Source organism: Maniola hyperantus, chromosome 12, assembly GCF_902806685.2.
Source record: "Maniola hyperantus chromosome 12, iAphHyp1.2, whole genome shotgun sequence".
NCBI classification, from domain to species: Eukaryota; Metazoa; Arthropoda; class Insecta; order Lepidoptera; family Nymphalidae; genus Maniola; species Maniola hyperantus.
The window spans coordinates 3,656,237-3,728,325 of record NC_048547.1 but is presented as its reverse complement, the minus strand read 5'-3'; the positions used below and the strand labels follow the sequence as shown (position 1 = coordinate 3,728,325).

The following is a 72,089-nucleotide window of genomic DNA, read 5'->3' as shown; positions in this document are numbered from 1 at the left end:
TGATAAGGTGCTCAGTAGTGGGCAAGCGATGGGTTGATCATGATAATGATGTAACTACACGAATGAATAATGCGGTGACATCCTATATATATTGAATATAAAACTAGAGATCAGTATTCCAGTCTGGTTCTATTAGCAAGGATGTTCGAATCTCTAACCTGGTTACTTAACTGTATTTATATCGTCTAGGGACGATGGCATTAACATAACCAGTTTATTCGAATGCTCCATAGATAAATGAATTTTCCATGTTAGTGAATCTTGTTAAGCCTTAGATAATTGCAATCGTCGGTCTCTTGGACTACCAATCAATCTTCAAACGCCCTCCCTTAGGTCGAAATACATCACTCCACATCTTCACACATTTCTGAAAAGAACTGTAGCGTAAAAGCATCCTTAATCCATATTTTAATATTATAATAAATGCGAAAGTGTGTCTGTCTGTCCGTCTGCTAGCCTTTCACGGCCCACCCGTTCAACCGATTTTGACGAAATTTGGTACACAGATAGCTTGCATTCCGGGAAAGGACATAAGCTACTTTTTATACCGGAAAATCTAAGAGTCCCCACAAGATTTTTAAAACCTAAATCCACGCGGACAAAAGCGCGGGTATCATCTACTTAGTCATCTAAATATACTCGTATAAAAGGAAAAGGTGACTGACCGACTTGACTAACTGACTGATTGATCTATCAACGCACAGCTCAAACTACTGGACGGATCGGGCTGAAATTTGGCATGCAGATAGCTGCGTAAGCATCCGCTAAGAAATTACTTTTTGAAAATTCAACCCCTATGGGGGTGAAATAGAGGTTAGAAATTTGTGTAGTCCACGCGGACGAATTCGCGAGCATAAGCTAGTTTAATATAATCTAAGTATGCTAGCTACACTAGCATAGTCATTCAAAAGCTTATTTGGCTTTACCGAGGAACTAAAAGTTTAACTATACGGAGTTATAATGTACCGAGCGATAATATACAGACTTAGTTTTAACTTCACACATAAAGGACATTGTAATGTTATGTAGCCGAATGTATTAGCATTTGAATCGTAAAGTAAACTTTTCGTTGTTTATAGCTTATTTGCATCGCAGGCCACACAAACCGAAGTTAGAAAGCATAAAACCCAAGCGACTCGTACACAATTCAGAAATTTCGCGGTAAGCGCACCATAAATTCAGCGCTTAGGGCGAAGTTAGTGAATAATAATTTTCCGTGTCTCTGGTTATTATAAACCAGTGGAGTTAGAAACAACTTCGCTAGGAACGTTATGAAATCAACGTGGTTATGCTGATATTTAACTTCAATAGGAACAATAAGTTTATTTTGCTTTGTACTTTTATTATAGTTGACATAATATTTTAATCATTACTTATTAAGGATTCCGTACCCGAATACTACTTTTAAATTCTGTAGTCTAATAATTACTGTAGTTCTTGTGTTTATAAGCTTAACGCCAAGCAATAGGGTCTGTATTTCATTGATGTACATTCGGTTTAGTCAGCGTAAGGCAGTGATGTGGTTACCTATATCATAACTCTATGGCGTAAGGCCTCATTTACGGAGACGCGGGGCGTCTCGCGGCGCGTCGTCCGTCTTTTTGTTTACGGTGCGGCGGCGCGTGAAGCGGCACTTATCATCGCACGCGTAATCACAAACATATGGTAGGTAATATACGATGTTGTTCATAGAGATGCGAGGCGGGAAGAGTGGCGGTGCCCACTGCTGTGCCCGCGGCGAATCCTTAAAGCGTGTAGCGTTGCACGCGGCGGGTGCGTCTGTAAACGCACACATACAACGCCATAATACGTTTAAATTCAGTACTCGTAGTACAAGATTTTACGTCTCACCAAACGAAACCAAATTCGAGAGTCGAAATACTTCCGCGTTATAGTAAAATGGACCTAAACAGCCTTGAATTGAAGTCAAATATTCAATGCCATTGATTTTAATTTCGCAATGTTTCCACTTGGAGCGCTGGCTGTAGAAGTGTAGACAAACTTGAGCTTTAAAACAAGGTATTTAAGATCCAGTTTACTGTAACGCGGAAGTATTTCGACTCTCGAATTTGGTTTGGTTTGGTGAGACGTAAAATCTTGTACTACGGGTACATTACGGGCCGCGCCGCCTTTCGCAACGCGCGACGCCCCGCGTTCTGTAAACGAGGCCTTAGGTTGCGCTTTTCTGCACAAACGTATTTTGCTGATGCAACTTATAAAACTGGTATTAGGGTACTAGGTACTGTTACGACCTACTTGTATGAAGTTTTACTCATACTTATCCTATATATGAGATCCCATATTTTATACAGATAAAGTGGGAAATAGTATATAAAATACAGTGCCGTTATATTACAACATAGGCTAACCTTATCGGCAAGTTTCCGGTCATTGGAGCGCAGGCCGATGAACAGGGGCATAACGATAACTCAGCGTTACCTTTCTTTGTGTAAAATTTGTTTATTAAAGGTGAAGCTGTGATAGGTTAGGACATCTGCCTTAAAATCGGAGGTCGGAGGTTAGATCCCGTGCACGTACGTCTAACTTTTCGGAGTTATGTGCGTCTTAACTAGTTCACTTGCTTTAACGGTGAAGGAAAACATCTTGAAAAAACCTGCATGCCTGAGAGTTCTCCATAATGTTCTCAAAGGTGTGTGAAGTCTACCAATCCGCACATGGCCAGCGTGGTAGACTATGGCCAGAACCCCTCTCACTCTGAGAAGAGACCCGTGCTCTGTAGTGGGCCGGCGATGGGTTGATCATAATGATGGTGATGAAAGGTGATAGCTCATCGCATATCACAAGACGATGCAAGTCGCACGCAACACTTTTTATTCTACTACAGGAGTCTTAGCCCTTGAATGCAATCTCACCTGGTGGTAAGTGATGATGCAGTCGAAAATGGAAGTGGGCTAACCTGGAATGGGTATGGCAGTAGCCTTTTGTTTTCTACGCGACATCGTACCGGAACGCAAAATCGCTTGGTGGCACGGCTTTGCCTGTAGGGTGGTAACTAGCCACGGCCGAAGCCTCCCTACAGACTAGACCAGAGATTAAGAGATTATAAAACTCCAAACCGAACCCGATTACAATTAGAACAACTACAGTTCTTAGAGATAAAAGAATAGTAACGATTTTCCTCGACTTTACTCGAACGTTCCCTTTATTAAACTACTAAAGTCTGCTATTAAGTGTTATTCTAACCCCGTACTTCACTGAATCATTAGGACGCAAACATACAAATTGGAAACACTAATAACACATTATTGTCACTGGTTTGCAGGGTTGGGTTGGAAAGGACATTAATTTGACAGGACTACTCGAAACGAGGGGTGTAAATCCCGTGCAAATGGCAGGTCACGTGGAGGGATCATGTGTCTATAGATGTTTCCTTTCGGTGTTTAAGGTCTACCCCGCATATTATCAAAAAATGTGTTTCAAAAAACTTTCTGACGTATGCTTGGCGTCTGCACATTCCGCACGTTATCAAAATCTGATTTATCTGATCCGCCAATTGGCCGCCTACTTTCTGGTTCTGAAGCAAAATATATTGTGATTATGATGGTGTGTGGGATCTACCGTATAGTACAAAATATATCCAGAAGAGCGTATATTGCGCATTCTGATCCAGTTAATTTCGCAAGTCTGGTTGGCGTGCTATGGCAAGCATCAGAAGCGGATACTTTATCCAGTGTGGATCGACCTTTAGGGGATGAATTTTCAAAAGTTCTTTCTAAGTGCTCGCCTACCTACGTTGTTTAAGGAACTCCTGTGCACATGCTTTTAGTCTTTAGCAAGTTTAAGAATTATTATTTGTCAGCCAGTTTAAGAATTTTAGTCACTAGATGTCCTGTCCGGTCCGGGTAAATAACAGCTTTAGTTAACGAGCGTTGTGCCGTTAGTTCTGAGATTTAAAGGCAATCTTGAAAGAAGGTAACGAATCACGAGGGAAATACGAACCCTTAGCACGACTTTGCACATCTCGACAATGCTGATAGAACGTCAAACATTGATATACTATAAAGCAAAATATAATATGGTCCTAGTCACGACCTGATGATTGTTTAAGTCGTTCTTTCAGTGTTATCGTTTTTTTTACAATGTTGATTATATATGAATAAACTCCAGATTATTCATACACAGTGGCTTATTTAACTGGGACAGTATGTCGAAATCCAAAACCATACGAGATACAGGGGAAACTTTCTGAGAAACCTTTAGGTCTTTTTTTGTGAAAACAATTTTGGCATGCTCAAATTTTGAGTAATTTTATTGAGCAATTTAAAAAAATGTTTTAACAAAAGAAAGGTTTCTAAGACAGTTTCCATGTATTTGCTATGGTTTTGGATTTCTCCATACTGTCCCAGTTAATAAAAACACACTGTATATATATTATATTCTTAGCCCCCCAAGGAAGATTCCGACGAATTGAGAACCTCCTCCTTTTTTTGAAGTCGGTTAAAAAGAACGACTTAAACAATCATCTTTGAAAGAGTTTAGACCTATTTTGTTTTGCTGCCACTGCTGAACATTGTTCGTCGACGATATCACCTGTTCACCCAATTCCAACGCTGCTTTTTCCGGTGCGAGTTCGCTATGCTAGCACCTTGGGACGCCAACATCTATCGTAACTCTGAGCTTTCTAATGAGGCCCATGTAATTGGAAACACTATTTTGTCGTATCGACATCAACATTATCTAGATGTGCAAACTTATACTAAGCCTACCGATGATTAGTTTTCGAGCCGCAAGAGGGATCGCCTCACATAAAGTAAATTGAATTGTTCTCTGGGATGTTGTTCGATTCAGGCTTTAGGAGCCTTGATACGTGATCCTGACTTTTAAATTTAACGTTACTGACTTACTTAAATGATCTAGTTGCGACAGCGCTTATTACTTGATTGTACTGGTTAAGAACGGTTAAACCAAGGAAATGGGATTAGTGACTCTGTAGATGTGAAATTTTCTCTTGTTTCAGACAACTATAACAAGTATACCTACTATCCATGGTTGCTCCAAGTCGAGCGTGGGCACATGCTATTCAAATCAACATTTACGGGCAGGACATTCTCACAAGTGAGATGAACGATGTTTTAACAACGCAAATTATTAACGTTTGGTATATTGCATTATTAAGTAATATTATTTTGAAAACTGATCATTAGTTTTAAACAAACCGAAATGATTGAAATTATTATTAAATAAAGTGTACCTTATAGCCGTTAATTTGCAATTTTGTTGTTTTAGACTAAAAGAGAGACATTTCAAGGGTCATACAGATCTCGTTAGTTTAAACTTTCCTAATCCCTGTTTTCATATTGATTTTTTTAATAGAGATTGCGAGCAAACGAGCAGGCGGGTCACCTGATGATAAGTGATTACAGCACCAGAGGAACTGCCGATGCGTTGCCGGCCTTTCAGGAATTCTCCATCTCTATCCAAACTATTTTTGCATACCTACTTATTATATAGTCTGCCTACAAGTCGCATCCTTTTTATTACGAACGCAAGTTTTTCGAGGAAAGAAGCAAATGACGTGGAAATATATTTTTGTCGCGTCAGGCCGTCACCTAAATCTTTTTATTATGTTATCTTGACGTAATGGGTATTGATTTATATGGTTCCGTACCTTACAAGGAAAAAAAGGAACCCTTACAATATGATCACTTCGATTTCTGTATGTCAAGTCTGTCAAGACCGGTCAAGAAGACGATTAAAACCTATAGGGTACCTATTTCCGATGGCCTAGAATTAAAAATTTTGACAGGTAGCCATGTCTTAAAGCACAAGAAAGAGCAAACATCGAAAACCGTGAACCGTGAACGTGAACCGTGATTACAAAAAAATTATACTTAAGTGTTATTTCTTACGTACGTGTACGGAACCCTTCGTGTGCGAGTCCGACTCGCACTTGACCGGTTTTTTATTTAACGGGTTACAAGAAGAACGTACACAACATTTTTTGTCGTTCTATTGCATTGAATATTTGGTTGGCCGAACCTCTGTGTGGTGAGACATTGACGGATTGATCTATGGGATCTATAATCCGTGGACTTTTTTAAAAATCGTTGTTCCGCTTCAGTAAAAGGGACTGCATTTTCACCAAACCCCTATGCTTGCTTTGCTGGGGGGTTTTGTACGAGCATGTCAAGTTGATTGAAGTGTGGTCTGCTGTGGCCTAGCCGCGACAGATTAAGCAACGTTAACCCCAGTCCGTAACTAGATAGGTGACCGACTTTGGAGGTCCAAATTTGGCCTTTTCACTTCCTCCATTTTTTTTTTTTTTTTAAGAATATTAGCCATGTTAAATGACTAATATTCCCCTTTCCTCTCCAATTAAGCGCTGACGCTTGTGCTAGGAGTAGGTACGACAATAGTGCAACGGGCGGGGTTTGAACCGTCGACTTTTCGGTTTTCAGTCCACTCCTATACACGTTGAGCTATTGAGGCTCAGGTTATCACTTAGGTAGCTATATTAGACTAGATAATGCCCGCGATTTCGCCCGCATGGATACAGGTTTTAAAAATCACATTGAAATAAAACGTAGCCTATGTGTAGCCTTTTCCGGGATGAAACGTAGCCTATGTGTTAAGTCAATGTATAATCTATCTCCATTTTAAATTTCAGCCAAATCGGTTGACTCATTGTGGCGTGAAGGAGTAACAAACATACAAACATACAAACTTTCGCCTGTATAATATTAGCAAATATTAGTGTAGCAAATAGTAGTGATAATAACCGAAAAACAATTGAAATCTCATTCTCTTAGTCCTTACGATAGTAGAGCGGCGAATAAAGAACTCCAAGTAAATCACGCACACATACACACACACATACACACATACACACACACACACACACACAACATACACATACCCACAGCACATTGTTATGAATGGAAAGCGGTCCCGACCTTCAGTAATGATGTAGGTATACGAAGCAGATAGATTGCAAATATAGTGAGAAATGATGTTCTGAGTCTGTAATGGCGTAAAATGCCCCCGGGCGCTCTTGGAGCCCGGGCTTAGGCAGCCGGCGATGTGTCCTTTTGATGACGTTATCTGATTAATGTGGCTTAACAAGGTAGATTACTTGAGATGATATTTCCTCTGTTCCAATGAACCAAAACAACATTCTTAGATACAACATTTCTTCTGTTCCTTTAGGAAATCACAGCACATAATTGTGATCAGTGAAAAGCGGCTAAGGCCCTCAGTAATAAAAGATAAAAAGCAGAAATACTGTAAATATAGTTATAAGTAATGTATTAAGATTCCGTAATCCCGTGAAATGCCCCTGGGCGCTCTCGGAGGACGGACTTATGAAGGCCGCGGTCCTTTTGATGACGTCGTCAGATCAACGCGGCTTCACAAGGTGCCAATATTTCTTGTGGTCCTTTACAAAATCACACACACACATTACACTGTGATCAGTGAAAAGTGGTCAAAGCCCTCAGTAATGAGATGCCAATACGAAGTTTACTTGAAAAAAAATCTATTATCATAACTTTATAATGGTAATGGTACCACAAGTTTTACCAGTATTATTTCGTTTCTGAGTAAGCATACTTCAAGTTACTATTGTTCAAGAATTATAGAGTAACTAGCTGATACCCGCGAATTTGTCCGCGTGGATTGCGTCCTTCAAAAATACCGTGGGAACTCTTAGATTTCCCGGGATAAAAGGAACCTATGTCACTCTCCACGTCTTTAACTATATTCATGCAAAAATCACGTCAATCCGTTGCTCCATTGCTGCGTGATTGAAGGACAAACCAAAAAAACACACACTTTCGCATTTCGCTGTATGGATAGTGACGGGTAGTGATATGAGTAGTGATAATAGAAATATGTATATAAAAACAAAATGTACAAAATATAAATTTACAAAAACAAAATAAAATAAATATTACAGCTAGTTGTCGAAATCGGAGCACTAGATCGTTGTAGCTGATTTGGGATGAAGTACAAAGGAGGCTGATAAATAATTCAAACGCTGCATTGCGCTCCCTGAGGATCAGCGGAAAATGCTTTTATGTATAGTGGATTTGCTTTGATCGATATACTGACACGTTATTACATACATTTATGTACCTACTTTATTTTAAAAGATATAAAATCATATACATATAACGCATAAAAGGTACTTTTTAAAAATCCGTGATGTGTCGTAGCGGCCGTAGCACTCGTAGCACTCGTAGCCCCGTACCACACCCGACAGAAACGAAACGTATGCATAGGTACTCTATCACAATGAGAGAGCGAGAAAATATTCTCCCGCTCACTCAGATGAGCCCAGCCAATGAGATGCGTTTCATCGCCGCGTTCATTTGTTTCAACCTCTGTGTGTGTAAGTACCTTCTTTGCCCTACTTTGACATAATTATTGTGATCAACTAAACGTGCGCAGGGGCCATGATAGCGTAATGGTTAAGATGTCCGCCTCCTATTCGCGAGGTGCGGTATCAATCCCGGGTCTAACTTTTCAAAGCTTTTTCAAAGTTTTAAGCAGTTAAAATATCACTTGTTTTAACGGTGAAGGAAAACATCGCGAGGAAACCTGCATGCATGTAAGGTATGTGAATTGTACCAATCTGCATTTTGCCAGCGTGGTCTAAGTCCTTTTCCCAGCCCTGTGCCCAGCAGTGATCAGGCTGGCGGCGATGGGTTGATCATGATGATGACGATGAAGTACAAGTGCTAAAGTTAGCTGTATAACTTTACTTCGTATGTATGCCGAAGATAGATAATATTATTACAACTTTACAAGCAATGTATAGATAGTAATATAAAGAGCATGTATAACAAACGCGAAGTTAAGTCATTAGCGGGTGTTGGCTAAAGTTTCTGCTCTAATTAGCACAATAATATCTTGCAAGCGGCTGCACTTTAATAATATAAACCGACCGCCAATTAAAATATTCGCCCAATAACTTTTAAAATCCACTTTAACCGGATATCCAGCGTTGTTTTGCAATTGGAAGACATTGGTGTTGAAAAACGTTTTAACAGTAAACACAGACAAAAACAGTATCCGGTCCAGTTAAATAGATAAAAGAAGATTTTTTCATTAAAAAAAACACGTGTTTTTCAATCGTCAAGTGAATCTACAACTAATTCAGAATGACTTTCCTAGTGACAAGAACCTGCAAGAAACTCGGCTATTGCTCTTTTCAAAACTTAAATTATCCGTATTATGCCATGCACATAAATAGATAATTGCATTCCCGCAAATTGCTGAAGCGAGTCAAATCCGTGCTCGTTTATCATATTTTACATAATATTCAATTGTATACTTATAGCGTACTTTTTAAACATTGTGTTGGCTAAGTCTGAAAAAAGCCTGAAATTGTGCAAAGGTAAGTCTGAAAAGTCTTTTTTTTGAAGATATTTTTTAATTGGCCACTACTCCGTTCCACACATTTTGTTTCTTAGAGAGTAAGTAACGTCTGGTGGCACTGGGATCTTGAACTAGTTTTTAAAATAGCTTATTTTAATTAAAATATAAAACACAATTTTGCTCAAAAATTAGTACTTAAGTAGAGCAAGTTCCTGGTTCTCGTAATTGAAACGACTCTTCTGTGCTTCACGAAGACTCGGAGAGCACTCCATGACAGAGTTTAAACCCAGCTGAAAAGTTATTTTTCCTCCGCTTCTCTTTACTTTAGACAGTGATATTTCAACTTCTGAAATTATTTTCTGAGACTTCCGAGCAAAAATACTTTTGTTTTATGTCGGTAACTTGATTGGTAATAAATGGTTATTGGATAGTCTTTTCTCTAAATAGTTTTGAAAAAAAACGTGCCACTCCGCATTCGTGTGTATGACTTCGATTTTTTTTATAGATTTTAATGCAAGCCTTTAGATACAAGCAGCGCAAGATCAGTGTAGCGGTGTGAAAGTCCCCATAAAAACTTATACGTAGACTAGTTTATGCTCGAGACTTCGTCCGCGTGGACTACTCAAAATTCAAACCCTTATTTCACCCCCTTAGGGGTTGAATTTTCAAAAATCTTTCTTTGCGGATGCTTACGTCATAACTGAGAATAGCTATCTGCATGCCTAATTTCAGTAGTTTGAGCTGTGTGTTGATAGATCAGTCAGTCAGTCAGTCACCTTTTCCTTTTATATGTATATTTAGACAGTAGGTAATATTACATACTCATATTCTGTGCCTATATCCAGCAGTAGGCGTCTATCAGTTGACGACAACGACGGTGTTGAGGCAGTGTTTGGACGAATTTATTGCTAGGTACATCTGTGGCTTCCCTGTCTACTAATTCACACGGCTTATTATACGGAGTCTTGTATTAATTGATATCGTTAAGTAGAAACGCCTATTAGTGGAACCCCATCCCTCGGGACGCGTGACCTGTCATTTGCAGGAATTAACACCCCATACTGTTTCACCCGTCGGATTACAACCCCCTGAATTCTTATGATTAAGAATGCCAGTTATGTTAATCTTTCCGATTTGGATGTTCGAGCGTAGGAAGATTTAGGTAAGTGTAGATAATGTTTGTCTGATGGTGGGGTCTAGGTTAGCTAGGCCTATGCCTACCGTCTATACGCTAGATTAATTTTATTATAGAAGCTTGAATACATCGAAACCAGTGACGATGGCAGAAAGGCGCTATCGTGTCGTGGCTGACGCGGCACCAAAATCATAAAGGTAGATAACTACCTAAGTACTTAGTATAATGACTGTACCGTACGTACTACTAATTTACTTTTAAATGGTATGATAGAGAAGATACTAATTCTAAATGAAAATTTTAATAAAGTTAATAATTTTATTTTTTTATTCATCTGCTTATTACGATAACAAAACGGAGATTACAGCAAAGTTGATTTTGACGTAGATGCCTACATAGTTAAAACCACACTCAGCTGTGTTCGCTTACATTGCGTAAATTTAAGTGAAATAAGTACCTATTAAATTAAATTTAACGAACCATTAACTCATTTAAGTACCTACGCGCTGATATTGTGTTGGTAGTTGTGAATTGCATGTCGCAACTCAATTTGTTGAAAATCAATTTTTACTGTTCGTATGAAAATGGCCATTTTAATTACAATAAATTTTCTTTTCTTCTTTTCGATAATACTATTATTATCACGTGCACGTGGCACAGGCACATATCTATTATTATTATCATACATATTATTATCGAAAATAAACAAGTAATTTAAAAACTGCCCCTCGAATGCGGTTTGCACTGCATCTTTTTCAGCCAGCACATTGAGACTGAGGCCACGTTAGACGACTGTAGAGTTGAGTACTGGTTGTCACACGGGCACTGCGTTGAGGTGGAGGTTGAGTTTCCAAAAATTCTGAAACACGTATTTCTTTATTTGTGACCGAAAACCCAAAAACCAATTTTCATGCAAATAACTTGAAAAATGACGGACTTTCGTACAAAATTCCATCCCCCGTTTAACCCACTTAACGGTGGAATTTCGAAAAATGTGGAAACCTACTCTTTACAAAAAACACACCATCAAAATTTCATGTCTCTAGGACCAGCGGTCTAGGCTGTGCGTTGATATATACTTACATATAAGTCAGTCAGTCAGTCAGGACTTTGAATTTTATATATATAGATAAAGAAGATAGATGACTTATTTCTCCAAATAGATGTCAAAGTTCATGCGGGTAGCACTGGAACTTTCATATGAAGCTAATTGAATTTTTCCGTTTGCCACCGAGCGCGCCGCGCCGCACGTGATCTGCATGAATAACTCGACTTTAATAGTGTCGTCACCATGCTGTCACGTAGAGTCGCTACGTGATATTATCTAAGCTTGTTATAGTTGTAAAGATAATAATAACGATATAATAAAGCAGGTAAAAACAACAATATTGCTTAACAGCTTTAAGACAAACTTTACTTAATAATTTCAAATGTGTTAGTTAAAAATATCGAGTAGTTTTCAACGTAATACCAAACGTTGATTTGCGCTGTTAAAACATCGTCCATTCTCGCTCTTGAGTATGTCCCGCCCGTAAATGTTGATTGAAACAGCATTTGTCACGATCGACTTGGAGTGATCACGAAGACCACACTAATTAAGCCTTTTGGTCCGTTATAACCACTTGGGAAATGGCCATGTGACCACTTTCCGACACGAACATTTCGCGATACAGTCACTTCCCGATACGACCACTTCCCGACTTAATGGCAATGTTATAGATGAAGCTATAGTCCGCGACAGGTCGAGGTAGCAATCGGGGTATGAGGCGGCGGAACGCCTCGCACACCCGCACGTAACCCAGGCTCGCCCGCGTCGGGTTAGCGCGGGTGCTGTGCGGGGCGTACCCACCCCGGTTGCAATCTCAATCTGTCGCGTACTATATATAAATCAATATGTATAACGCGCCTTACAAAGGCGCGGTAGAGCAGATCAACAGACATAGACAAACAGACAAATAGACTCCAATCAGTCTTGTGTTAACATTGCGGCGAGAGTCGATATTAATTAGCAGCCGTAATTTATCGGGAGCTTTCAATTTAATGCTCAGATGTTTATCAAGTCATATTTAAACGAAGGAGTTATTAATAGTTTCGGAAGCTGTATTAATTACTATTTATCGTACGCTTCTGGGTACACAACTATATTACGCCACGGGTCGAGATAGAAATCGAGGTGGGGGACGCCCGGCACACCCGCACAGCCCCCGCGCTAACCTGATGCGGTATAGCGCGGGTGACGTGCGGGTACGCGGAGCGTCCCCCTGCCTCATCCCCCGATTACCATCTCGACCTACATTTGTTGAGCTACATTATGTCGGTTACTCTGGTTCTCCTACGAATCTCCTCATTTCTCTTGTTTAATTTCTCTAAGTTGTATCTGTACCAAATTTCAGATGGACTGTAAACAAATAGACACACTATTAAGTAGTATTTCGCATTTATAATATCAGTGTGGATATGGATTAATCGGTACGTAACAATAGATAGGTTAGGTACCATCATAATAAATTTTATCGACATTAAATAAAGCGTTCAACGAATTATTTTCGACCGTTTACATAACTTTCGGTCCATGGAATCCAATAATTGTTGCCTACAGCACATTTTGTTGATAGTTGAGCTCGAATTCTGAACCTTAAACCTTATGAAATAGAGTTCAATGTAAGCGATCGGTGTATGATAAAACAAATTTAGTTTCCATACTGGATATCACCTGAGTACTACGCATCGGTGCCTGCAGGCGGTGGGTCTGTTATTGCTGTGATTTCAATTAAAAGCGGACTATTCTTTCATGTTACTCTGTGTCATATATCTGGCTGAAATTAACTGCAAAATTCAAAATGAATAAAGAGTGAAGCTTTAATTATTATAAGTAAAAATAGATATGAAATAATATTATCAATTTAAATTCTATAGAAAAATAGTTTGCACGGAAAGGAGACGGTCCATTTTGGAAGTAGGTACGTACCCTATACAGTGAAAAGCGAAAAATACACAAAGTTCATTAAAAATAAAATAAATTAGAAAATCATAATAAATAATTTGCTAAAATAAAAATGTAGTTTCAAGTTTTTCGGTACTGCTTACAACACTTACAAGATGGCGTCCTTAAAGCCATAGAGAAGGCAGTAGACGCGGTTCTATGTCAAATGCCATTTCTAACAAGTGACGTTACTTTCACAGACATTTTGACAGATTACGTCAAAAAGCATGAATCCGTCCACCTAAGACGTGGCAATGACTCCGAGTAACCTACTTACGCAACGTTCGTTTACCTCTAGCGTCAGTTGGATGTTTAATTTGCAATATATCGCGAACGTTTACAAAATATAGTAGATTTTTTTATGGTATCATATCAGTAATCATCACCTGTCTTCGTTTTTGCTAGCATTCTGGTTACACCCATACTTCCATACTAATATTATAAATGCGAAAGTGTGTCTGTCTGTCTGTCTGCTAGCTTTTCACGGCTCAACCGTTCAACCGATTTTGACGCAATTTGATACAGAGATAGCTTGCATCCCAAGGTTGGACATATGCTACTTTTTATCCCGGAAAATTGAAGAGTTCCCGCAGGATTTTTAAAAACCTAAATCCACACGGACGAAGTCACGGGCATCATCTAGTCCTGTATGATATTATTTGCAAGTATATTAGCGGGTTTATTTGCGCAGGCCTTGTGTTGCGTGTCGCGATAGAAGATCAACACGTTACACGGAATACTAATGAGCTGGCTGATAAAGCTCGATTTACGACCACCGCATTAACACGTCTGCGTTTTACTACTTGCCCTCTCGTTTGATATCTGCCTCGTTGGTCTAGCGGCTAGATTTTTCGATTGTGGGTCCCGGGTTCGAGTACTGGGTCGGTCCAAAATATAGTTATTGATTGCGTTTTTCGTCAGGAAATTATCATCATCACTCGAACTGCTGCGTTTCGGTGCGAGGTCGCCATTTCAACATCTTGCTGCTCCAGCGTCTTTCGAGTAAGTATAGGTATTAGGTATGTTATGTTTACTGTATCTAACTATTCCCTAGATAGCCGTGTGATAGCATAGTAGTTAAGACATCCGCCTCGTATTTGGTAGGTCGGGGATTCGATCCCGGGCACGCACCTCTAACTTTTCAGTGTTATGTGCAATAAAAATATATCACTTGCTTTAACGGTGAAGGAGAACATCGTGAGGAAACCTGCAAGCCTGGGAAACCTGCATGTTCTCCATAATGTTCTCAAAGATGTGTGAAGTCTGCCGATCCGGACTTTGCCAGCGTGGTAGACTGGCGAAACCCTTCTCATTCTGAGAGAACACTCGTGATGAGTAGTGAGCCGGTGATGAGTTGATAATGATGATGATGATTCTCTAGATTGGACATTTATATTCAGTATAGGGCTAAAGGGAAAACACGTCATTTTAACGTGTGAATAAGCTCCTGTCGTTTATCAATGTCAGCAACTCAGCTCTGCAAACAATATGTACCTAGTACCTAACTACCTTCATTTACGAAAAGGGGTCATGGCAATTTGAATAATTCGACTATTGGGGTGATCGACTCGTTGTCTTGACTGATGAACGTCCACTACTGGACGTCTCTTTGTATCTGAACATAATTTTGACTGGTACCATCTGAACTGCTGAGTTAAGAACGATGAGTATTTTTGTATGGACCCTGATCTGATAACCACTAGAGTTCTAATGTATGTTAGTTTATTGCTTACTAGCGGATACCAGCGACTTCGTTCGCGAGGATTTAGGTTTTTGAAATCCCGGGGAAATTCTTTGATTTTCCGTGATAAAAAGTAGCCTATATCACTCTCCAGGTCTTTATCTATATCCATGCAAAAAAATCACGTCAATCCGTTGCACCGATGCGACGTGATTGAAGGACAAACCAACAAACAAACACACTTTCGCATTTATAATAAGGGTACTGATTACAACTTATACTAGTAAAAACTGCACATTTTACAACAAAGTGAACAAACAATAACGTAGCTACACTGTATTTTTGTTGCTGTAGCGTTCCAAATATTCATTAATAACACAAGATCAGGGTAACATAATAAAGGGATTCAAACGACAGCCTCGCGAGAAGAAAAATGTATTTCCATGTCATTTTATCCCTTCATCACAAATTTTCTAAATGTAATAAAAGGGTGGTAAGCTAACTCATGCTTCGCTTCGCTTTGTAATGCATTTCGTACTTTTGCTCTATTAATTTCTAGCAAACATCAGCTTTTTCCTTTTTTGCGCAAAGAATCAGCCTGGCTGTCCAGCGCTGTAATGCAGCCATTATTCTTGGCACCATTCCAAGCGGGCAAGATTTTCCGTAATAAAAAAAACCCCAACTTTATTTTCAAACTCATATTACGCTCCTATATCCATATCAATATTATAAATATGCGAAAGTAAAGTTTTAAAGTCATAACAATTTTCACGAGAAAATTCTAAAAGACTGAGGATTAATCCGACTACCCATAATCCTTGAGAAAGAAAAATGCTAAACTGTCGTTAATACCCATGGACTAAGAGCCCGCGCGTGCCAGACCTTCGTTATTTTATAAAAGCTGAAAGTTTCTCTGCGTATTGTCCCCAACTTGGGAGATAGCAGGTAATACCTGCCTAAAGCCAGCATGATCCATACAAAAATTCTTACGAAAATATTTTCTTCAGAATAGTATTAGAAATCACGTCATGCAATATCAGACACTTATTTCAAAGTTTAAAAGTTTAAGGGTGTGTGGCAGGGGGTTGCCAGGACACTAAGTGTTTGGCAATGCATGGTGTGATTTCTAAAACTATTCCGAAAATTGATTGAAACAAACTTCCAAACAAATGTTCCTCCTAGTGTTGGGGACAATACACACAGAAAAAATCTTTCAGCTTTTATAAAATAACGAAGGTCTGGCACGGGCTGACTCTCTCTCTACCAAGCGTCGTGCGCAATCGAGCGTATAAGAGTATGTTGAGTTGAGACGAGCCAAACGGCTCGGGACAATTGCCTTTAATCCAAAAATAAGACCACCCTGTTAATACTAAAAGTACTCGAGGAGTCCTATTGAGTCTTATCTTGCGTCTTCCAATGCCGCTGACTTACTTTTGATTGCCGAAGTTTTGGGTCAGGAATAAATCCAGCGGGAATCCGCGATTCCGTATCAACCATCTACCACTACGCGACAAATCTGAGCGGAAATCTTGCATTCGATTCTTCGACGTTCTAAAGAAAGACAGTTGCATTATATCTACCTAGGTACCTCTTACCTAGGTGCCCACCTACTATAAAATTTGACTATATTTCTGTTTTCATATTTACATACCTATAGGTAGTAGGTACATTACATTCAAGCACATACGCCGCCTACGTATAGTACGCGACAGGTTGAAATGGCATTTGGACAGGGAATGCCTCGCACACCCGCCCCACGCTAATCCACGGGTGACGTGTGGATGTACGGGGCATCCCCCCCCCCCCCCCTCACACCCCGATTGCCATCTCAATCTATCGCGGACTATACCTACTTCGAATAAAAAATCGAGCAAAAGCGAGTCGGAGTCGCACACGAAGGGTTCCATACCATAGTACAAGAAATAACACTTTTTTCAATTTTTCATGACGGCATTTTGAAATTTTTATTATTCGTTGTTATAGCGGCATTCTGTGAAAATTTCAACTCTCTGCCCACGAAATACAGCCCGCTGACAGACAGACGGACTGATGGACGAACGGACAGCGAAGGCTTAGTTATAGGATCCCGTTGGCATCCTTCGAGTACGGAGCCCAGATAAGAAGCTGCCTAGCTAGCCTATACGTACTTTCAGGGTGAGATCTATAGAGCGCACTCTGACTTTGCTTAGACTTAAGACAGTTAAAACGAGATAGGCGTATATCTCTCATATAAATCTGTCTCATTTTAACGCAATCTTCTTTTTGAGCAAAGTCAAAGTGCGCTCTATAGATCTCAGCCTCAGAGTGCGGGAGTATCTATCGGTTCGTGCGTGCATTCTGAAACAACAACTGAGAGAACAATTCAATTTACTTTTATGGAAGGTGATCTCCCTTGCGAGGCGGCTCCTACGGAAACTAATCATTGAATCCCCCGCGTGATTCCTTATCTCTTTGAAGATTCTCTTTTAAATCCCCGCTTTCAATCCGCGGTGGGTGAAATGATGAAAGTGAAAATGCAATTCGGTCGCGTAATCGCATACATCATCTTTATTCTCTGTATTTTTTAAATGTCAGTGGCACAGATCAAAGAAATGGAACCCCATCTTTAATATTTTGTAAAGTCGTCTTCTCTTCTCTTTTCTACTGTATCTGTAAATATAAAATGAAGTCCCTATCTGCGTTTGTGTGATCGTTTATAATTTGGTGCGGTTAGATGACCTCAATGCAATTTTCAATTAAGAAAATTTCATGAAGATTTAATATAATCTATCCATATCCATTATCCATACTTCCATGCTAATATTATTATAAATGCGAAAGTGTGTCTGTCTGTCTGCTAGCCTTTCACGGCCCATCTGTTCAACCGATTTTGACAAAATTTGGTACAGAGATAGCTTGCACCCTGGAGAAGCACATAGGCTACCTTTTAAGAGTTCCCACGGGATTTTTATAAGCCTAAATCCACGCGGATGAAGTCGCGGGCATCATCTAGTAAAATAATAATACTTTATATAGTAAAATATAAATATAGTTGTCTGCATATAGAACCAGTCGTTTGAGTGTTTGAGTTAATTTATTTGGTTCCTATTACAAAAAAAAGGTATAAAGAAGGATACATGAAAAAAAAATTGGTAAATGACAGCAATTTTTCATACAACAATGTTGTTGGGCACCTAAAATGCTTGTGTACTGTTGTACACGTTTAATGCCGTTAGCCATTTTTTAATATTAATCAACGAAGCTATTCTAAGGCTGATCCACTACGCACTTTACAAATTAAAAACCGGCAGGGATCAGCCTTGCTAACAGTGGCTATTAAAGCAAGATAGTCCTGTCAGTTGGTCTGTTGCCAGCACGTCTGGCATGGTCGCCCGCCATAGGCTCAGCGATTGCAGTGCGACAGTGATCAATAGGATCAGCTTTTACTTCGTTTTTGTTTTTGGATGGTTTTGCTACAAGCCGATGAACGTGTTCGTTCGATTAAAAACCGAAACATAGATCTGCATGTTCAAGCATACCTACCCTAAATAGTTGAGGAGCGGCCTAAAATCTAAGACATCTTAGAAGTCTTATATTTCAAATTCTGAAATATAAGACATCTGAATAAAGTATATAAAATTCTGAAAACTGATATTTTAACAAAATTGTGAGTTTTAATTTACTGTAGGGTACCTACTGAGAAAACAAGTTGGCCATGACGAGAGCAAAAATCAAATTATTTTTAGATCAAATGTAGTAGGTACCTATCTATCTATTGTAGTTAAAAGACTCATGTTCAGCTCACGTCAATAAATTTGGCTATTATCACTAGTAGGTTAGATTTTTTGTACTTAAGTATTAGCAACTTACATTTGTTGCAATGTAAATTAACTAACAACAGTAAAATTAATATTTCACAATTTACTTAACAATTTAATATACCGAACATACCGATCGCATTATTTTAAGTTTCTGTAAAGTGTACGAAAATTTAAGGCAGGTTTCTCTCTCAAGTATAAAAAACTCTTATTTTAGTTAAGTTCTTTATTTACAAGGACAAAAAATCAAATCAAACATTTCCTTTTATCCGAATGTATTGCTCAGAATAGACCTTGTTAGTTACCTTGATTCCTGCCCTTGGCACAATCAGGGTATAGGCTTGAAAACGAAGCTTGTATAACTAATGGTCTTTTCAGAAGAGCACCCGTATCCTTTGTTCCCGTAATCTTCTTACGTTCTATCGAGTCCACATTTTGCTGTGGTTGGGTTTGAAATAAAAGCGTAAAAATACGAAAGCCTACTTATATGTAAAAATTCCTACCTATTGAATTAATTCCAAGTAAATAAGAACATATTTTATAGAATCTGGTCATAGTCTACCAAGCTGGCCAAGTGCGAATTTGGCCGAATTAATACACCTTTGAGAACATTATAGAGAACTAACAAGCATGCAGGTTTCCTCTCGATGCGATGTTTTCCTTTACCGCTAAATTCCTATAGGTATCTAAGTTTTTTTGTATAGCTACTTTAGTCCTGTCTGCCATATTGAATTTGAAGGCATAATAAAAAACAAGTTATGATCCTTGTTTATTTGTTCGGTTGTTCAAACAATCCCATTTTTTCTGTCTACTAGCTTATGCTCGCGATTTCGTCCGCGTGGACTACACAAATTTCAAGCCCCTATTTCAGCCCCTTAGTGGTTGAATTTTTAAAAATCCTTTCTTAGCGGATGCCTACGTCATAATAGCTATCTGCATGCCAAATTTCAGCCCGATCCGTCCAGTAGTTTGAGCTGTGCGTTGATAGATCAGTCAGTCAGTCAGTCCTTTTATACCTTTTCCTTTTATATATTTAGATATTTGTCAATACTACCTACAATACTTCAAATGTTGCTGAATAAGAAAATCGCTAGCTGAAGATGGGACGGCTTTGTTCAGCGGAACGATCAAAATTTACATAGGTCGCCGAGAGCCGTTGGTAGAGTCATAAAAACACCGCGATCTTTTTTGCTAGCAAAAGTATGATCACATTATATTTGTATTTAGGTCTTTTTGAGGTGAAATTATTGAAAGTCCACTATCTTTGAAGATCTTAGGTAATTAAACCTTGCTTCACTAGAGTGGTGATAGCCTAGTGGTTAAGACGTCCGCCTTCTTTTCCAGGAGGTCAAGGGTTCGATCCCGAGAACTTTTCGGAGCTATGTGCGTTTAAAAAAAACAATTAAAACATCACTTGCTTTAACGGTGAAGAAAACATCGCGAGGAAACCTGCTTGCCGGAGAGTGCCTCATGTGCTCAAAGATGTGTGAAGTCTGCCAATCCGCATTAGGCCAGCCTGGCAGACAATGACCTAAACCGTTCTCACTCTGAGAGGAGACCCGGCTCAGTAGTGGGCTGGTAATCGGTTGATCATGATGAATCTTCAGTAAATTATTAGAAATTATAATGATAATTTATAATCCTGTTTTTTTTTATAAATGTAAATAGCGAGCAAAAGAGCGGGTCACCTGATGTTATTGTTATTACCGACACTCATGAACATTTGCAGCACCAGAGAAACCGCCAATGCGTTATAAGTCCCGCAAATTGCTATTGCGCTGGAACAATGTCTCATTAAGATCAAAATAACGTCATTTTGACGTCATTTGACGTATATTTAAGTAAAAAAATACCATCAGCTCGAAACTTCAGTCTAGTGCTGACGTCACTAAAATGGCGACCACGCGCATTAGCAATTAGCGGGACTTATACCGATTCTTCATTTGTTGATCCGCCTTCTTGAGACTACACTATTTCAAAATTTACCCAAAAAATTACATTCAGGATTGCGATAAAGTTGAAATCAAACCTCTTTTCGAAAAAGAGTCTCAATGCAAGAATTTCCTCTGGGAGAGATCGACATGTATGTTTTATTAGCTTCCTCGTGTTGACCTTTGTCTCGTTGTCCCATGGAAATTTCAACGTTCTTCTAAACAAAGCTTTGCATTGTTTCTACATATTTGCCTTTGTTTCTGCTTATTCAGGGATCTTTTATGCTTGTTTCAGATTGATGTGAGATTCTTTGTTAACATAATATTGGTGGGTCCAATTAAGATCCTTCTGCTTTTTTTAGAATCCGATAGCGTATTAACTTGATTAAATAGGTAAAATCCTTCTTGTCGTGGTACAAATAAAGTGTATAATAATAATACCTAATAAAATATTTCTATTATTCTATCGTTCGTTGTTTCTGTTTCTTTATATTTCTGTAGTTTATTTTATTTTATTTTTTGTTATTCCTGTTATTCTATTTTCTGTTGTTTCTGTTACTTTTACTTTTTTTGTTGTTTCTGTTTTTTTATGTTTTTTAAAAATATGATAAAAATGAGAGAGATAAATAAATGAGACAAAATAATAATAAAATCAATAATCAGGATTCAATTAGAGATTTTGTGAAAAATAAACCTGTGAGGTTTTACCTATGCCGTTATTGTCGTGGTAACAACATCTGTCAATTGCAGTCAAGCGATACGTATGTTGCAAAATTGGCTCAGGCAGTGTGCGCAGTAAGTTAGTTAGCAAGTGAGATCCTATCGCGAGGTTATTTGTCCTGCATCCAGGAACCTAATCCTGTTACGGGGCGTTGTTGGCGGCAATTGGGGCCGCAACGCCTTGCAATGCGATTAGTCGCCACGCCGCGCGCCGGCTCAACTCCGAACTAAGCGGCGAGACAATAATAATATGCTTCTCAATGCTTCTATAACTCTATTTTGCTCGATATCCGAATAATAACTTGTTACAAACTCCGATTCGATTGTCAAATACCTAAACTACTCCCGTCACTTACCCAGTGCTGAACAAAGGCAGGGAGTCTAACTATTAAGAGATTAGAAACAAGTCTAAATCATTAAAAAAAAATATATATATAGCCAGTGCCACTCGGGATGATGTAAGTATTATAACGATACCCCATACATCCTCAAGGCCTTAAGAAGTTATGGTGTAATTATCAAGCCAAGGTTTTTAACAGCCTCAATAAACGAGAAGTTAGTGTTATCCTATCCAAAATAGAAGGTAGATTTACTTAGATGTAGAGGCAAAACTCAGCTGATTTAACACACAGGGTTACCCAGCTTGCAGTCATCTCACGTCCATTTGAGTTACCACAGTGCCACAAGTTATTTACTCAGCCCCGCTGCTCGACGCTAACAAATTGCGGTGTGCATTAGACGCGCTGCTGAATGTACTGTATCCGTCATCTTGGAACAGCCGATAGGGGGAGTCTATGCGGACAAAGTTGCGGTCTGCGGATAGGCATCAACTACAGAACAAAAGCGCGAGCGAAACGAGCGCGAACTTTTTGATACTTATACCTCAACAAAAAATGGTAAATTCAAAAATTACTTAGTAGGTATATTATCTACTTAATTTCAAAAATAATTTGGACCCTCAAAACCTTCCCCTGTCTACGGCCATGAATACCCAATCCATACTGTCTGTCTGTCTGTCTGCTAGCTTTTCACGGCTCAACCGTTCAACCGATTTCGACGAAATTTGGTACAGAGGTAGCTTGCAACCCGGGGAATGACATAGGCTACTTTTTTCCCCGGAAAATTTAAGAGTTCCCACAGGATTTTTAAAAACCTAAATCCACGCGTACGAAGTCGCGGGCATCAGCTAGTAATACATATGTTAACCAGGATCTGATGCTGTAATACGCTTGTATCAAACCAATAGCCTACCTGTACCAGACATAGCAGATATTATATAACTTCAGTTATAGTATAAAGCGTATAAAGCAATACTATAGATAGATATACTCGTATCTAGACTACATTGCGCTGCAATTAAAGGGCTTTGTGTCGCACAATATGTGACTACGTAGCGTTCAGCGCACGCATGCTTTCACGCTGTTGCCAATTTGTACCGGCCTGTTAGGTACACAATTTGGTACATGCTTGGAATATATGCATACCATTATTATTTTGCCTAAAAATTTTAGGGTTCCGTATCCGAAGGGAACCAACGGGACCGTATTACTAAGCTTCAGCTGTCCACCCGTCTGTCTGTCTCTGTGTCAGCGCAGATCGTACCGATAAAACTTACTGTTTTCAAGAAAAATGTAAAAAACCTCGAATTTTGACCTTTGACCCCGAATAACTTTTGTAGCACACATAGGATCGATCGGGATTTTTAAAACTTTATTTGTATTGGTAAACCCCAGCTCTCCACCAATATTTGGCTCTGTGGGAATTATTGTTATTTGGCCACTATTTTTATCTCTAAATTGACCGGACTATAGCTTTTCATGGCCCATCCGCTTAACTTATTTTGAGGAGGTACTTAAATTGTTTTAATTTAAGTGTGTTTTCTCTTAAATTATGATTTCTGTACCTAATACTTAACTTGCAACGTAGCTACAGCTCCGCGCAAGTCGAGAGGTCATTTTGCTCCCCTTATTTGTCTGTCAACACAAATATTGGAAATCCATTAACGACCACTGTGAGAGACGAACTGTTTAAAAAACCGGCCAAGTGCGAGTCAGACTTGCGTATCAAGGGTTCCGTACTACAGTCGTATTTTTTTGCAATTTTGCACGATAAATCAGAAACAAATTCTTATGCATAAAATAGACTATGTTACTCTCCAGGTATTTTCTATATACCCATGCAAAAAATCACAATCAAAATCACACATTAACACAACGATCCGTTGCTTCATTGCGACGTGATTGAAGAACGAACACACTTTCGCATTTATAATATGGGCAGTACCTACTTAATAGATTTCAAAATCCTAATAAGGTTATATTGTATTTATATTGGCTATGTTAGTCGCGTGAGAATTTAAAACCGTCCGATTTGCCGTCGCTAGCCGTCTTCTTTAAATTATTTATTGGAGAGACCAAAATTCAACAATTTATTTTTAGATTTAGATTTTAACTTCCCACTGCATCCTAGAATTTGTAGACTAGAGTTAATTGAATCACGCCGGTTTAAATTCGGACCAGTGCTAGTGGTTATTTAAAAATAGAATTTAAAAAGCTATATATGGCGCAATGCGCATACTTATTGGATTGGCCCCGAAGCGCACTGTCTTCGATGAGGCTTTGGTTGCGCTGCCTGGCATCTGCTTCTCTCTCTCAATCTCAATTGTTGTGATTGGCTAAATTTGTGCAATTCTTTGCTTTAGGTTCCCCACTACCTTATTTGTACTAAGTTCTTTATAAAATAGCGAAGAAACGAGCAGACACCAAGTGAATCGAACGGTCACTCCGCCTTCCTTGAGTGTTCGTCAATACAAATATTGAGAATCCATTAGCAGGCACTGTGGGGGAGGACGCCATATTATAAACAACAATGAGCTCGCCCTCGGGGTCTTCTGCAAAGAGAAATCTGAATACGAGTAGGTACACTCTTGGAGTCTTGGCCAATGATTGTTATCACGTTTTATTACTATTTTCAACAACAAATTAGGCGTAACCCATTAGCAGATTTTTGTTTATCATTTAGCTGCAATCCGGCTTGCAAGTGAATAACAGCATGCACAAAAGTGGAAATAGGTTAGCACGCTTCACCCTCGGCTGCTTCAATAGTAGCATCATGTTAGCTACAATACTTAGTTATAACTTAGAAATCGGGAGCCAACAAAAGGCAGAAGGGCATCCCATATCCTAGCGATGATGGGAATCAGAAATGAGAAAGCAAATAATTTTGTATCCGATTTATACTTTCCGATTACTCTTAAGCACTTTATTAATAACTAGCTAATGCCCGCGACTTCGATCGCGTGGGATTAGGTTTTTTAAAAATCCCGTGGAAACGCTTTGATTTTCCGGGATAAAAAGTAGCTTATGTCACTCTCCAGGTCTTTATCCATACCCATACAAAAATCATGTCAATCCGTTACACCGTTGCGACGTGATTGAAGGACAAACCAACAAACAAACACACTTTCGCATTTATAATAAGGGTACTGATTATCAAGCACTTTAGTAGGTAAAGTATGTACCTACCAATACAAATTAAGTACGATCATTTTTCAAAGTCTAAAAATAGTAATAATTATTAGGTAGGTACCTACCTACTGTTAGCTTGGAGGTCCCGTAGTATAATTGGTTTGAATTATTTCTACTTATGTGAGCAAAAATATTCCAAATCAATCAACATTTATTCAAACGGGATTCAGCTTTCATGAATTTCTGTTTGATTAAAGCACGATCGACCAATATTAATTAACCCCAAATTGAACTTGTATAGCTTAATCGCTTTTGATCTATAAAAGACGGCTCCACACCAAGCGCGCACCCTTGCGAGGTAAATGTTGCGCATGACACATACATTATAGGTGTGGCAAGGAGGAAGACGTCCCACAGCCCACGCGCACAAATCGTGGCCGTGAACCACGACGTAAGTAGCCGTGATCCGTTGTTGTGATTCGCTCGAGCGCGACTGAAATAATAATATGTCCCTTTAGGCAGTGGTCATACCGCCGCCGTGCCGGCGAGAAAACGACTAACTATCGGCGATTTTCTCTGTCAAGAAACGCACAATAAATGTACATTCTGTGTAAACGATAGAGATGCATATATCAAACGTTGCTCTCTGACTGTTCACACTGCCGGCGACGACTCGCTTTACTAGTTTTGTCGTTGAGCGACGAACTTTCAAAAATAAACTCGCTCAGCGATATTCGTTCAGCGATGCTCGCTCGCTTGAACACGTGGAACGCGCGCGCAAGTTTGCACAGTGAGCGACCGCGGGCGAATGCCGAATGGCGCGAGTCATCGCTCTTCGCACTTGCACACCCGCTTATAGCCCGGCGACAAAACTACTGAATCTACACACTCGCTTCCCGCTGATTGCCAACTCGTTTAAGTTTCTAGTTCTACTCGTTTCTCGTTCATCGTCGGCGCGGCGGTCGGACCACTGCCTTACACTTGCAACTTTTTGCAGTCGGTCATTCAGTCTCCTTATCGCAGTCAGAAAATCGAAATCAGACAAGGAGTGCTACGAAATATGTAAGGGAAGCCGCAATGAATACTAATTATCCACATTATTCCACCCATTTCAAGTCAAACGATACTTTACGCCAGAACAGTTTTCCCACCCTTTTTTCCGTGGGGAAATCCTCATGGATGCCACCGCACCCGGGGAGGTACGGAGGCTATGCCGGATTCCTACCGACTAAAGCCCCACGACGTCCCACGCATCGCCTGGTAGCTGGGACCGACCTCAGGGGACCAATAAAGTCCCTACACACCGTCTGAGGCGCACCAGGAACACGAAGGTGCGCCTCTCGACCCGAGGACTGGTTTCTTTCCGGACGATAGACTCCCCGTTTCTATTGCCCAAAAGTCCTTCTCAAGGGGGTAAGCGGCGATCGTGGGCGACTCGCCTACGCCCGACCCTCCAATACAGTTTCTCACCCTGTACCAAGGTCAAGTTCAATCGTGCATGGAGTACTCCAGCCATTTATGGGATAGCTCTGCCAAGTACCAGCTTGAAGCATACGATTCGGTGGATCGCCGAGCTAGAAGAGTCATTGGTGATGAAGCACTGATTATTCTAAACTTCAAAGTTTGGATTTGGAGCATCGCCAAAGTTGCTTATCTATCGGTATTCTACAGGATATATTTCGGAGAGTTTGCCCAAGAACTTTTCGACCTGGTTCCTCCTTCACCGTTCTACCATCGTACCGCAAGATATCGTCAAGGTCTGCATCCGTACGTAGTTGAAATTCCACGGACACGTACGAAGCGATTTGCTTCCTCGTTTCAAGTTAGCCCTTGACTGCAATCTAACAATCCAACACCTGGTGGTAAGTGATGATGCAGTCTAATATGAAAGCGGGCTCACCTGGAAGGTGTATGGCAGTTTTCTATTAAACCCACACTTCTTTGGTTTTTACACGGCGTCGTATCGGAACGCTAAATTGCTTGGCGGCATGGCTTTGCCGGTAGGGTGATAACTAGCCACAACAGAAGCCTCCCACCAGACCAGACCAGAAATTTAGAAATTATAAAATTCTAAACCCCTGCTGGGAATCGAACCCGGGACCTCCCACTAATAAGACAACAGCGCTTACCACTGCGCCAGGAGGTCGTCAAAAATTAAAAATATTATCTTCGTCTAAAGTTGAGACTAGCTTTAATTAGGTAATTTAAAATACCTATAGTAGTATAGTCTCCACAAACTTGGGTCTCAAGTGCCAATCAGACTTAATTAGAGAGTCTGGAACTAAAATAATGGTTTGTAGTAAATGTAAAATTATTCGTGAACTAATTAATGGTACTCATTATTACTACAAGAGCTTTGACTTTAAGCGTTTTTATTGCTTTATCTTTTTCATAGATTAAGTATACCTGCTAATAGTATCAGATAAATTAACACAAAAGCTTTTTGGTGATCAAAAGCTCCTGGGAATCTCTTTAGGGTGGATTTATTTTTCGCCGGGCCTGGACGGAGTGCGGTTCTAAGCTGAATTACAGTATTTTACGTTGTATGAAGTAATCGGGCTATCTCTAGAAAATGTGTCAGCGCGCAAATCTATTTATTGCTCAGTCTCGGCACGGTCCGACTATCCACGCTTTTCAGTATCCCAATGCCCAAATCTCAACTATAAAATTAATATTATAAGAGAATTTATCTTGCTGTAAAATTATCTTAGTAGATCAGCACCCTTGTTGTGTTTGTTTGTTGGTTTATTGGTTTGTTGGTTTGTCCTTCAATCACGTTGCAACGGTGCAACGGATTGACGTGATTTTTTGCATGGGTATAGATAAAGACCTGAAGAGTAACATAGGCTACTTTTTATCCCGGAAAATCAAAGAGTTCCTACGGGATTTTTAAAAACCTAATTCCACGCGGACGAAGTCGCGGGCATCAGCTAGTTTATAATATTAATTTAATAGAGAGATTATGAATAGTGAAATTATGTTCGATGTCATGTTTACCTAAATTGCTTATTTTATTCCAAAATATATACCTACAGTGTTTTCAATAAAATAAACAATAATTCAAATGAATGTGTGTATTAAATTACTGACCAAACAATAAATTAAAAGCTTTTCATAAATTAAATTACACTATCTGCACTAACCAAAGTGCTATTGCCAGAGAGGTGCACTGAAACTAGATACCTAGAGGCGGAAATCTCCCGCCAAACGGTCTCAACCTGACTAATAAACTAGATTTAGAAGGTAGGCACTGAAAAGTGTGCACGCGTTTTTGTCGGCTCTCGTGTTTATTTAATATTAGTGAAGTTATTTATTGAATTACAAACATGTATTAGTTTTCTCTTACCTGCCAGCCCTAACTCCAATCAGAAAATCCACACTTGGCACCAGAAGTGAAAGATTAATTAGATAATACATATATCACAAAAGCACAGTCACCATAAACAACATCACAATGGAGGCCTTACAAGTTTCAATCCAAACAATGACGGAACATTTCAACAAGCAAATGGCGGAATTCCAGAAGAGTCTCCAAGGAGCGATTCCAGCAACGAGCCCTACATCTAATATCACTGGTCAGTTCAACGCTTTCCGTGCATTTGTTTTGTCCGCACTTGCTGGTCTTCAACAGCAAGTCGAAATACTCGCCAAACAAACTGATCAGATGGAGATGCGGAGTCGGCGGAAGATGTTGCTGGTCCACGGCATCCCTGAGGGCACCGACAACAACCTGACGGCCACAGTGACTGCATCTCTGTCGAAACACTTAAAGCTGCCTGACTTGAAGGAAGACTGCTTGAGCCATTGCCGGCGCCTGGGTCAGCCCAAGGAAGATAGGTCCCGGGCTATACTTCTAAAATTCCGGGACCTGCCAATAAAGAACCAAGTCTGGTTCGCTAAAACGGCACTTAAGAACACAGGCATAACTCTGTCCGAATTCCTAACAAAAGACCGTCATGATGCCTTCATGGCAGCCAGGCAGAAGTTCGGAGTTTCAAAATGCTGGACGAGGGAAGGACTCATCATAGTTATCGGCCAAGATGGTAAGCGACATCGGGTGACCTCCAAGGTGGAGGTTAACTCCATCCATACGAACAGTGATGGCCTGGAACCGACACCCACAGCAGCCACTTCCAGTGTCCCTGTCCAATCTGCATCTCAAGCTCCGAAAGTCATTAAACCAGTGGTGAACGAGGCCGCCAGGACGAAAAGAAATGCCAGGAAGTAAGGCTAAGTCTCCTTTTGCTAATCTGGTAGTGTTTGTTGTGGCTTGGTTGTAGACTTTTAACTTGGTTGCTTGCAATTATTAAGTACAGCTACTGCATATTTTGTATTTAGTTTCATATTAGTACAAAATTTCTATGTACTCATTTGTATAGTAGATATTACTCGTAGTTATACTCATAATAATTAATACAAGCAGGTCACCAATTTTCTTTTCGATTCGCTGCTTTAAGGTACCTACTAAAAACAACTTAAAATCTCTTTAATAATCACAAAACATTGTCAAATATTGTGAGTTTACAAAATAAACAAAAACAAACATCAAATGACAATGTCACAAGACTGACAATGACAATACACTGACAGCGTAAATCATTAACATCCTGACAGCCGTGACAGCGTGGTTTTGTCTTACTTCGTTTTAGTCTATGGTAACTCTCAACGCCCGTGGTCTACTAAAGTTACCCGTACGGACTGTGCGCACTTTGTATTAATAGTACACTAAATAATTACGCAGAATACCTAAATGTGACTTTTGCTTTGTAAATAGTAATTTTAAGAAAATATGTGTGATATTATTACCGCTAGCATGCTATAGTTCTGTATTTAATTAGATATGATGCATTTAAATCGAAATAGGTATTTTAGTTAGCTCAGTGTTTTAACTTAGTAGAAGTAGCATAGTCAGCTTAGTGCTTATTGTAATATGATGTAGCAGGATGTAGCCTGGTATCACGCTTCAATGGTATATTTAATATAAAGATATAATATGTTTTAATTAATGTGCTATAAAGCGATCACATCTACTGCTGGCGGGTGAAAGGAAACATTAATTGTAGAAAGACCCGTATACCAAATTGTATTATTATAACTATATATACATACATATATATTATATATTATATATTTTTATAAGGATATTATTATATTAAATACTATTTATTTTATACATAATTTATGACTTCAAACGACACGTCTTATGGAAGTGAACCAGACAATGCCATCAATCTGTCCGACTCTTCAGTTTCGGATGATAGTTACTATAGTATTTCGCAGCCGCTTAGCTCCCTCTTAGATTCCACATTTTCTATATTTCCTAAAAATTTTAACGTTATCCACATTAATGCGCAAAGTATCCCTTCCCATTTCCCTGATCTCCTATCCTCTTTCGATAGTAAAAATATCCACGCAGTTCTTGTGTCCGAAACATTTTTAAAACCATGCTTACCTTCAACCTCATATTGTCTGCCCGGCTTCCATCTTATCCGGAATGATCGTACGGGCAAGGGAGGCGGAGGAGTAGCTATTTATCTCCGTAGCCATATTCCTTTTACTATTCTTGATCAATCTCCTTCTTTGTATTCAGAATCATCAGAACACCTTTTCATACAGGTGCTGTTCGGACACCTAAAGCTGCTGCTGGGTGTAGTCTATAGCCCTTCCCTTCATATTGACTATTTCCATCATTTTGAAAACCTACTTGAACAATTCTCCACATCTGCTGATCACACGATAATAATGGGAGACTTTAACACATGCCTTATTAAAGATGATCATCGAGCGAGAAAACTTAGGGATATAATCAATAGCAGCAATCTCCACATACTACCCACGAATGCAACCCATTATTCCCCTAACTGCACACCATCTCTATTAGATCTAATGATAGTCTCTTCCCCTCAACACGTGGATAATCATGGGCAATTTCCCGCGGAAGCGTTTTCATACCATGATCTGATATTCACTTCCTACAAAATTAGGCCTCCAAAAGCTAAACCAACAGTAGTAATGCGCCGCAGTTTTAAAAATTTTAACAATTCGTTATTTATGTCTGACCTAAACAATATTGACTGGGCTGCCGTATTTAGCGCTAATACAATAGATAATAAGCTGGATATCTTTAATTCTTTACTGACAGGACTTTTTGATGTGCACGCTCCCCTGAGACCCGTCAAATTAAAACACCATCGTTGGTGAAACCGCTTTTTATGCCTAATGTACGCACCTCTATGGCCTCTCTATGGTATAACTCAATGTTAATACCAATATATTCGAACTGATGCCTAGAACCAATGTGCTGTGAAATAGTTGGCAAGCTGAAAATATAGCGATAATCGCGTTTTCGAAATAACACTTTTGATGTATTGGATCAATAAATCAGTAACAGATATAAATTGCTAACATTCTGTAGCTTAGCGAGGCATTTTGATGCAAAAAATATCTTTCGATCTAAAATCAGAATAAAAATGATTCTATTTTATGGCACGTACGACGTACGTAGGTAAGTAGGTACTGTACTTACAAATGGAGTTAGGTGTATCGAAATAATTGAACGAAATTATACTGCACATCACTTTACCTACCACTGAGAGATTGCAATTTGAGCTGGGGAGGAGGATGTGAGGAGTTGCTACCGTGAGACAGCAATCAAGGGTTAACTTGCATCAGAATAAAAAAATAAAAATTAGAGATGTAAAATAATAAACTCTGTATTTTTTTCACTAATAGGTATCTAGTTTTATGTATAGTACGCGATAGGTTGAGTTGGCAATCAAGGTATGAGGCGGGGGGACGCCCCACACAACCACACGTCACCCGCGCTCGCCCGCACCGGGTTGGCGCGGGGGCTGTCAGGGTGTGCGGGGCGTTCCCTCCCGATTGCCATTTCGACCTGTCGCGGACTATATCTACTTTATTATTTGTGAGGTATAAAGGATAGACAGATAGATAGGTATATGTCCGGTTTTTTCATGGGTGCTTACTGCTTACATTCGAAAATCCGGGGTTTTCGAGGTCACTGACCTAGTTTAAAGATTTCTAAAATAGCAACTGATGGAAACGTCTAATTTTTTACCTTTAGAGACAGTTTAAGAAATAATAGATTTTAGTTGCGTGTTTTACCGAAATAATACTAAAGCGCTGGAGTGAGTTCTCCACAAACTAAATAAATATTTCAAAGAAAAGTACAGGTAAGTAAATTGAGAAAATAGTAGTTAGATAGAATGTAAGAAGAAAGTAGGAAAAAAGGAAACTATGCCGCTCTCCTTAGAGAACAATTTCTCAAACAACGTTCGTTCCTTGACTTACATCAGAGATTTACCCCGGGGCGGAGGTAACTAACAAGGTGCTGTCTGAGTAATGCGCTTAGACGAAAGAAATCTTTGCTTTGGTAACGTTTTTGGTTTATGGAAGTTATTTTTAACAAGAAATCCTGTACTTAATTGCTCATAACCTTTCATATGTAAATATGATTACTTTTATAGACTTTTATTGTTTTGTCCCTTTCGGGTATACGCGTCTGACAAGTCCACCTTGATCTTTTGTCTGAGGAACCCTCTTATTATTATAGACTTCCGTGGATCTCGGCCGGTCGGGTTTCTATTATTAGCAGATAGAGAGAAAAATCTTTTCACAAATCGCGCGTTGTGTTCCCATGTCTTTAATACCTTCGCTTCAACGTTTGCTCTAGACAATGTCCAGGGGTGACTAGGAACGTGACTTACGCTTGATTTGCTAATAACAACGTTATCTTTTCCCGAATTGTGCTCGAGCCGACATTCGCTATTAGAGCAAAATAATCCTGTCAGTTGGTGCGATGCCAACGTGTCCTGCAGTGTATTTGGCTGACGGCCAGTTGTAGGCACTGCGTGATTGTGTCCGACAGAGATCAACGGGAAGCTTTTGCTTGCATTGCTAGATTCTCTTAAGTACATCAGTAGGTATCCTTATTATAAATCCAAAAGTGTGTTTGTTTGATGGTTTTTGGTTTGTCCTTCAATCATGACTCAGCGGTGCACCGGATTGACGTGATTTTTGCATGGGTATAGATAAAGACCTGGAGAGTGACATAGGCTACCTTTGATCCCAGAAAATCAAAGAGTTCCCACGGGATTTTTAAAAACCTAATTCCACGCGAAATCGCGGGCATCAGCTAGTATTGAATAGTAGGCAGAGAACCATAGAGAACACAGAGCACTCGGCGCGATATACTACAGTGAATGGTTAATTGGGATCTCAAGGGACCAAGACATATTATGTACCAATTATTGAGGGTTTCCAATAATCCAGTTTTCCAATTAAGCAGGTTTAAAATTATAGTTGTCTCATTCACAGAGGCCCCCGCTTACAGAGGTCGAAATGTGCCCTTATTCCATTTTTAGAGGTGGAAATGTTAATAAAAATGCGCATTTTTGGTGTTATGAATTTAATGTAGGTATGCATGTACATAATGTAATCCAGGTGCACTTAACCAGGTTTCACTGTAATAAGTAAATAAATATCCTGAAAGGCCGGCAACGCATCGGCAGTTCCTCTGGTGCTGCAAATGTTCATGGGCGGCGGTGGGTAATAACATCAGGTGACCCGCCTGCCGCTACGTCTTCTATTAAAAAAAAATTATGTGTCTGTCTGTAATAATTCGAAATAAATATTAAGTACCTACCTACAATCATACCTCATGGAAAGTGATGATGTGGCCTAAGATAATGGGACGCTTAGGTACATTACAACGACCTCCTTATCTAAAGGCAGTATGTATATTAATACCATAACAAACCAAATTCCCTTACTAACTGCTACTTACTAACTGTTAGTTATTATTTAGAGAAAAACCTTGGATGAATGCTCTCTATGAGAAAAACAATATTTGTATTTTTAGTTTTCACAGATGGCCGAATGGGATCTTTGCCTCCAAAGATGAATACAAATTAAAAAAAAGTTTTCGCGGGCTTTAACTTGTCAATGTATTATGTCATGTATAAAAGTTTTACGTCAAAACTTCAAAACTTAAAAATTCTACGAAAAATTATTTTAAAGATTCTAAATGATTTTATTGAGGAATAATTCTAAATTACCTACATACCTAACTAATTCTTTAAAACCGATTACGTATCAACCTAGTGATGTGAAGTGATAGACAAGTTTAAAGTGACCATGAGCTCCTTACTTTCCGCAGAACTTTCAGCGACTTGCAATGCACTAGGAACCTTCAATAAAAAGACCAGGAAGTATTTGATAGACGATTTTACGCTCAACACAGTTAAAGACCTGATAAGGTACTTGAGACGCGATGGCGAAGACCACGAGATTCGAAGGCATTTCGGGCAAACTAAAGTGCTACAGACAGATTTGCTACCCATGTTGATTGACCATTGGGAAAAAGACGAACTGTTTGATGTTACACTCAGGTAAGTTTTAACCTCTGTTTAGGAGACTGTTAAGTAAACGGAAGTTTGAGGGAAGTAGAAGAGGAATTTGAATAGTATTTTGAAAAGTCCATTTCCATTTTACTTAGGAATTTCTAGTTACATTTATATTGTAGCTAATTCTTTTGTACACAATCTCTAAACTAAAAGTCATAATTAAGTATATATATATTGCTATTCCTTTTTTTAGTCTTTATTATTAGCTGGGGCTTTATTGATACTATCCCTTTCATAATGCTCTCTGAGGAAAAAGATAGCATTCCATTTAGACCTTAGTATAAGATACAGATTGTGACTAATTCTGTTGTACACCAATCTTTAAACTAAACTAAAATGATGGGGCTAAATCTATTGCTATCCCTTTCATAATGTCGCCAACGTAAAAGGATAGCACTAGATTTAAACCTGTCATTTAGTTTAGAGATTACTTACTAATATAATAAGTACTAAGAGTAATAAGTAGTAAGAGAGTACTTATTAATATAATAAGGCACTTGTGCTTGTATTGAGATTGTACCTAATAGAATAAGGCATATTAAATTATTATTTAAATACTTTAATCAGCAGAATAAGTAATACCTGTTAGTAAGTAACTAACAATTTTCAGACTGATTGTGAATCTGACAAATCCAGCTCTCCTGTTATATAGAGAGGAAGTGCCAGTAGAGAGGTCAGCTCGACACAATTATTTACAGATTTTGTCACATCTGCAGTCATACAAGGAGGAAGCTTTCACTAAAGTTGAAACCTGGCAGGTGTTTGCTAAGAAATTGGCTAAGATACTAGAAATTGTGAGTAATTGGTTACTGTATAATATACTAGATGATGCCCAGGACTTCGTTCGAATGAATTTAGGTTTTTAAAAATACTGTGGGAACTCTTTGATTTTCCGTGATAAAAAGTAGCCTATGGACTTCCTCGGGATGCAAGCTATCTCTGTACTATATTTCGTCAAAATCGGTTGAACGGATGGGCCGTGAAAGGCTAGCAGACAGACAGACACACTTTCGCATTTATAATATTAGTATGGAAGTATGGATATACACATGAGCTCAAAAAGGCTTCACTTTGATAGAAAAAATGATAAAAAAACAATACTATACTAACAATACTAATGCGTTTTGAGCATTGAAGTATCAAATTGATTCATCGTAGGACTGGTCAGAAAGAGATGAAGACACTGGGCTGATCATAGAAAGGATTCTGATATTGATCAGAAATGCTTTACATGTGCCTGCTGATCTTGACAAAGAGAGGCGACCTGAAAACGACGCCAGCATACATGATCAGGTTTGTGAATCGTATTTTTAACCTTGGAAAGATCAGCGTCATTATCGGCTGATAGTATGTCCACTGCTGGACAAAGGTCTCTTGTAGCCTCACGCCACTCGTTTGATGTTGTCTGTCCACCTAGTAAGCGTCTTCCAACGCTGCGCTTTTCTGTGCAAAGTCACCATGCTAGCACCTTGGGACACAAACATCTATCGATTTTTCGACAGAAAAATTAAAGGAATTTCGTGAATTGTACTCCTTGTTAAGTCACAATGTTAAAACAATAATGTAATAAATAGTGTATAACATATTAGTTAATATTTACAATTATTATTTATCTACAGTACGCGGCAGAAAGTAATGTACATCAGCCTTTAGAATGACATTTCAGCTTTGTAGAGTGTTGTCTCTGTCACTCATACATATATGATTTCTTGTCTGGCTCAACGACAGAGACAGTGCTCTATAAATCTGCTATCTACTTCTAAAGGTCGATGTACATTAATTTCTGCCACATACTGTATTTATTTTAATATTTTTTTTAATTGATTGCAATATCATTTTTGTAGGTACTCTGGGCTCTAAACCAAGCAGGAATCTTGGACATAATCCTATATATGTCATCAGAAAACGAGAAGCAGTATTTTATGCATATCTTAGAAATTATATCTCATTTATTGAGGGAACAAAATCCAACAAGTTTGGCTGATGCAGCTTTGCAGAGAAGTGTGGATGAGAAGCTAAGAGATGATCAGGAACTACTTATGATGAGGATGACTGAGAGTAAGGAGAGGTTGAATAAGGTCAAACAGTATTCTGCTACCAGGTAAGGGAATTTGCCATTTATAATAAGGACTTGACTGAGATCTTACCTGCTGGTAAGTTGACAATTTATTTTAAGATGGAAGCATGCCAAAACACAAATTATTCAGACCCATGCCCCTAATCGATCTATGCATGCTGCATACTGGAAATCTAAATCACCTATTTTACATAGCTTCCCATGAACATTATTGACCAGACCTGAGAAAATTTAACAATAATAAATTCGAAATTGCACCTTATCTGTTGACAATGCCGATTCATCGAAGAGAAGGCATATCACTACCCATATTATGAATGCGAAAGTGTGTTGGGTTTTTGATTTATTGGTTTGTAGGTTGAGCGTTGACCTTAAATCATGTGGCAACGGAGGCGATCACAATAGATTGGAGACGGTTGAAGTGATACAGGGTATTCAAGACCCTGCATAGCCCCAAAGTATAAGAAGAAGAAGATAGGTGGAAATTCTTAGACGTGATTTTTTGTATAGAACTCAAAGACCTAAGGAGTGACATAGGCTACTTTTTAACCCTAAAAATCAAAAAGTTCCCATGGAATTTTTAAAAACCTAGATCCACGCGGCATCAGCTAGTATTAGATATTATATAGCCAAGACACATGGAGTTTTGCCCACGGGGGAAGTTGCCTCTAAATCTAAATTCCATGCAACCTATCTGCTCATAGTACACTGATTGCTTGCATGATAAGTAGCAAAAAAATTGCACCTGCCTGGAGTCAGATCCAGAAACCACAGAAGACCAATAATATTGCTTCCTTGCAATATGGTTATTGGTCTTCAAATACATACTTAGAATTGTTTTAGGCACTCTCGTTTCGGAGGTACGTATGTGGTGCAGAATATGAAATCCATATCAGAAAATGAGATCATCAGCCTGAAGCCACTCAACAAAATATCCAACTTAGATTTTAACGGCAGCAAGAAATCTAAGCTGGTCAGACCAAAGAACAGGAGACCTGTTGAGAGTGGATTCTTGGAACGAAGATCTGCTTTTGCTATTAGGTAACAAACACATTGAAACGTTTTGCGCCACCTTTCCTCATACGCGGCTAAGGTTTGGAGTACTCTTCCGCGATCTGTGTTTCCTACCAATTTCCTGGGAAAATTTATCCTGGGTATCTTTAAAACAATACTGAATACTGAATAGACATCTTCTAGGTATACACATCGTATCTTAGGCCAAATCATTACTTTCCGTCAGATTTAATTGTGCTCAAGCGTGTGCCTAAAATTAATAATAATAAAAAAACTTAAGTCCATAACTAAAAAAAAAATAACTGTGCTACAACTGAGTCTTAAAGGATTTAAGTTTTTTTTGTAAATAACACCCTTGAGAGTTTGATGTAGGAGGAAAAGGCCTTACATTCGTTCTAAATCCTACGTTTACGAAAAAGCCACCGGCCGGCGTCGGTTACGGCTAGACTGCTTACGAAAATTACTTTTTTCTTTTACATATCTAAGATGGCCAAGGTTTATTTTAAAGTGATCGTTATGGGTGTCCTCTTCGATATTTTTCGCAGTCCTGATTACAAAAACGCCCATAAATCCAAGATGGCTAATACATATAATAAAACACATGAGCGTTTTATGAATATACCTACATCTAACAAGTTTAATTTTCATACACATGATGATACATGCAAACATTTTAACTATTTGCGTTAATTTTTTCGGGATTTAGTAAAAAAACATGGGTAACCCTTTTTCGCACTTACGCCCAGCCAGAATTTTGAATGCGGTTAAAAGCGAAACCGCACTAAAACAAAAAGTAACTTTAATGGTTTAGTCATAAAAGTAACTTTTTAGATAAGGATAAAGATTTACGAGTCGTATATTGTTTTAGTGTCGTATTGGGATCGGACTAAAGCTAGAGACACATCAGTGCGTTGTGGTGTGTTACATTGCAATACAATATGGCGTGACAATCTGACCAATTGGAGCGCGCCTCAATAGGCATAGCGTCTCTTTTTTCTTTACAGACCAACAGATAGACAGACAGCAAAGTGATCCTATAAGGGTTCCGTTTTTCGACTTCGAACGTTTACTGCATTAAGTGCATTACTGCACACCATAACACAGTAATGTGTTTACACCTTAAGGTGCTGATAAACTTGAGCATTCACTTGTAACAGAACATCGAGCATTCGCCGTTTTTATTTTTGTCGAACTGAACAACGAGCCGAGCCAAGCATAGAGCCAAATATTGCTACGAACATCTTGAGCATTCTAGCGAATGCTCGTCTATTCTTCATGAAGATATCAGACTTGACGGTCGCGTGTGCTCGCTAGAATGCTCGCCAGAACGCTCGATAGAATGCTCGCTAAAATGTTCTCGTATTTTTCTGTGATGTTACATTCGCACGAATGCTCATTACAAATGAATGCTCAAGTTTATCAGCACCTTTAATGCACAAGAGCCTTAAATTGTTACAGATTATTCCTAAAAGAGTTTTGCATAGAGTTTTTGAACACGTCATATAACCCGTTGATGCATTACGTAAAAGATGTGTTAATGCGAGCGAAGGCGCAACAAAACGACGAGTCTTACTACTTGTGGGCTATGAAGTTCTTTATGGAGTTCAATAGAGGACACAACTTCCAAGTTGGATTAGTAAGGTAAATCTTATTTTTTACCTTGCTAGTTGCGCCTTGTTTTATTATGTTGTTGCAATAAGAATAACATAAATTGCGATTGTAATAATGATTGATGTAGGTTGGAATCTATCTACTAGATAACAGTCATTTAGTTAAGGATTCTAAAGTTTTGTACACACAGTGAACAAAAGTCACTTTTGTGCTTGTTTTGTGTTTTTTCTGTGAGTGAACAAAAGTCACTTTTGTTGAAAAAAGTGTTTTGCATTTAGAACTCTTGCGAATTGGTATTTCTAATTTCATGGGTCATGGCTCAAAAATGGTGGACATACATTTTTAGAAAAATGGACCTATATAATATTATTGTTGTAATTTTCGATGTGGCAATGTTGATAACGAAAATGGTAGGTATAGTCTGCAACAGGTTGAGATGGCAATCGGGGTATGAGGCGGGGGGACGCCCCACACACCCGCACGTCACCCGCGCTTGCCCGCACCGGGACTGTGTGGATGTGCTGGGCATTCCCTCCCCGATTGCCATCTCGAGCTTTCGCGTACTATACTTATACACTTTCAAATCCAAAATGGCGCATTTAGGTATATTACATTGAAATATGTAATCTTTAACTTCACTTCTTTCTTGTGTACACATTGGATACCTTTTTTTTAGCGAAACGATGTCCGTACCAATGTTTCATTACGTACAACAGCAGTTGGAAAAATACTACGATATGATTAAAATCGAGAAGAAAAAATTCCCACCCTGGGTCCGAAGACTGCATCTGTCGCTCAGAGCCTACAAGGAGTTGCTCAATACTCTGCTATCCATGGACAAGAGTGCTGATGATTCAGTCAAGGAGTCGGCAAAAGTATTAAAGAGTAATATATTCTATGTTTTGGAGTATAGAGAGTTTATACTGTCCATTTTCTTGAATTACGATGAGAATAAGATGCCGAGGTTAGATAATATTTTGTATGTTTTTTTTTTTTTAATCAGATACAAGTTAGCCCTTGACTGCAATCTCACCTGGTGGTAAGTGATGATGCAGTCTAAGATGATCGCGGGCTAACCTGGAAGGGGTATGGCAGTTTTTATTAAACCCATACCCCTTTGGTTTCTACACGGCATCGTACCGGAACGCTAAATCGCTTGGCGGCACGGCTTTGCCGGTAGGGTGGTAACTAGCCACGGCCGAAGCCTCCCACCAGACCAGACCAGAAATTTAGAAATTATAAAATTCCAAACCCCTGCCAGGAATCGAACCCGGGACCTCCCACTATTAAGACCACAGCGCTCACCACTGCGCCAGGGAGGTCGTCAATGTTAAATCTTAAGGGATGATTTATGCCAACACGTGGCGGGTGCAAGCCTTGCCACGTACGAGGCGCAGACGAGGCACGGATTCAAAACATCAGGAATATTTTATATGAAGCAGTTCATGCTTCACCATGTGGCGTCCGTGCACGGCACGGCCCGCGCCCGCCACGTGTTGGCACAAATCATCCCTAAAACAATGTCCCTTTGACCGAATTTAGTCCACGGCGCTGCGGTCAATGGGGATCCACACTGCCAATTTATCCCGACAGGTGGCGCATAAGCGAACCGGCCATAGAGGTAGCAATTTTGTGGAACAGGCTATAGAGCTGTCAAACGCCATAGTTAAAAAATATCCATACTAATATTATAAATGCGAAAGTGTGTCTGTCTGTCTGTCTGCTAGCTTTTCACGGCTCAACCGTTCAACCGATTTTGATGAAATTTGGTACAGAGTTAGCTTATATCCCGGGGAAGGACATAGGCTACTTTTCATCCCGAAAAATTGATGAGTTCCCACGGGATTTTTAAAAACCTAAATCCACGCGTACGAAGTCGCGGGCATAAGCTAGTTGTCATATAAACATGAAACTAGTAAGAGAAACTATGAAGATGACAGATTACATTGGTTATAGTAAAAAAAAAAAAAAATTGTGCATAGCATTTGTGGCTCCCTCCGAGATCAGTTTTGCCTGTGGATCTTTCAACAAGACACACAGATCCTTTAATCCCTCACTCTTATATATGTCGATACCTAAACAACAAATGAAACCCATTATTTTTAGGTCATACTTAGTTGATTTAATAGAAACCATACATCTGTTCCTGAAGATGTTGGAGTATTATTGCAAAAAAACGGGACTCATGGTACAAAAGAAAGTACGCAGAAAGGCTAAGACGAAAAGCAAGAGTAAGTTCACTTCTATAATAAATTTTTTGTTGATCTTTGACATATTATATCTATATTTTACTGATACGAACCAAGGTCTGGAACGCGCATCTGGTTTCCGTGTTTCCTGCCACGTATAACTTACAGTACGTGGCAGAAAATAATGTACATCTACCTTTAGAATGAGGTTTCGGATTTGTAGAGCGTTGTCTCAGTCACTCATACCTATGTGAGGTTTTGTCGTTCTTAACGATAGAGACAATGCTCTACAAAACCGCTATTTACAACCTCTCGCACTGCCAAGGGTCACTCGTAGAGATCTCTCATAGAGATAAGTGCTATCCACTTTTGTTCTCTTTTTGTCTTTACTGTAAACGTTTTTGGTACAAATAAAAATTTAAATAAATAAATTATTTTCTGCCGTGTACTGTAAGTACCTTTAGGGCAAGAGTGAATAAGTATTTTTTAAGCAAGCGCGCTCTAACTTAGACCTCATCATGGGTTTCTTTAAGGCATGATTGTCGTCAAACGCAAGCCTTTCCTATAGTAAACAAATTGTTGCGAGGATTTAAAAAAAGTATTTTTACTAAGTGAGTACGTAGAAACTAGAAAGCTTACAGTTATCTAGTAGTAATTAATCCCACACATTCAACCCTCAGGCAACTCAACGCCTGTACGATCAAATTGCTCGGTATTATAACGGTAGGTACCTAATCGTTTTCTGCATTTAATAGGAGTCGATAAATTCCTGACCACTGCTAATTGCGGTCGCACTATCTTCGAGAGGAAATATCATCGGTCTAGAAAATAATAGAAAAAACTAAAATAATAAACTAAAACTACTCTTAATAAACGTTGAAATATTATAGTAAAACTAGCTGATATACCCGCGACTTCGTCCGCGTGGAATTAGGTTTTTTAAAAATCCCGTGGAAACTCTTTGATTTTCCGGGATAAAAAGTAGCCTATGTCACTTTCCAGGTCTTTATCTATACCCATGCAAAAAATCACGTCAATCCGTTGTACCGTTGTGACGTGATTGAAGGACAAACCAACAAACATACACACTTTCGCATGAAAGTAAATATATAATATATCTGAAAGTAAATGTTTATCATATCATATCAGTATTTGCCATATTGAATTTGTCTTGACGTCAATATAACGTATACTATAGTTCATAATACTCATCGCGAACACGAAGGTAATGCAACCAGCAAATTGGACAATAAAAATCTTATGGTAGCTTGGATATCATAAGGGAACCAATAACCGATAGGTACACAGTCTACTACTAAACGCAAGGCTTCAAGGCTACATATTACAACATACCTACCTAGTCTTCATTCCATGGACAAGTAATACGAAACTGTCTGCTTCGAACCGCTAGAACATGAATTGCCCTTCCGGTGCCCGTTTTTTTCTTCCACTTTTAAGATACAATTCAGACCTTCAAATTAAAAGGGATTCAGCACTTGTAAATAACCAAAAGCTGATCTATAAATTAAAAAGATCACTAAACCTTCCCATAACCCTCTGATGTGCCCATCGACCAACAGGAGTGAATGACTCGTTCTCTCGTCAACAGAACAGAAGCCTCGTGCCGCCAAGCCCGCTGCAGCAGAGGTCGCGCCGTGGGAGGAGGTGCGCCCGCAAGTGGCGGTCGTGCTGAGCGCGGGCGTCGAGCACTGCCCACCTCCCTTCGACGCGGCCTCCGATGTGCCCATCGACCAACAGAAGTGAGTGACTGGTTCTTTCGTCAACAGAACAGAAGCCTCGTTCCGTCAAGCCCGCTGCAGCAGAAGTCGCGTCGTGGGAGGAGGTGCGCCCGCAAGTGGCGGTCGTGCTGAGCGCGGGCGTCAAGCACTGCCCGCCTCCCTTTGACGCGGCCTCCGATGTGCCCATCGACCAACAGAAGTGAGTGACTGTTTCTCTCGTCAACAGAACAGAAGCCTCGTTCCGTCAAGCCCGCTGCAGCAGAAGTCGCGTCGTGGGAGGAGGTGCGCCCGCAAGTGGCGGTCGTGCTGAGCGCGGGCGTCGAGCACTGCCCACCTCCCTTCGACGCGGCCTCCGATGTGCCCATCGACCAACAGAAGTGAGTGACTGTTTCTCTCGTCAACAGAACAGAAGCCTCGTTCCGTCAAGCCCGCTGCAGCAGAAGTCGCGTCGTGGGAGGAGGTGCGCCCGCAAGTGGCGGTCGTGCTGAGCGCGGGCGTCGAGCACTGCCCACCTCCCTTCGACGCGGCCTCCGATGTGCCCATCGACCAACAGAAGTGAGTGACTGTTTCTCTCGTCAACAGAACAGAAGCCTCGTTCCGTCAAGCCCGCTGCAGCAGAAGTCGCGTCGTGGGAGGAGGTGCGCCCGCAAGTGGCGGCCGTGCTGAGCGCGGGCGTCAAGCACTGCCCGCCTCCCTTTGACGCGGCCTCCGATGTGCCCATCGACCAACAGAAGTGAGTAACTGGTCCTCGCGTTAACAGGCAGACAAGGCAGGCAGAAACTTCGTGCCGCCAAGCCCGCTGCAGCAGAGCTGCACTTGCACTACTACAAATAAACATTCTAAAATAATTTTATAATCTTTTTACTGTTGTTATATTACCATAAAAGTTGGCGACAAATATGGCGATGTTATTGACCAAATTATTATGTCAGTAAAAGCGGGTTCGGCGCCAATTTACTGAATCTCTAGAATCCATTTTACGGTCCAGTAATTTGAAACTTTGTTGGACCCCAACCTTTGATAATAATGTATACAGTCACCTTTACGACAAATTTTTCCTAAAGATGGAACAACCACCTCTCATTTCATTACGGAAATGGTAAGGGGAATCGTTCCCCGGGAATGAATACATTTTGTTGATTAAAAACACTATCCTTGTAAAAGGTTGGTGGTTAAAATGTTCGGTTTGCTAATAATAATTTTAAAAGCCCTTTAAATAAGTCTTCAAGGGTCTTATTGGAATAGGTACTCCATATCCAGCTATTTGGTGTTCGACGTTTTAAAGCATTATGCCTATATGCACACGGCGTATTTTTAACGCCCCGACAACGCACGTTTTACGTTTTTAGAGATAGCGCGCACCACGGTGCGGTGAGTTGCGTTGCGTTTTAAAATTCGTATGGAAATAAATCTGTGAGTGTCCGGTGCACGCACAATGATTAAATCCATCAGTTTGACGACCTCCCTAGCGCAGTGGTAAGCGCGGCTGTGGTCTTATTAGTGGGAGGTCCCGGTTTCGATTCCCGGTAAATGTTGATGTCGAATGTCGATACACCGCCACCGCATCGATAAATAAATATGAATTTGTAAAATGAAAATTTAACTATTTTGTATTTATTTTGTATGTATTTAAAAATTTCCTTGAAGTCTAGGTACACTATCATAAATAGACAACATTTTTGCTTATGTCGCTCTCATCAATAAATAATTTATTAAAAATTGATGGAGCGTCGTTAAAATTCCACTTTTTCCATTGAACCATTTTCCAGCATCAAAGCAAATAGTGTAGATGCCTGGAAGATTTCTCATAAAATCTTACGCTAAAATTTATAACGCTTAAAAGCAGCTTTTAGCTCCACTCCTGTGTCGTCTAGACGTTTAATTTTGATGATAGAATCGAACAAAAGTATCTGAGACCTAAAATCTTCTTAAGATAAATTTTACCATTTCACAAATGGAGTTCAACATACCTTTTATCATTTTGGTAGGTAGTCTGACTCTTTTATATACCTACTGTAGTTTCATATTACAATGTTCTGTTCATATATTATACTAGCTTATGCTCGCGACTTCGTCCGCGTGGACTACACAAATTTCAAACCCCTATTTCACCCCCTTAGGGGTTGAGTTTTCAAAAATCCTTTCTTAGTGGATCCCTACGTCATAATAGCTATGTGCCTGCCAAATTTCAGCCCGTTCCGTCCAGTTGTTTGAGCTGTGCGTTAATAGATCAGTCAGTCAGTCAATCCTTTTATATATTTAAGAGACAAGGAGAAAACATTGTTAGCAGTAGGTATAAGTGAAATTAATTAATCTGTACAGGGGAGAATGCTTTGTTCTGATTGGTGGACTCAAAGGTCACGTAATTAAGACAATGCGGAATGAGGGTACTGAACGGGCGTGGGCCGACTTTTATGCTAAGCAACTGCCTAAGCTTGGCGATCGGGGGTGTCCGGCTATTAGGCGTCTATAAGTGGTGGTCTGTGCACAAACCAAACAAACTGTTACCCAAAAGCATAAATCCTAATCTGTTCCGTCATGGTAAAATGTATTCTTTTTCACAGGGAATACTGCATGAAAAAAATTCAGAAACTAATGCGCGATCACAAATATGAGGACGCAGTGGGTACATTCAGGGCTGCACGGTGAGAATTTTGATTAACATTCGTAAATATTATTTTAAGGTAACATACTATGCTTGTTATGTAATGTTCTCGTTAAAAATATTACGACTTAAATCTAAAAGATTTGATAGATAGTTGGCTAAAAATGCACTAAATTAAAAATATTGTATCTACCAAAGCGCGAAGTGATAATTTTTCCCTCCTTTTAAGTAGATACCAAGCCTTAGACACACATATTATAGAGGCAGACATTCAGAATTGACACTTCACTAAATTAGCTAGCTAGCATAATTTGGTGCAACTGTCAATACGAATAATAGATCGCCCTTTATTAATATGTTTCTACCCTTATTCTAGACTTTTTCAAGCTCCTTTGAAATGTTTAAAATATAGTTTTCTTTGTTTTGAGGTGATGATCTTAAAACTATATAGTTTAAATGCATAGTTCGATTTGTAATTTCCTTAAAACTTTTTCAATCTAATCAGAGAAGTATGGCCGGAGGAAGGTATATTTGGAGTGGACGGTATACCAGAAGACGAAGAACTAGATATGCTTGAAACTATTTATAATACGGATCTGGGAGTCGAAGTAACAGGTAAGAAAATTTACTAGCAACAGAAAATCTACTGAAATTCTGATCCTAAAACAGACACAGGCACTCACGAACACGCTCACTAGCACACACACACACACACACACACTTACAAAAGCACACTACCGTTTTACATATTTGGTTACTAGTTTTTTTTTTTACTAGTTAATTAAGTTTAAATTCAATCACTATGTATAGGAAGGCATTGGGGCCGATTCTCTTGTACACAAACTCTAAACTAAACTAAATTAACAGGTCTTAATCTAGTGCTATCCTTTCCCGCAAGCAACATTATGAAAGGGATAGCAATAGATTTAGACGTGCCATTTTAGTTTAGTTTAGAGATTGTGTACAAGAAAATTAGCCACAGTGGCCCCTAACATAATATGAGATCTTCTAGTTTAGGGGCCAGGACTCCATTTAAGTCAAAATGTAATAATTCAGCAATTAAAAATATTTGATAACATTAACTAACATTTTTTTTAACACAAACACTTTTTTAACTTTCAGTTAGCTATTGTTAGATGTTTTAATAGCTTCCACACTAGTATAACATGTCATAGAACATTTCCTAACATTTCAGATTTGTTTGCTAATAGATGCTTAATACACATAAGTGAAATAGAAATAGTGCACAGAAAAAATATTTGCGAGTATACCCGTGCGAGTGACTGGCAAACTGGCACGCATTTTTATAAATGTGCAAGTGCGGGATTTCCAGCCAAAAATACAAATATGTAAATATGCAAAAATATAAAACACTCTTAAACATTAAAAAAAAATACGAAGAAGAAGAAAAAGAAGAAGAAGCATACGTAATACGTATTCTTTCTACATCAATGCATTTCAGCCAATAGTGTTAGAGTGAAGACCAATTAAGTGAATGCGACCGTCACATTGCACACAAACTAGGGGGTAGGCCCTCGCCTACATTTCAATTACGCTGATTACCTGTTCTGTGATTGCGATAGTATTGAACTTGTGCGTTTGTAACATAGAGCAGAAACAAAGAGGAGTTGGCCTAAGCAACTGTGCACTGTGATTTTCAACTAGGTCCTGACGTCATCACTGTGGGCGGGGCCTTAGTTAGTATGCTGTCTGCGTTCGTCAGGTTCACATATATTGAGACTCGTATTATCGGTGTGTTTTCGCGTTTTTAAGAACAAAAGGATGAAGTGTTGTGTTTTATCGTGTCAAAGTTATTCAGACAGACGTTCTGATGCTATGAATGGTATCACATTTCATATTTTGTAAGTAATTTTATACGTAATTATTAAAATAGTTCTAGAAAATGACATCTAGTGTGAGATAGCTGAACTATGTAGTGACATCAATATATCGATGTTAGGTCGCTAAGCGAGTAGTTTTGCTACTAACCCGCAGATGGAAAATTGAGAAGTGGGCGGCGTTCCACAACCCCTCACCCCGCAAAATGTCACTCGATATTTCATAGGGAAATCTTAATACAACATCTCCTCTTTGTTTCTGCTCTATGGTTTGTAAACAGCATGTAATATTTGCCGTTTCATGCGCCCTAATAAACTCTGCATTCAGGCAGTAGGTAGGTACTATTATATTATGTTCTCAGTGGCGGATTTACAGTGTTGGCCGCCCTAGGCCCCAGGTCATTCAGTAAGTACCAGCCGCCCCCTTCTCTACGCCCATTAATCATGGCCGCAGCCAAGTTTTTTGTTTCTATACAAAAAAAAGTGATAGGGAAATGAGCTCAGCCACAACAAAATTTCATATTAAAGCACCTTTTAAATGATGAAAGTGGAATGAAATGAACTTTGTCACGTTTGGCCGCCCCTAATATCTGGCCGCCCTAGGCGCGGGCCTACTGGGCCTTAGGACAAATTCGCCACTGTATGTTCTGATTCAGGCTAATTAGCCGTATTGATCTAACTTGATGCAGTATTTCGATGTAACGAATCCTAGTAGCCTTATTATAAATGCGAAAGTGTGTTTGTTTGTTGGGTTGTCCTTCAATCACGTCGCAACGGTGCAACGGATTGACGTGATTTTTTGCATGGGTATAGATAAAGACCTGGAGAGTGACTTTTTATCCCGGAAAATGAAAGAGTTCCCACGGGATTTTTAAAAACCTAATTCCACGCGGACGAAGTCGCGGCCATCAGCTAGTAATGATATCCTTTCGTACTGTGAATAATTAGTAGTATTAGGTTTCTACGTCGGCTCACTACTGAGAACGAGTCTCCTCTCAGAATGAGAAGAGTTTGGCTATAGTCCACCACGCTGGCCATGAGCGGATTGGCAGACCCATAGTCCACCACGTTATTAGTAGTACGAGTATGTATTAGAATTTTATACCTCTTGATAAAGAAAATGCTTTTGTTTTAGAAAACGTTACGGATGAGCCACAAGACAACTCCGAATATGATGAAGAAGGTAGGTCCTCTTAAAACAACATGTTTCTGACAGAGCAAAGACGAAAAGGTGACTGACTGACTGACTGACTGGTCTATCGACGCACAGCTCAAACTACTGGACGGATCGGACGTAGGCATCCGCTAAGAAAAGATTTTTCAAATTTCAACCACAAGAGGTAAAGGGGTCTGAAATTTGTGTAGTCCACGCGGACGAAGTCGCGGGAATAAGCTAGTCGGTAATAAAATGCACTATCAAATGAATACGTTTTTCTCTGTGTTAATATTCGTGAAGATATTATGAGTAGTTTGAGTTTCTTTAGTTGGATTTTTTTTACATTTTGATATATGAGTAGTTATGGTACGCGACAGGTCGAGATGGCAATGGGGTGGGGATGCTCCGCACACCCGCACAGCCCCCGCGCTAGCCCGGTGCGGCATAATGCGGGTGTGTGGGGTCTCCCCCCGCCTCGTACCCCGATTGCCATCTCGACCTGTCGAGTACTATACATATTGTATAACCGAATGTAATTTAAAACGAAAAACGGGATTTAAAGGGATTGGAAGGGATAATATTCATTAGTGCGTCACAATGCAGAGCTTGTTAGTGTGACCTGGGCTTTTGGGATGTTTTAGTGATTTAGCGCAAGCAAGACTACACTAGCGACTTGTCGAGCGACCAAAATAACAAATTATTGTATGAAACAGCATAAAGTTAAAAAAAAATATGTATGTGTGGTTGTCATACTCGTATTACCATGTACAGTACGCGGCAGAAAGTATTGTACATCGGCCTTTAGAAAGACATTTCGGCTTTGTAGAGCGTTGTATCTGTCACTCATACCTATATGACGTTTTGTCAGTCTCAACGACAGAGACAACGCTCTACAAATTGGTTATCTCCTTCGATGTACATTACTTTCTGTTGCATCCTGTAGGTATTTTTTGAAATTTTTAATCACACTTATTGTATTGAAGGATTGTTACTTTTTAGTTAAGGAAAAACAAGGAGAATAAAAAAATAAAAAAACCTAAATCCACGCAGCCAAAGTCGCTGGCAAAAGGTACTTTATTTCCTATACAGTATAACTTGAAAGTCTTTAAAACTTTCAGATGAGGAAAACGAAGAAGAAAAATCAACAGCTGTCGTCGAAACAGACTTTGACTTTCAAGACTTTGTCTTGAGGTAAATCGCTGCTTACTTTATGAAGTGAATTAATTATTATTTATTGAACTACAACGTCGTCAGTCCAACGTGTCTGTGGTCGAGATCTAATCTCAAAAAACCGGTCAAGTGCGAGTCGGACACGCAGACGAAGGGTTCCGTAACATCGTACAAGAAATAAAACTTTTTAATTTTTTTAAATTTTCATGGCCATTTTTATTATTTGTTGTTGTAGCGGCAATAGTTTCACATTCTGTGAAATTAAACGAGATACAGCCCCCCTGACAGACAGACGGACCGACGGACAGCTGAGGCTTAGTAATAGGGCCCCGTTGGCATCCATCGGACCCTAAAAAAACCGGGCAAGTGCGAGTCAGACTCGCGCACTGAGGGTCCCGTACTACAGTACTTAACTTAATAGCTTTGGATTTATCGTACAAAATGTTGAAGAAATATGACTGTAGTACGGAACCCTTGGTGTGCGAGTTTGACTCGCACTTGGCCGGTTTTTTATATTATTTGCCGTGATAGATGCCGTAGTAATATGCATTCTGTAAAAAACTGGCTACGTATTACGGCTGTACAGTCTAATGGACGGACGGACAGAGAGCAGAGGTGCCATTTGGCTTTCTTTAGGTACGGAACCCTCAAAACTAAGAATTTAGTATGGCTAGAGTAATATATAGTTTTTCCATTTTATGAAAATGTGTTGATTTTTGGTTGTTTAAAATTATTTTTGTAGAAGTCCGAAAGCGGCGTATTCAAAGGCCTTGCTTGAATCTAGGGCATTGCATTGCATACAGCGGGGCTCCCTTTCAGACTCTGTCATCCACGTTTTGCAAGCGCCTGTTTTTCTGTAGGCTTAGTATAAGATTTTACGTCTCACCAAACGTTGCTAGAATTCGAGAGTCAAACACAATACCGTCAAAGTAAAATGGACCTAAAGATCCTTGAATTAAAGTCAAATATTCAATGCCACTGATTTTAATTTCGCAAAGTTCCCGCTTGGATCGCTAGCTGTAGATATGTAGACAAACTTGAGCTTTAAAACAAGGCTGCTAAGATTCAGTTTACTATAATGCGGCAGATTTTCCACTCTCGAATACTATCAACGTTGGTGAGACATAAAATCTCGTACTAAGCGTACGTAAAAAATATCTGTAGTCTATTATATTATACCACATTAGTACCCTTATTATAAATCCGAAAGTGTTTGTTTGTTGGTTTGTCCTTCAATCACGGAGCAACGGATCGACGTGATTTTTTGCATGGGTAAAGTTAAAGACCTGGAAAGGGACATGCTACTTTTTATCACGGAAAATCAAAGAGTTCCCACGGGATTTTTAAAAAACCTAAACCCACGCGTGCGAAGTCGCGGGCATCAGCTATTTTTAAATAAACTGGATATTGAAAAAAAATTAAATGATTTAAACGTTTGTTAATTATGTCATTTGTACAAAAAGATCATACAGCAATCACACACACACTTCTAACTTTTTTAACATTCAGATACAAGTTAGCCCTTGACTACTATCTCACCTTATGGTAAATGATGATGTAGTCTAAAATGGAAGCTGGCTAACTTGGAAGGGATATGGCTACCCATGATCGGAATGCCAACGACTACGTATGACAAAAATCACTTATAACGATGTTACTAGACGGCGCCACAGGTATCTAAGCTTCAATCGCGCTAAAGAAGTGTTTACCGCGGAAGACTATAATATATTATACTATACATATATACCTATTATATAATATATATAATATTTATATTATATCTGTTATTATATATTATATATATTTGTAGGCTTGCCGCCATTTAATTGTAAAGACTTTGCTCATTGAACATCGCGTCATCGTCCCCACCGTCATTGTGAGATTATAAAATGAGATGCGCAGTGTGTCTCGAGACATTATTTGTTTGGCTTTGGCCAGAGTCGCTTCTCAGTGGATACTATGTGTGTCGTACTGTAGGTTTTATTATTATCATTGTCGTTGTGACCTAATGTGGTTTCAGTTGTTTGAGGTTATACTACTAGGTTGTGAAAGGTTGCTGTGAGTGTGTTTTGGCGATCTAGACAGGTTGTTTATCGGGTGAGTCCTTTTGTATCGTTCCAATTTGTATTAGACAAACGTGATAGTTGTAGTTGATGTTAATTGAACTAATTCTGGTGTGCTAGGTTAGCTGGTTGGTCTGGGGCCGGTATGGGGACATGGTGGAGCCGGTCGCTAGGTAGGGTTAGGTTTAGCTACGTTACGTTACGCTAGTGGTTTTCACGTGTGATAAGTGACTATTAAAATGATTGTAATTGAAATTACTACCTTCTGATGTCGGCCATCCCCCTTGTTCTCCGACATCAGAAGTGGGATACACGATCTATGCCTACATTTTTGAAAATTATTCACACACTAACTTCGATTAAAAAAAAAAGGGTTTGTCTAAAAGGCGAGGTGGCCATTTAGATGATAAAAGGCGAGGTGGCCATTTAGATGATAAAAGGCGAGGTGGTCATTTAGATGATAAACGGCGAGGTGGCTGTTTTGATGAGAAAAAGTTATGCGAAAAGTGTTCAATGACGATTAGTAGTTAGTCAGGATGGGCGAGCGGTAAAATGATTTTGTGGTTATGGTTTTGTCCTCACATACTTTGTAATACTTGGCGTACGAGGACGTACGCATGTCAGAATGGCCGTGTAGGCTTGCCGCCATTTAATTGTAAAGACTTTGCTCATTGAACATCGCGTCATCGTCCCCACCGTCATTGTGAGATTATAAAATGAGATGCGCAGTGTGTCTCGAGACATTATTTGTTTGGCTTTGGCCAGAGTCGCTTCTCAGTGGATACTATGTGTGTCGTACTGTAGGTTTTATTATTATCATTGTCGTTGTGACCTAATGTGGTTTCAGTTGTTTGAGGTTATACTACTAAGTTGTGAAAGGTTGCTGTGAGTGTGTTTTGGCGATCTAGACAGGTTGTTTATCGGGTGAGTCCTTTTGTATCGTTCCAATTTGTATTAGACAAACGTGATAGTTGTAGTTGATGTTAATTGAACTAATTCTGGTGTGCTAGGTTAGCTGGTTGGTCTGGGGCCGGTATGGGGACATGGTGGAGCCGGTCGCTAGGTAGGGTTAGGTTTAGCTACGTTACGTTACGCTAGTGGTTTTCACGTGTGATAAGTGACTATTAAAATGATTGTAATTGAAATTACTACCTTCTGATGTCGGCCATCCCCCTTGTTCTCCGACATATTATTATATATTATAGCTGGTCCGACAGTCGTATCTTAAGATACGACTGTCGGACCAGCTGGGCCGAACTGCCTGAGGAGAAAGATGTTCCTATGTTACGAATGCGCCTAAAATTTCACAATACATTATTTACATAAGATTTACTTGAATCCAAAGCCCTGAATAAAGTTATGAGACCTTATAAAATAAAATTGTTAAAATAGTTTTTTAATGTCCGTCCCTTTTATACATTTTAAAACATTTTCTGCCCCTGACATTTCCATAGCTGAGTTCCGTTTATCTGGTTTTTTCACTAAAACAAGCCCCAAAAACCAAAAACACATTCATAAGCCTTAGTTGAATCTAGAGCACAGTATAAAACGAGGTACCCTTACAGGTTCTGTCATCCGCGGGTCGTGAGCGCCTGTATTTGTCTCTTGGAGCGTTACGACAAAAACCTGCCTTACACGAACCACTGTATCGTGAAGATGCTTCATAGAATAGCGTGGGACTGCAACCGGCCAGTCATGATGTTTCAAGCGACCCTGTTTTTGATCTTTCAAAGGATTCTACACAATCCCGTGCCGCATTTGAAGGTAAACCCATGTTTTTTATTACTGTTTTCAAATATTCGATGTTACGGCCGGCTTCTAGATAAAATTCAACTTTTATGAACTGATTTTGATGAACGTGATGCGAAGTTTAATAGACAACCCATTCTATTACTTTACTGCAGACAATTGGCGTCGATTCTGATGTCCTTCTCTAAACTAAATTTAGAGTATCTGCATCTTTTCATAATATTGCTAAAAAAGTACAGAAAATGAATTTAAAATTCAGACTAAATTTTACTGCACTCTACAAATTTAAGCAATAGGCTCACGGCTACCACTTAAAGTCACGAGGTTTGAAAGTTCTAAATTAAATTAGGTTTGTGCACTCTTTTCTTTTGACAGTTCTAAATTACATTAGGATTGTGTGCCCTTTTCTTTTGACAGTTCTAAATTAAATTAGGTTTGTGTGCCCTTTTCTTTTGAAAGTTCTAAATTAAATTAGGTTTGTGTCTACCCTTTTCTTTTGACAGTTCTAAATTAAATTAGGTTTGTGTACCCTTTTCTTTTGACAGTTCTAAATTAAATTAAGTTTGTGTACCATTTTCTTTTGACAGTTCTAAATTAAATTAGGTTTGTGTACCCTTTTCTTCTGACAGTTCTAAATTAAATTAGGTAGGTTTGTCTACCCTTTTCTTATTACATTCGTAAGAAAAAGATGTGAATACTCAAAAAATTTGTTGCGATCAGAATCATGTCTATTTACTACTAGCGACCCACCCTGGCTTAGCCCCATCGTAACACATCAAATTACCACTAAACTATGATTAAATCTAAAACAAATATCATCATAGTTCAAAGCCGTTCTTTGTTGGTCATTTAAATATTTAGATATCGCTGTTAATATTGTTCGTAAAACGGTTTTGTTTCAACTTTGCTTTTATAGCTAATGGAATGTTTTACGACGTCGTATTTTATTTGTATAGTAAAGTAGAGAGAGAGCCAGCGCGTGCCAGACCTTCCTTATTTTATAAAAGCTGAAAGTTTCTCTGCGTATTGTCCCCAACACTGGGAGGAACGTTTTATTTGGATTTGGGAGGCTTTGGGAGCTAACTGGTAATAAAGGTTTAAAAAATATTACGTCAAAGTATAAAGTCAATTTTTTTATATTAAACTTAATGTTGTGGGAACTCCAGCCAGGCACCCTTAAACGTTAATAATTTATTAAACTTTAAAAGTGTCTGGCAGAGGGTTGCCACCATACTAAGTGTCTGGCAATGCATGACGTAATTTCTAACACTATTCTGAAGAAGAAAAAAATAGACTTTATACTTTGACGTAAGATATTTTACACCTTTATTACTCAAAATTATCTCCCAAAGCTGCCATGATCCAAAGAAACGTTCCTTCCCGTGTTGGGGACAGTATGCAGAGAAACTTTCAGCTTTTATAAAATAAGGAACGTACTAGCTCTTAGGCTATAGTGATGGAGTTGCGGACGAACGTAGATAAAAGCTTTATATATTGGCAAAGCACATTTAATAAAGTCAATATACAAAGCACTCAATTTTCATATAGGGGAAGGAATTGCAATATCGTTCACTTAACTAGATTAAAGAAAAAACTTGGCATCGTGATTCAAAATCACTTTTGTTTTCTAATCAGTACCCCTATTATAAATGTGGACGTGTGTTTGTTTGTTGGTTTGTCCTTCAATCACGTCGCAACGGAGCAACGAATCGACGTGATTTTTTGTGTAGTTTAAGACATGGACTTACTTATCACGGAAATTCAACGAGTTCCCCCCGGATTTTAAAAACCTAAATCCACACGAACGAAGTCGCGGGCATCAGCTAAGTGAATAATAATATTCATAAATGTTGTCGGATTAAAGCCCTTTACCTACATAAACAGTAGGTTTCCTATTACCTTTTGCCCGCAACTTCGACCGCGTGGAGTTAGGTTCTTTAAATAGCTTGTAGGAAGAGTTTTTTGGGTTAAAAAGTAGCTTACATAACTCCTTGCATCTATCTATCTGCCTGAAAAAGTCCAATCAAAATCGTTTCAGCCGTTTCGAAGATTAGCCCAGATCAACAGACACAAAAAAATGGGTATTTGCCTTTTCATAACTCGTAAAATAAGGTAGGTCTGTATATTTTATGAACTTTTCCTCTATTCTCGTAAAATAATATGATGAGATTCACTCCAGAATAGTAAATAAACCGTCGCGTCTCCTTGCATACAAATCTCCTAACCAAATTATCGAGATCCGCATTTCCCTTCAACCATCTATATTTAAAAGATCAAATTATCATGGTAATACAGAACACTAACACCCAGTAAAACACTTAGGTTAGGTCCTTTCTTAGGCCCTTCATACATTGCGATACTCGCAAGAGACGATACCGCAGTCGCATGCCAGTAGAATACATGTTCGCTATTCGAGTTTCGTACATTATGCTACTGAGAATCGTAATGTAAGAAGGGCCTTACATTACGATACTTACAGACGACTATTATCCTACGCGAATCTCGAAGATTAGTCTCCGAGGAGTATATCAACACAATTATATTATGGTGATTCGCACACTTCGCTGTCGGTATCCGACGCGTCTACTACTAGTCGTGTCGATCGCCCGTGACGTGCGTCACGTCTCATACGAATCTTAGCAAATAGCGGCGGAAAAGTATTGACTTCTGTTCAAGAAATAAAATAATTATTTGTTTTAGTAGCATAATGTACAAACCTCGAGTAGCGAACATGTGTTATATTGGCATGCGACAGGTATTGTCTTTTGCGAGTATCGTAACGTGTTAAGGGCCTTATTACTAAAACCCCGCCTATTACCGCTTTATCCACATAAGACAGGAAAATGTGCAAAGGGGAAGAAATTGCAGATGAACAGTCTAGCCAATTGGCACATCGGCGGAAATGGAACAAATCCGATGTGGTGTAAATCCAATGTAGGTACACAGTTTATGACGGTTTGTACGTTACAGGGATGTATCTACTGGTATTTTGTAGGTTTATAATGTATAACAGAACTAGCTGATGCTTGCGACTTCGTCCGCGTGGATTTAAGTTTTGAAAATCCCGTGAGAACTCTTTGATTTTCCGGGATAAAATGTAGCCTATGTTACTCTCCAGCTCTTCTATATCCATGCAAAAATCACGCAAAACTGCATGATGGGATTATATATCCAAAAAAATGTAGTATGAGTGTAATATTAGGTATTACTTATCTACATATTTTTATTTTTGCTAAGGAAAGTTATCGCCATTCGCCAGCAGAAAAATTAAAGTGCTAAAAATTTGACTAAAACTTATTCTTTTTAAAATAGGAATTAGAAAAGTTCGCCTTATTCATTCTAAGAAAATTCTCCGAAACAGCTTCGAAGAGCGGCAAAGTTTTTATCGAACTATTGTTCTGGAAAAATTCTAAAGACGCCGTCGAAATTGAGCACGGCTACGATCTCTACAACGACCCAAGGTGAGATCTTTGCTATTAATGTTTTGCAACTGTGAGAAATTTTCTAATTAGTCATTTGCTCGACTGATAATTTGCACAATTTTTACCAAAAAAGGAGCCCTTATCTGTCGCTTCTTTATCTGTCTGTTTATCATGCCTGTCAAGATCCCTGCGAAGGCACGAGTATGGAGGTAAATGAGGACTATTAGTAAATGTCTACGTCATTACAGCTGCCTGCATGGCAAATTTCAGCCCGATCTGTCCAGTAAATTAAGCTGTGCGTTGATAGATCAGTCGTTCAGTCAGATTTTCCTCGCAACCTCGAAATAAACCTCGCGCGTTTCCCGTGGCGAGTCCCGAACTAAATATCAGAAGACTGACTACATATTTAGAAAAAAAAACAGAACCTCCTCCTTTTTACAAGTCGGTTAAATATCCAACGATGATGGACGCTAAGCGGTATATATCAATAACTAGATGATGCCCGCGACTTTGTCCGCGTAGATATATGTTTAAAAAGTCCCACGGGATCCATGGATTTTTACGGGATAAAAAGTAGCGTATGTGTTAATCCAATATATAATAATCTGTCTCCATTCCAAATTTCAGCCAAAACTATGCGTGCAAAAGTAACAAACATACACACACGCACACACACATACACATAAACACACAAAACTTACAGAATTTCACCGTTATAATGTTAGTGTAATCATTATCAACAGCGCAATGAACCCCGCGCGTTCCCTGGGGCGAGTCCCGAACCACCGACAATTTGATCAGTAGACAGACGGGACAAAGTAAATAAAAATCCCATTTGGAACTTCTTTATTGGCCAAATGTCCTACTTAGTGTCAAGCTTCGTCGTTAGCCAAGCGCTAGTCTATAAATTAAAAAACCGGCCAACTGCGAGTCAGGCTCGCGCACTGAGGGTTCCGTACGGCAGTCGTATTTTTTCGACATTTTGCACGATAAATCAAAACCTAAGATGCATAAAAATAAATAAAAATCTTGTTTGGAATGCACAGGTGAAGCTCTTTCATATGATACCCCACTTGATATAGTTATCTTACTTCGAAAATTGAAAATACTAATTAGTTCATGACCACAATTTAATTTCTTTTGTGTGATGTAACCACAAATTCGTGGTTTCAGATTTTTCCCCGAATGTCTGCTATAAGACATACCTATCTGCCAAATTTCATGATCCTAGGTCAACGGGAAGTACCCTGTAGGTTTCTTGACAGACCGACAGACAGACAGACAGACAACAAAGTGATCCTATAAGGGTTGCGTTTTTCCTTTTGAGCTACGAAACCCTAAAAAAACCTAATACGCCAGTATACAGCCGAAAACACAACCCACAATAAATACAAATCAAACATTGAAGTCGAGATAGAAACGAATGCGTTCTAACTTTTATTCTTAGCTTGTTAAGAAAAATGGGCGAAACAGACGAAAGTTTGTTGAGTTTGAAAGGTTAAACAGTGATTAATTGTAGAAACCTTTCAGGGATAAGCCCGGCAAAGGTGCCTGGAGCGAGGAGCAGGAGGAGGAGCTTCGTAAACTGTATATGGAGAACCAAGCCAACCCTGAAACGGATCAGGGTGCGTGCTAATTAATTTTAATATAATCCCCTGCTTATTTATTGTAAGGGCAGCCGAAGTATAAAATGTTTGGAAATGAATTATTTCACCATCTCTTTTGGTTCGACGAATATTCTGTGTGCTTTTGTGAGCGCTGCCCGTCCGTCCGTCTGTCTGTCTATCCGTCTGACATGCAGCGCTGTGCTGTGCCTCAATCCTCAATATAGCAGGCATTATGATGCTTAATAGTTTGTACAATCCAGACTCTGCGAAGTGCGTTGAGTAAACAATTTAGCAGACAGACGAAGTGATCCATCCATAAATCATTTATTAAAATTGGGTACTATTGTACTCTTTTCAGTTGTTGATTTTGTAATATAATGATGTAGTGGTGTTAATTAATTACGTAAACTTAAAACTAAAGCTACGAGGGCTCCGAACGCGCCCAGGTATTAGAAGAGCCCACAACAAACTCAGCCGGGTATTCTTTTTTTTCATCATAGCACATAGTTGAAAAAAGCCGATTGGATCCCCAGGTGCTAATATAGCGGCCTCAACAGGTGGACAGACGAAATCAACCGATTCACAAGAAGCCGCTTGATTCAGGCGTAGAATCTAATATCGATCATTCAGGCTGCGCATTTTTTTCAAAATTCAATTATTCAATTTTATTTAAATTGCCTGATTAATAGGGCCTGAGCTAAAACTACCTGGCAAATGTTTAAATCAAACAACTTTTTTTTTACCATGCAGATGTAATCGATTGGATATTGGAGAATTTGATCGACCAAACGCGTACGCGTCGTGGCGTCATCAAGAAATTGAAGGAACTGGGCCTTGTGTTCAGAGCACCGACTAAAAAGACTAACCGGGAACGACGGGAAAAGGTTCCCAAAGATTTCGGCGAGGAAGAAGACGAAATGCTAAGGGAACTGTGGAAACAGTACGAGGATACACCAGGTAAGTAAAATTAATCCGTCCGTTTTAATTAATTAAATATCACTTGCTTTAACGGTGAAGGAAAACATCGTGAGGAAACCGGCATGCCTGAGAGTTCTCCATAATGTTCTCAAAGGTGTGTGAAGTCTACCAATCCGCATATGGCCAGCGTGGTAGACTATGGCTAAAACCCTTCTCACTCTGAGAGGAAACCCGTGCTCTGTAGTGAGTCGGTCATGGGTTGATCATGTTGATGATGAAGATCTTCATACCGAACCGTGAAACTAGTTACTTTGATCAAACTAAAAATATCCTTGAGATAACCATTCTGATGCGAGTAAGCTCTGAATCTAATCTATTTTATAGCAAATTGGATTAGAACATTAATCACACTAGACGATCAAAAGCGAGTGTGACTCGCGCCTGAGAGGGTTCCGTACCATTTCATCTTAGACCGCGATTACAAGTGCGATTACGCACTGCATTTCCGTCATCCGAGTTCTCTCCGTCATCCGTGAGAATATCTCGGATGTGCCTCGGATTCAAATCGGACATATGACTTAGTTATGTCAAAGATGTCCACTGAATAGCTTGGATTCGGATCTGAGATCGGATAAGTGCGTAAGTAATATCAGAGTTTCGTCCGAGTTTTGTACATCCGTATTTTCACGGACTCGGATCAGATGAGTGCGTAACCAAGTCTTACTCACGTAAGTAGCTTGCATAATTAATTGACAACTAATTATTTGACATCAAATTTACTAAGGTAAATCTACTTTTAAGAGCTTTACATTACTAAACTAAAGTTAATCATGTTAGCTTCTTACGTAAGTAAAACTTACAAGTGAATCCGCGGCCTTACATAATGTACGTAGGTAAATAAACTATTTTAACAGCAATAAATACAGCTATGGACGTAAATATTCAATATAAATTTTAGGATTTTAACTCAAACCGTTTCCGCGAAATTGGCGCCTAGAAACGCGGAAATAAAACAGCGATTCTATATAGGTAGGTTTCGTGTTTTTTTATTGTGAAATACTGATCCCTAGAAACGAACCCTAAGTAAATACTTTGGATTAAATCTACGACTTTATATAGAAAAAGCTCTAAAAGAACTTAAAATGGGTCCGCAGAATAAAATATGTTATTTGCAGGGTTGCCAACAAACTTTTGATTATTTATTTATTTAAATCGTAATGTATGTTTAGTTGCCTCAATCAATATTTTTCTTTCTTTACCTAAATACGAGAGAAGGTTAAAATTAAAGAAAACGAATGATCTTTGGCTCATTAAAATCTTTTTGTTTACGTTTCGTAACGTTCTTTTAAAACACGAGGCGTGTTAAAGATTTCTTCTGCTTTCCGCTCCATGGCCTAAGCTTGAACAACGACTAAGGTGCCCGCGACTTCGTCCGCGTGGATTTAAGTTTCTGGATATGTTAACTCAAGATATAAGTTATTCCAAACTGCCAAATCGGTTCAATCATTGTGGCATGAAGAAAACGAACATCCTAACATCCATACATTTGTAATATTATTTACCTACTACAGTCATCATAATATTATACTAATTAATTTAGTTTTAAGTGAATTTCAATGCGATTAACACACTGTTTCACCATTAAGGTCTATAGAATAGGTATTAGGTAAGACCGCGCTGCAGCCTGCAAAGCTAGAGGAAGTCAGTTAGCATTATGTAGTTTTGAGGGTTCCGTACCTAAAAAGGAAAAAGGAACCCTTATAGGAGTACTTCGTTGTCTGTCTGTCGTGTCTGTCCAGAAACCTTTAGGTTACTTCCAGTTGACCTAAAATAATGAAATTTGGCAGGTAGGTAAATCTTATAGCACACTTAAGGATAAAATCCAATAAAAATTTTTTACAAAAAAAATAAAAACCGACTTCGTTACACAAACACTAAAAATTGAAAAATAATTTAATTTATTACCGATTATATTATGTATACAAGAGTTAATATAGTTCCATAATAATACTTTTTGGTGCCGGTGCCAATTAGCTTTAGCTGCGCGAATCGTCTAGACTTCATATTTTTATGGGACTCCACAATGGCACCTCATTGGCACCGACCCCAAAAAATATTATTATGGAACTATATTAACTCTTGTATACATAATATAATCGGTAATAAATTAAATTATTTTTCAATTTTTAGTGTTTGTGTAACGAAGTCGGTTTTTATTTTTTTTGTAAAAAATTTTTATTTCACAATTTTTAGTGGCCCCATGGAATTATGCTATGACTGGTTAAAAATCTACTGTTTACTAAGCTATTACACTGATCGCGAGCAATTTACTCTTATCCGTTGAGGAGTTCCAGTATCTATCTTCGAAGATGTTCATCAGATCTTCACCAAATTGAAATGGGACCAACTTTGAAGTATACCCTTTCAAACAAAAAAAGAATTTTCAAAATCGGTCCAGGCGTTTTCGAGTAATCGGGGAACATACATAAAAAATAAAAAAAAAAAAAAAAAAAAAAAAAAAAAGATTCCGACGAATTGAGAACCTCCTCCTTTTTTTGAAGTCGGTTAAAAACCGTGAATTTGTGGTTACATCACAAAAAAAATGTGTTCATGAACAAATAATTAGTAAGTATTTTCACTTTCAAAGCAAGATAATATACCAAGTATCATATGAAAAGACTTTACCTATACATTCTAAAGCAGATTTATTTTGCATAATTGTTTTTGCTTTATCGTGAAAAATATCGGAAAAATACGACTATAGTACGGAACCCTCGGTACGCGAATCTGACTCACACTTGACTAATTTTTTCTGATTTCCCAGCCTTTGCTGGCAACCCTATTACACCTACGGTACGAGAACAATACTTTGATTCAATATTTTATTTTTATCCGCTTTACGGACTTAAAATGTTCTAGATTCCAGCCACGGAAGCTTTTTGTCTCTATCATTTAAACTGTATTTGGATTTATACGTACATTCGCTTTGTGCCCGTCGTATTTTAGACAGCAAAAGTGTGTTGCATATTTAAAAATATGTAGTGGAAGATACTAGTAAAATATAGTTCTTAAAAAATGACTCCTCACGCGCCACTTTAACTATGGGCGAACTGTCATGTCAAAAGTACGATTCTCACCTTTTAAATTAGGAAATCGTACTTTGGACATGAAATTTGACAAAAAAATTTAAAAAAGCGCTTGAGGAGTTAAATTTTACGTGTTATACGTGCTACATTTAATTTAAATGCGTTTTGTCAGCATGATTTTCCATTTATAACGCGTAAAATTTAACTTCTCACGCGCCATTTTTTGTGTCAAATTTTATGTCAAAAGTACGATTTTAGTCCTTATTTTAAAGGTAACCCGTACTTTTGACGTGACAGTTGACCCACAGAGTTAAAATGGTGCGTGAGGAGTCATTTTGTACGGACTATATAATATAAAGTTGAGGTTTTTTACTGGGAGGCGACAATTGCGCACTAATTTGTAATAGAAACGTATAGAAAGCATTTGAGATGAGGACATGCATACAATCGCGCGATTCGCGCGACGCGTAAAAAATGTGTTCACGAAAAAAAAATTACTAAATCACATATAGATAGCGCAATCCGTCATTAACTTGCAGTGTTCTACATAAAAGTATTAAACCACCTTGTTGTTGTACGATGGTACGGAACCCTTGGTGTGCGAGTCCGATTCGCACTTGCCCGGTTTTTAAATTAAACATTATTATTCAAAGAAGTACAAAATGTTGCCCAGCTGTAAACAACAGTCTAATAACATGTCCAGTAGTTTTTGCGTGAAAGAGTAACACGCATACTCGTAAAAAGCTTTCGTTTTTATAATGTTAGTTTGATTAGTATTATGGCGCTTTGCAACTAAAGTATGCAATTTGTATGGCGTCATAATATAATCGGGCTACAGGCATGGAACGTATTAAATATGTAGTACAAATTGCAACAAATTATAGCTCGTTCTAAATACATCTTAACTCCATCTAGTGACAGATATTAGAACTAACGAATGTTTTGAAAAATAAAGTTTTATTAATCCAAACTATATTTGACCGAGAGAAGCAAGGTCTTTGAGTATACTTGGATAAAATTTAATTTTATCCGTCTGTCTGTCAGAGCTATACGAGGGATACGAACCCAACTTAGAGTACCTACGAATTTGTCTTTTAACTTTCGATTTTGATGTTTAACGATTACTATTTTGTTTTAAATTCAGATAAAAGTTAGCCCTTGATTGCAATCTCACCTGGTGGTAAGTGATGATGCAATCTAAGATGGGTACGGGCTAACCTGGACTATTGGATATTAGTGATACTAGTAGTCGAGGGGCGTGTGGCCTAGTTGTGACAACACAATCAATCGATTGCGATTGTTAAGCAACGTTGACCCAAGTCGATAACTGGATGGGTGACCGACTTTGGAAATCTTTTTCGTTTCCGCCATGCCTCAAGTGTGGCCACTCAGTTTAACGCGTTGATTAAGTTTATCGGTGGAATTCTCGCGATAGTTGTGGCGTTGGTGGGCATTGACGTTAAACTTAATGTGGCCCGAGCATTAAGAGGAGGTTTACAAATTTACGCTCGGCCATACGAGCGAAGCCATTGCGTGGCTATTTATTGTAATTTAGAGTGATGTTTATAATTTTTTATGCTTGATCAAATAAATGGATTGTTACCAAAACTATACAAATAGATTTGTTAAAGAACCTGACTAGTTTATTTTGATATAAATAATTTTTGGTTGAATTTATGTTTTATTCAATACAAAAAGTTGTCTTAAACTAGCCATATAATTCGTGAAAATTGGCAACAGTTCGTTTTTTTACCCAGTAATGTGATTAAAAATCCATATTCTAGTACATTATAAGTCTATATTTCTGATATTCAGGTATTTTTTTCAGTAAATTAGATGATTTTTAAGGCCCGATTTAGGGCTTCAAAGTTGAGTCTGTTATTTATTTAATTAAAACTAGATGCGGGAGATTGGACACTACAAAATAAATAAAATAGATTTTGTAAATATGATACATTAAAGGTCAATACGAAAGATTGATTTATTTTAATGTATTCAATTATATGAAAGTTCGTCCTATGATGGTAAATTTGGAGCTTGAAATCTTAGAATTTCATAGTTCAAGCGATAGCGGGCTCCTAAACTCAACTGTTGTATTCGACTTCTGCCTTTCGTTTCTTCGCATGTATGCGCGCAGCAAGAAACCCTCTTTACATGACGTACAATAAAGTATACTTTATTTTACAGATTCAATGGCACTAATATTACCTCGAATGCCCCGTAAGCGTTCTAAGCGCAGTTTCGTAGACCGGCTGCTCGAGCTCGGCATAATCCAGGATCGGAAGCAATGTCGCAAGAAGAAACAAAGGCGAGCCAAGAGCGCGGCGGACGACAAATCGGACGGTGAGTTTCTAAACAATTGTACTTCGTCCACTGACTTGTACACTTATATTGCGCTATGTTGCGCTATTTTCTACACTTATATTGCGCTTTTTTCTTTAGTTTCAAATATATTTTCATGTTGAAACTTTTGAAGTTATACTTGTTATAAACATCTCTGTACGTACCTATTATTGTTACTTGTTAGTTCAGAATATAGTTTCAGTGAGATTCGTTTCTTCTAGCCATTGCATAGCAGATTGTTAGATTGGGACAAACAATCAAACAAACATACAATACTAGATGATGCCCGCGACTCCCGACCGCGTGAATTTAGGTTTTTGTAATCTTAGATTTTCCGGAATAAAAAGTAGCATATGACCTTTCCCGGGATGCAAGCTGCCTCTGTACCAAATTTTTGGTTAAACTGTTGGGCCGTAAAAAGCTAGCAGAGAGACAGACAGACACACGTTCGCATTTATAATATTAGTATGGACTAGATGATGATGCCCTTGATGATAAGTCCCATGAAAACTAAAAAGCCTATGTGTTAATTTAGGGTATAAGGCTGAGGCCACACGATGCGTTTCCGGTGCGTTGCAGCGTCGCACCGCTGTGGATTTGATTATTGGGTGCCACGTGGGCACTGCGTTGACCTTCCGGCAAAAATTATGGCGGAAAAACGAAAACGATACGGAATCGTACGTGACTGGTACCAAAAAATTCAGTATAGTCCATACAAAATGACGTTTCACGCGCCATTTTAACTATATGGGTCAACTGTCATGTCAAAAGTATGGTTCATTTTTCAAATAAGGACTAAAATTGTACTTTTGAGATGAAATTTACACAAAATGTTAATTTTAACACTCATTCGTCATTTGACGTAATTTATTACGCATATGTTAATTTAATGCTCAAAGACTAAAAAGTTGACTAGATGTGTCTCGAATGAAATACGTCCTGCGTCTACTTCTATTCATGTTCTATTCTATTCCATCAATGAAAAATTCTGATAATATTTGATTAGGAAAATCGAATCCTTCTGGTATCGCTTTACTAGATGTTGCTTAAAAAACATAGAGATACTTATAGATACCCCGATTTCCATCTCGACCTTTCGCATACTACCGTACCGTGGTCTAAAAGCCGCAATAGCCAGAGGGAAGCAAATTCGATTCTTATCGGTTCCGCAATTTAAAAAAAACTAAATTTCCGTCAAGTACACCAACAAAAAATATAAAATGATAGATCATTCTCTAAATCAAGACGAAACAGTAAAAGAAGAGGGTTTACTCTGGAGATCAAAGTTTTAACAAAGTTTGTTTAGGAACTTTAACCAAACTTCAGTAATACGCTGTTTGAAATGTATTCTCGTCCGTTGCAACGCACCACCCCTCCCATCTCTCTGGTCCCAAGTCCGTTGCGCGTGCGGTGCGGTGCCGCACGACGTCGTAACGCATCGTGTGACATGGTACAGCGATTTCTATGTAGGACGATGCAGTGGCACCGCCAACGCAACGCATCGAGTGGCTTCACTCTAAGCTAACCTCCGTTACAAACTACAACCAAATTGGTTTAAATCATTCTGGCGTGAAGTAGGTATCCAAAGTTTCAGACATGCTTATATCTTTTTCCCATATTGTAGAAAGCTCATCAGGGTCTGAAGCCTCGAATTCCGATAGTGAAAATGATGTCGGCTCTCCGTCGGCAATAACCGTCAAACCGAAGAAAAACAACAAAACTAACGCAGAGAAAAAACAGCAAATTAAAAATAAAAAGCCCGTTAAAAGTGCGGAGCTAAGTGCCAATGAAATTGCAAAACTGCTGGTGCAAGCTGTCGATGAGGGTAAGTTGGCTCGTATTTTGCTTTTTAATATAGCCCCAGAGCCTGTAGCCAATTTTAGGAGGTTCTTGATAAGATGGGTTCCAAACGAGTCACATTCAATCGTGTCACAGTGTTACTGGGAGCTCATCTAAATTTTTCTCCCATCGAGTCCCAATGTTACTGGTTGCAACTTTTTTATCCATTGTAATTCCCAACAAGTCAATCGTTACTCTGGGTGTGACTCTTTGTATGGTGGTTGCTTTTATAATATTTGTCAATGTCCTGAGAGAAAAAACAGCAAATTAAAAATAAAAAGCCCGTTAAAAGCGCGGAGCTAAGTGCCAATGAAATTGCAAAACTGCTGGTGCAAGCTGTCTATGAGGGTAAGTTGGCTCGTATTTTGCTTTTTAATATAGCCCCAGAGCCTGTATCTAATTTTAAGGGTTGATTCCCAACGAGTCACACTCGATCGTGTCACAGTGTGACTCGTTGGGAATTCATTGTTTTTTCCCATCGAGTCACACTACTAGTTGTAACTTTGTATCCATTAGAATTCCCAACGACTGAAAAAATGGTAATAAATCACATTTATTTACCTGAGTGTGTGACGATGACATAATCAATTAATATATTAATACCCTGTCTTCCGATATAAATAAAAGGTAAGACAGGGAATTTAGTGAATAAAGGGTTAAAAGAAAAACTTGTATTTCATGACATAATTTAGCCACATCACAAATTAATTTAGTGAGAAAAGACCGATGAAAAAAACCGCAAAGCGTTTCGTGCGCGGAGAAGAAATGTCGACGACTTAGGAGTGGAAACTCGACCGGTGTCGGTTGCGGTACGGTACACTATATAGTCCGCAACAGGTCGATAATCGGGGAGGAAACGCCACGCATACCTGTAAAGCCCCCGCGCTAAGTCGGTGCGGGTGACGTGCGGGTGTGCAGGCCGTCCGCCCGTCTCGTACCTCGATTGCCATCTTAACCTGTCGCGTACTTTAGTTTGCCATACACAGGTAACAGAAGAACCACCTTGTAAACTTTAAGCGTTTACCAATCTCTTCCTTACAATCTCCCACGGGCTCTCGGACCAATAATGCCGTTATTGCGATTTTCAATTCTTCGTTTCCTATTGGGTAACGAAGTTTTTCTAAATATTGTTCGCTTATAAGTCCATTGCAAGCATTTCCTTCGAATTTTTAAAAATCATTGTTAGATTGCATTCCTTTTAGGGTTCCGAAACAAAATGTTTAAAAAAAGAACCCATAAGGGTATAAAAGCTATCTCTCTAAATATATAAAAGGAAAAGGTGACTGACTGACTGATCTATCAACGCACAGCTCAAACTACTGGACGGATCGGGCTAAAATTTGGCATGCAGATAGCTATTATGATGTAGGCATCCGCTAAGAAAGGATTTTTTTTAATTCAACCACTAAGGGGGTGAAATAGGGGTTTGAAATGTGTGAAGTCTACGCTGACGAAGTCGCGAGCATAAGCTACTTTATTTATAAACTTAGGATTTACCGTTGTTCGAGCTTTTACAATAACAAATAAACAGTAACAAGTATGCAAACTGTGGAATCTACTCCTTTCGGAGATGTTCCCATTAGATTACAACATGGGGTTATTCAATGGGCAGACCAACAAACGCACGAGCGCGGGCTGTACCTCTGGTACTGCAAATGTTCATGGGCGGCGGTAATTACTTAACATCAGGTGACCCGCCTGTGCATTTGCTGTATTTTTATTTTTAAACTAGCTTATTCCCGCGACTTCGTTCGCGTGGACTACACAAATTTCAAACCCCTATTTTACCCCCTTAGGGGTTGAATTTTCAAAAATCCTTTCTTAGCGGATGTCTACGTCGTAATAGCTATCTGCATGCCAAATTTCAGCCCAGTCCGTCCAGTAGTTTGTGCTGTGCGTTGATAGATCAGTTAGTCAGTCATATCTGTCTCACCAGGTTACACAGAAGCTCTAAGATGGCTAGCGGAAAATCTAGAAGAGGTAGCATTGGACCAAGAAGCTGAGGGTTTTGATCCCACGGCAGAAGGAACTCCTCTCGTTCCTATATCCAGTGAAGCTGTGGAAGCGATGGACAGTGCGCTGTTCAATAAGGTGCTGAAGAGTATTGGCGTTCTACCACCGGTCGACGAACAAGTGAGCACTCCTCTACTATGTGTAACCCGACAGATCTGCTGCATACTAGCTGATGCCTGCGACTTCGTCCGTGTGGATTTCAGTTTTTAAAATCCCATGGGAACTTTGATTTTCCGGGATAAAAAGTAGCCTATGTCACTCTCCAGGTCTTTAACTGTACCCGTGAAAAATAGCGATCCGTTGCTCCGTTGCGACGTGATTGAAGAAAAAATCAACAAACAAATACACTTTCGCATTTATTATAATATGGGTAGTCTTTGAAATTTGGTACAGACATAGCTTGGATCCGGGAAGGACATAGGATACTTTTTATTTATATTTATAGGATTTTTAATAAACTAAATCCACGTGGACGAAGTCGCGGGTATCATATAGTTTTTAAATAAAAGAAAATTTTCAGGAAATCTACTGGAGGATACCAAGCAACTTACACCATGAAACCATTCGTAAAAGACGAGAAATTATCATTAAAGCAGTTAACAAAGAACTCATTATAGACAATGCAAATAATGATCAAAATAATAAATTCAATAATGCTGAAGAACCAACCGAAAGTAAAGTCGAATCGAGCGATGACGATGATTTATTCGATAATTTGCGCAAAATGCGTGATAATATTCCTGATAAAAGTGATAATGTATCGAATCGCAAAAGCCTATCGAATAACAACAAAAATGTATCGAATAATGCAAGCGTATCGAATGGTAAAATTGAATTGAAAAATCGAAAACGAAGTCGCAGCATCGATTCTGATGAAGGAAATAATCGGAAAATGCAGAGAATCGATGAAATCGAAGACGAGGATGAAGACATTTTATCATTCGCTAAGAAAACCCTACAAACTGAGTTGCCTGATACTGAGGATATATTGAGTGGACTGCCACAACACAGTGGTAAGTTACCCTTACTGATTAATATGATTACTATCCATACCAGCTGACCCGCCCAAAGCTTCGATTGAGTGGAATTTTGAAAATTGGTGGTAGTTAAATTCCCAAACATCTTGAAACACGTATAGTAAGCGACAGGTAGAGATGACAATCGGGGAGGGAACGCCCCGCACACCCGCACAGCCCCCGCGCTAGCCCAGTGCGGGCAAACGCGGGTGACGTGCGGGAGCGTCCTCCCGCCTCGGACCCCGATTGCCATCCCAACCTGTCGCATACTAAAGGTACTTTTTCATTTTTGATTGAAAGCCCAAGTACTATTTTTTTAAAGAATATTAGCCATGTTAGTCATATTACTAATATTCCCCTTTTCCCTCCAACTAAGCGTATAGCTTGTGCTAGGAGTAGGTACAACAATAGTTCAACGGGTGGAATTTGAACCGCCGACCTTTCGGAAATCAGTCCGCTCCTTAACCGTTGACCTATTGAGACTCAGAATTCTCATGGATGTAACTTGAAAAATGACAGATTTTTATACAAAAATAGGAAAGGAAGAAAAATAGAGTCTATTTATCCTCTTAGTTGTATATTTTCACCAATTTTCATCGACATAACTTGAAAAATGACGGAATTTCATACCAACTTTTATGTCCTATTTAACCCCTTCTGACTTACTTTTCTTGGCTTAAACGCTGAATTGATTTTCAGCTAACTTGCATCCTAGAGACAGTCACTTGAAAATTGAGATTTTCATGCAGGCTCTTTAAAACCGTCGCAAGATTGAAAACTTTATAAAACGTGAAGCTATTTTAAAACTTTTTTTAAAGCTATTTATAAAACCACCTAAGTTTGCATCCACAAAACAATCAACAAGGAATTAAATGGCCACATTTTCATAAAGCCTTCGACGTTATTTTTGTCCCCCAAATGTTCCAACAATTAGAATGGAGATTCTCTTGTAAAGAAAAGGATTCGCCAGTAATTTGAAACTCTAGAGCCAGTTTTCATTGTATCGTTACGACGGATAATAATCGTTTGCTCTATATGCCAACAGTCGTTTGAGTACTGCCCGGTTTCGAAAAAGATAATATCTTTTTCGGCCTCCGGACGCGATATCCAAGAGAGACGCATGTTCAAATCCTGCCGGTTTCGATGTATGATATATTGTATTTAAAACTAGCTGATGCCCGCGACTTCGTCCGCGTGTTTTAAAAAGTCTCGTGGGAACTCTTTGATTTTCCGGAATAAGAAGTAGCCTATGTCACTCCAGGTCTTTATCTATACCTACCCATACAAAAAAATCTGAAGGACAAAACGACAAACAAACACACTTTCGCATTTATAATAGGGTACTGATTATTTAGTCTTGAAGTGTAGGTAAAAACAGTATCATAAAAATTGTAAACAACTGCTAAACAATATACCCTCGCAAAGTCGGGTGAAAAAGTCGCTTCGAACGTTTGAAAATCGTGTTTTTGTCTTAATTAAAAAAGAAATGTGAAAGTTATCTCGTTTGCTTCAGACGACAGCGAGCGGGAAGACGGCGGCGGCGGCGGCTCGGCGGTGAGGGGGAAACGCAAGAAACTACGAGTCATTAGCGACGACGAATCTGAATAAATTATTTATATTAAAATTTCTTAATTTTCGACTATTTTTTGTTTAATTTTATTTACAACCCCTTTTGTTTTCAAAAATACTAGCTTATGCTCGCGACTACATCCCGCCATTTCAGCCCGATCCGTCCAGTAGTTTGAGCTGTGCGTTGATAAAATAAATGATAAAATAAAATAAAAATCTTTTTTATTCGAATAAACTTTTACAAGTAGGTACTTTCGAATAGTCGGATGCATCTACCACTGGTTCAGTAGATCAGTCAGTCACCTTTTCCTTTTATATATTAAGATAGACTAGCTTATGCTCGCGACTTATCCGCGTGGACTACACAAATTTTAAACTCCTATTTCACCCCCTTAGAGGTTAAATTTTCAAAAATCCTTTCTTTGCTAATGCCTACGTCATAATAGCTATCTGCATGCCAAACAGCCCGATCCGTCAGTAGTTTGAGCTGTGCGTTGATAGATCAGTCAGTCAGTCACCTTTTCCTTTTATGCTAGTGGAACTAATTTTCCTAAACAAGACTAGGTAAGAAAGTATACATACTTTGT

At 39.0% G+C, this 72,089-nt stretch overlaps 1 protein-coding gene across 1 annotated transcript; it reads left to right on the top strand.

The window, feature by feature from the left end:
• Positions 1 to 34,029: 34,029 nt before the first annotated feature.
• Positions 34,030 to 71,578, top strand: timeout (circadian regulator timeout). Its single transcript, XM_034973789.2, has 22 exons — positions 34,030 to 34,463; positions 35,089 to 35,272; positions 35,637 to 35,771; positions 36,323 to 36,579; positions 37,399 to 37,596; positions 39,028 to 39,210; positions 39,857 to 40,144; positions 41,287 to 41,411; positions 42,979 to 43,129; positions 45,673 to 45,753; positions 46,219 to 46,328; positions 48,687 to 48,734; positions 49,826 to 49,898; positions 53,506 to 53,704; positions 57,002 to 57,150; positions 58,642 to 58,736; positions 59,469 to 59,675; positions 64,910 to 65,065; positions 66,690 to 66,890; positions 68,841 to 69,037; positions 69,438 to 69,930; positions 71,447 to 71,578. The coding sequence occupies exons 1-22, from the start codon at positions 34,210 to 34,212 to the stop codon at positions 71,539 to 71,541; spliced, it is 3,879 nt and encodes a 1,292-aa protein (XP_034829680.1). The 5' UTR covers positions 34,030 to 34,209; the 3' UTR covers positions 71,542 to 71,578.
• The last annotated feature ends 511 nt before the right edge of the window (positions 71,579 to 72,089 follow it).

Excerpts from the sequence above, each read along its gene's own strand:
- timeout (XM_034973789.2), top strand. The coding sequence starts at position 34,210 with ATGAGCTCCTTACTTTCCGCAGAACTTTCAGCGACTTGCAATGCACTA. Across the intron at positions 45,754-46,218 it reads GGTACATTCAGGGCTGCACG|AGAAGTATGGCCGGAGGAAG; the intron begins GTGAGAATTTTG and ends CAATCTAATCAG. Across the intron at positions 59,676-64,909 it reads ACAGTACGAGGATACACCAG|ATTCAATGGCACTAATATTA; the intron begins GTAAGTAAAATT and ends TTTATTTTACAG.